Source organism: Urtica dioica, chromosome 1 (genome assembly GCF_054948205.1).
Source record: "Urtica dioica subsp. dioica isolate 48M chromosome 1, U.dioica_male_clone48M_v1_H2, whole genome shotgun sequence".
In the NCBI taxonomy this organism is placed as follows: domain Eukaryota; kingdom Viridiplantae; phylum Streptophyta; class Magnoliopsida; order Rosales; family Urticaceae; genus Urtica; species Urtica dioica.
The window spans coordinates 35,112,904-35,184,992 of NC_142756.1; positions in this window are offsets into that span (position 1 = coordinate 35,112,904).

The following is a 72,089-nucleotide window of genomic DNA, read 5'->3' on the forward strand; positions in this document are numbered from 1 at the left end:
AGGAGTATCAGTCGACTCGTGGACTCGAACTCGACTCGAGGACTCACGTATAGCCTGCACGAGGAATTTCGTGAAGAGTCGGCGCGAGGAGTATCGGTCGACTCGCGGACTCGGAGCTCGACTCGAGGAATGAATTCATCTCGAGGAGACATGTGAAGAGTTGGCACGAGGAGTATCAGTCGACTCGTGGACTCGAACATGATTCGAGGACTCACGTAGAGGCTGCACGAGGAATTTCGTGAAGAGTCGGCGCGAGGAATTTCGTGAAGAGTCAGCGCGAGGAGTATCGGTCGACTCGCGGACTCGGAGCTCGACTCGAGGAATGAATTCATCTCGAGGAGACATGTGAAGAGTCGGCACGAGGAGTATCAGTCGACTCGTGGACTCGAACTCGACTCGAGGACTCACGTAGAGCCTGCACGAGGAATTTCGTGAAGAGTCGGCGCGAGGAGTATCGGTCGACTCGCGGACTCGGAGCTCGACTCGAGGAATGAATTCATCTCGAGGAGACATGTGAAGAGTCGGAACGTATCAGTCGACTCCTGGACTCGAACTCGACTCGAGGACTAACGTAGAGCCTGCACGAGGAATTTCGTGAAGAGTCGGCGCGAGGAATTTCGTGAAGAGTCGGCGCGAGGAGTATCGGTCGACTCGCGGACTCGGAGCTCGACTCGAGGAATGAATTCATCTCGAGGAGACATGTGAAGAGTCGGCACGAGGAGTATCAGTCGACTCGTGGACTCGAACTCAACTCGAGGACTCACGTAGAGCCTGCACGAGGAATTTCGTGAAGAGTCGGCGCGATGAGTATCGGTCGACTCGCGGACTCGGAGCTCGACTCGAGGAATGAATTCATCTCGAGGAGACATGTGAAGAGTTGGCACGAGGAGTATCAGTCGACTCGTGGACTCGAACATGATTCGAGGACTCACGTAGAGCCTGCACGAGGAATTTCGTGAAGAGTTGGCGCGAGGAATTTCGTGAAGAGTCAGCGCGAGGAGTATCGGTCGACTCGCGGACTCGGAGCTCGACTCGAGGAATGAATTCATCTCGAGGAGACATGTGAAGAGTTGGCACGAGGAGTATCAGTCGACTAGTGAACTCGAACTCGACTCGAGGACTCACGTAGAGCCTGCACGAGGAATTTCGTGAAGAGTCGGCGCGAGGAGTATCGGTCGACTCGCGGACTTAGAGCTCGACTCGAGGAATGAATTGATCTCGAGGAGACATGTGAAGAGTCAGAACGAAGAGTATCAGTCGACTCGTGGACTCGAACTCGACTCGAGGACTCACGTAGAGCCTGCACGAGGAATTTCGTGAAGAGTAGGCGCGAGGAGTATCGGTCGACTCGCGGACTCGGAGCTCGACTCGAGGAATGAATTCATCTCGAGGAGACATGTGAAGAGTCGGCACGAGGAGTATCAGTCGACTCGTGGACTCGAACTCGACTCGAGGACTCACGTATAGCCTGCACGAGGTATTTCGTGAAGAGTCGGCGCGAGGAGTATCGGTCGACTCGCGGACTCGGAGCTCGACTCGAGGAATGAATTCATCTCGAGGAGACATGTGAAGAGTTGGCACGAGGAGTATCTGTCGACTCGTGGACTCGAACTCGACTCGAGGACTCACGTAGAGCCTGCACGAGGAATTTCGTGAAGAGTCGGCGCGAGGAGTATCGGTCGACTCGCGGACTTGGAGCTCGACTCGAGGAATGAATTCATCTCGAGGAGACATGTGAAGAGTTGGCACGAGGAGTATCAGTCGACTCGTGGACTCGAACTCGACTCGAGGACTCACGTAGAGCCTGCACGAGGAATTTCGTGAAGAGTCGGCGCGATGAGTATCGGTCGGCTCGCGGACTCGGAGCTCGACTCGAGGAATGAATTCATCTCGAGGAGATATGTGAAGAGTCGGCACGAGGAGTATCAGTCGACTCGTGGACTCGAACTCGACTCGAGGACTCACGTATAGCCTGCACGAGGAATTTCGTGAAGAGTCGGCGCGAGGAGTATCGGTCGACTCGCGGACTCGGAGCTCGACTCGAGGAATGAATTCATCTCGAGGAGACATGTGAAGAGTTGGCACGAGGAGTATCAGTCGACTCGTGGACTCGAACATGATTCGAGGACTCACGTAGAGCCTGCAAGAGGAATTTCGTGAAGAGTCGGGGCGAGGAATTTCGTGAAGAGTCAGCGCGAGGAGTATCGGTCGACTCGCGGACTCGGAGCTCGACTCGAGGAATGAATTCATCATGAGGAGACATGTGAAGAGTCGGCACGTGGAGTATCAGTCGACTCGTGGACTCGAACTCGACTCGAGGACTCACGTAGAGCCTGCACGAGGAATTTCGTGAAGAGTCGACGCGAGGAGTATCGGTCGACTCGCGGACTCGGAGCTCGACTCGAGGAATGAATTCATCTCGAGGAGACATGTGAAGAGTCGGAACGTATCAGTCGACTCCTGGACTCGAACTCGACTCGAGGACTCACGTAGAGCCTGCACGAGGAATTTCGTGAAGAGTCGGCGCGAGGAATTTCGTGAAGAGTCAGCGCGAGGAGTATCGGTCGACTCGCGGACTCGGAGCTCGACTCGAGGAATGAATTCATCTCGAGGAGACATGTGAAGAGTTGGCACGAGGAGTATCAGTCGACTAGTGAACTCGAACTCGACTCGAGGACTCACGTAGAGCCTGCACGAGGAATTTCGTGAAGAGTCGGCGCGAGGAGTATCGGTCGACTCGCGGACTTAGAGCTCGACTCGAGGAATGAATTGATCTCGAGGAGACATGTGAAGAGTCAGAACGAAGAGTATCAGTCGACTCGTGGACTCGAACTCGACTCGAGGACTCACGTAGAGCCTGCACGAGGAATTTCGTGAAGAGTCGGCGCGAGGAGTATCGGTCGACTCGCGGACTCGGAGCTCGACTCGAGGAATGAATTCATCTCGAGGAGACATGTGAAGAGTCGGCACGAGGAGTATCAGTCGACTCGTGGACTCGAACTCGACTCGAGGACTCACGTATAGCCTGCACGAGGTATTTCGTGAAGAGTCGGCGCGAGGAGTATCGGTCGACTCGCGGACTCGGAGCTCGACTCGAGGAATGAATTCATCTCGAGGAGACATGTGAAGAGTTGGCACGAGGAGTATCTGTCGACTCGTGGACTCGAACTCGACTCGAGGACTCACGTAGAGCCTGCACGAGGAATTTCGTGAAGAGTCGGCGCGAGGAGTATCGGTCGACTCGCGGACTTGGAGCTCGACTCGAGGAATGAATTCATCTCGAGGAGACATGTGAAGAGTTGGCACGAGGAGTATCAGTCGACTCGTGGACTCGAACTCGACTCGAGGACTCACGTAGAGCCTGCACGAGGAATTTCGTGAAGAGTCGGCGCGATGAGTATCGGTCGGCTCGCGGACTCGGAGCTCGACTCGAGGAATGAATTCATCTCGAGGAGATATGTGAAGAGTCGGCACGAGGAGTATCAGTCGACTCGTGGACTCGAACTCGACTCGAGGACTCACGTATAGCCTGCACGAGGAATTTCGTGAAGAGTCGGCGCGAGGAGTATCGGTCGACTCGCGGACTCGGAGCTCGACTCGAGGAATGAATTCATCTCGAGGAGACATGTGTAGAGTTGGCACGAGGAGTATCAGTCGACTCGTGGACTCGAACATGATTCGAGGACTCACGTAGAGCCTGCAAGAGGAATTTCGTGAAGAGTCGGGGCGAGGAATTTCGTGAAGAGTCAGCGCGAGGAGTATCGGTCGACTCGCGGACTCGGAGCTCGACTCGAGGAATGAATTCATCATGAGGAGACATGTGAAGAGTCGGCACGTGGAGTATCAGTCGACTCGTGGACTCGAACTCGACTCGAGGACTCACGTAGAGCCTGCACGAGGAATTTCGTGAAGAGTCGACGCGAGGAGTATCGGTCGACTCGCGGACTCGGAGCTCGACTCGAGGAATGAATTCATCTCGAGGAGACATGTGAAGAGTCGGAACGTATCAGTCGACTCCTGGACTCGAACTCGACTCGAGGACTCACGTAGAGCCTGCACGAGGAATTTCGTGAAGAGTCGGCGCGAGGAATTTCGTGAAGAGTCAGCGCGAGGAGTATCGGTCGACTCGCGGACTCGGAGCTCGACTCGAGGAATGAATTCATCTCGAGGAGACATGTGAAGAGTTGGTACGAGGAGTATCAGTCGACTCGTGGACTCGAACTCAACTCGAGGAGTCACGTAGAGCCTGCACGAGGAATTTCGTGAAGAGTCGGCGCGATGAGTATCGGTCGACTCGCGGACTCGGAGCTCGACTCGAGGAATGAATTCATCTCGAGGAGACATGTGAAGAGTCGGCACGAGGAGTATCAGTCGACTCGTGGACTCGAACTCAACTCGAGTACTCACGTAGAGCCTGCACGAGGAATTTCGTGAAGAGTCGGCGCGATGAGTATCGGTCGACTCGCGGACTCGGAGCTCGACTCGAGGAATGAATTCATCTCGAGGAGACATGTGAAGAGTCGGCACGAGGAGTATCAGTCGACTCGTGGACTCGAACTCGACTCGAGAACTCACGTAGAGCCTGCACGAGGAAGTTCGTGAAGAGTCGGCGCGAGGAATTTCGTGAAGAGTCGGCGCGAGGAGTATCGGTCGACTCGCGGACTCGGAGCTCGACTCGAGGAATGAATTCATCTCGAGGAGACATGTGAAGAGTTGGCACGAGGAGTATCAGTCGACTAGTGAACTCGAACTCGACTCGAGGACTCACGTAGAGCCTGCACGAGGAATTTCGTGAAGAGTCGGCGCGAGGAGTATCGGTCGACTCGCGGACTTAGAGCTCGACTCGAGGAATGAATTGATCTCGAGGAGACATGTGAAGAGTCAGAACGAAGAGTATCAGTCGACTCGTGGACTCGAACTCGACTCGAGGACTCACGTAGAGCCTGCACGAGGAATTTCGTGAAGAGTCGGCGCGATGAGTATCGGTCGACTCGCGGACTCGGAGCTCGACTCGAGGAATGAATTCATCTCGAGGAGACATGTGAAGAGTCGGCACGAGGAGTATCAGTCGACTCGTGGACTCGAACTCGACTCGAGAACTCACGTAGAGCCTGCACGAGGAATTTCGTGAAGAGTCGGCGCGAGGAGTATCGGTCGACTCGCGGACTCGGAGCTCGACTCGAGGAATGAATTCATCTCGAGGAGACATGTGAAGAGTTGGCACGAGGAGTATCTGTCGACTCGTGGACTCGAACTCGACTCGAGGACTCACGTAGAGCCTGCACGAGGAATTTCGTGAAGAGTCGGCGCGAGGAGTATCGGTCGACTCGCGGACTTGGAGCTCGAGTCGAGGAATGAATTCATCTCGAGGAGACATGTGAAGAGTTGGCACGGGGAGTATCAGTCGACTCGTGGACTCGAACTCGACTCGAGGACTCACGTAGAACCTGCACGAGGAATTTCGTGAAGAGTCGGCGCGATGAGTATCGGTCGACTCGCGGACTCGGAGCTCGACTCGAGGAATGAATTCATCTCGAGGAGACATGTGAAGAGTCGGCACGAGGAGTATCAGTCGACTCGTGGACTCGAACTCGACTCGAGGACTCACGTATAGCCTGCACGAGGAATTTCGTGAAGAGTCGGCGCGAGGAGTATCGGTCGACTCGCGGACTCGGAGCTCGACTCGAGGAATGAATTCATCTCGAGGAGACATGTGAAGAGTTGGCACGAGGAGTATCAGTCGACTCGTGGACTCGAACATGATTCGAGGACTCACGTAGAGGCTGCACGAGGAATTTCGTGAAGAGTCGGCGCGAGGAATTTCGTGAAGAGTCAGCGCGAGGAGTATCGGTCGACTCGCGGACTCGGAGCTCGACTCGAGGAATGAATTCATCTCGAGGAGACATGTGAAGAGTCGGCACGAGGAGTATCAGTCGACTCGTGGACTCGAACTCGACTCGAGGACTCACGTAGAGCCTGCACGAGGAATTTCGTGAAGAGTCGGCGCGAGGAGTATCGGTCGACTCGCGGACTCGGAGCTCGACTCGAGGAATGAATTCATCTCGAGGAGACATGTGAAGAGTCGGAACGTATCAGTCGACTCCTGGACTCGAACTCGACTCGAGGACTCACGTAGAGCCTGCACGAGGAATTTCGTGAAGAGTCGGCGCGAGGAATTTCGTGAAGAGTCGGCGCGAGGAGTATCGGTCGACTCGCGGACTCGGAGCTCGACTCGAGGAATGAATTCATCTCGAGGAGACATGTGAAGAGTCGGCACGAGGAGTATCAGTCGACTCGTGGACTCGAACTCAACTCGAGGACTCACGTAGAGCCTGCACGAGGAATTTCGTGAAGAGTCGGCGCGATGAGTATCGGTCGACTCGCGGACTCGGAGCTCGACTCGAGGAATGAATTCATCTCGAGGAGACATGTGAAGAGTCGGCACGAGGAGTATCAGTCGACTCGTGGACTCGAACTCGACTCGAGAACTCACGTAGAGCCTGCACGAGGAATTTCGTGAAGAGTCGGCGCGAGGAATTTCGTGAAGAGTCGGCGCGAGGAGTATCGGTCGACTCGCGGACTCGGAGCTCGACTCGAGGAATGAATTCATCTCGAGGAGACATGTGAAGAGTTGGCACGAGGAGTATCAGTCGACTAGTGAACTCGAACTCGACTCGAGGACTCACGTAGAGCCTGCACGAGGAATTTCGTGAAGAGTCGGCGCGAGGAGTATCGGTCGACTCGCGGACTTAGAGCTCGACTCGAGGAATGAATTGATCTCGAGGAGACATGTGAAGAGTCAGAACGAAGAGTATCAGTCGACTCGTGGACTCGAACTCGACTCGAGGACTCACGTAGAACCTGCACGAGGAATTTCGTGAAGAGTCGGCGCGATGAGTATCGGTCGACTCGCGGACTCGGAGCTCGACTCGAGGAATGAATTCATCTCGAGGAGACATGTGAAGAGTCGGCACGAGGAGTATCAGTCGACTCGTGGACTCGAACTCGACTCGAGAACTCACGTAGAGCCTGCACGAGGAATTTCGTGAAGAGTCGGCGCGAGGAGTATCGGTCGACTCGCGGACTCGGAGCTCGACTCGAGGAATGAATTCATCTCGAGGAGACATGTGAAGAGTTGGCACGAGGAGTATCTGTCGACTCGTGGACTCGAACTCGACTCGAGGACTCACGTAGAGCCTGCACGAGGAATTTCGTGAAGAGTCGGCGCGAGTAGTATCGGTCGACTCGCGGACTTGGAGCTCGAGTCGAGGAATGAATTCATCTCGAGGAGACATGTGAAGAGTTGGCACGGGGAGTATCAGTCGACTCGTGGACTCGAACTCGACTCGAGGACTCACGTAGAACCTGCACGAGGAATTTCGTGAAGAGTCGGCGCGATGAGTATCGGTCGACTCGCGGACTCGGAGCTCGACTCGAGGAATGAATTCATCTCGAGGAGACATGTGAAGAGTCGGCACGAGGAGTATCAGTCGACTCGTGGACTCGAACTCGACTCGAGGACTCACGTATAGCCTGCACGAGGAATTTCGTGAAGAGTCGGCGCGAGGAGTATCGGTCGACTCGCGGACTCGGAGCTCGACTCGAGGAATGAATTCATCTCGAGGAGACATGTGAAGAGTTGGCACGAGGAGTATCAGTCGACTCGTGGACTCGAACATGATTCGAGGACTCACGTAGAGGCTGCACGAGGAATTTCGTGAAGAGTCGGCGCGAGGAATTTCGTGAAGAGTCAGCGCGAGGAGTATCGGTCGACTCGCGGACTCGGAGCTCGACTCGAGGAATGAATTCATCTCGAGGAGACATGTGAAGAGTCGGCACGAGGAGTATCAGTCGACTCGTGGACTCGAACTCGACTCGAGGACTCACGTAGAGCCTGCACGAGGAATTTCGTGAAGAGTCGGCGCGAGGAGTATCGGTCGACTCGCGGACTCGGAGCTCGACTCGAGGAATGAATTCATCTCGAGGAGACATGTGAAGAGTCGGAACGTATCAGTCGACTCCTGGACTCGAACTCGACTCGAGGACTCACGTAGAGCCTGCACGAGGAATTTCGTGAAGAGTCGGCGCGAGGAATTTCGTGAAGAGTCGGCGCGAGGAGTATCGGTCGACTCGCGGACTCGGAGCTCGACTCGAGGAATGAATTCATCTCGAGGAGACATGTGAAGAGTCGGCACGAGGAGTATCAGTCGACTCGTGGACTCGAACTCAACTCGAGGACTCACGTAGAGCTTGCACGAGGAATTTCGTGAAGAGTCGGCGCGATGAGTATCGGTCGACTCGCGGACTCGGAGCTCGACTCGAGGAATGAATTCATCTCGAGGAGACATGTGAAGAGTCGGCACGAGGAGTATCAGTCGACTCGTGGACTCGAACTCGACTCGAGAACTCACGTAGAGCCTGCACGAGGAATTTCGTGAAGAGTCGGCGCGAGGAATTTCGTGAAGAGTCGGCGCGAGGAGTATCGGTCGACTCGCGGACTCGGAGCTCGACTCGAGGAATGAATTCATCTCGAGGAGACATGTGAAGAGTTGGCACGAGGAGTATCAGTCGACTAGTGAACTCGAACTCGACTCGAGGACTCACGTAGAGCCTGCACGAGGAATTTCGTGAAGAGTCGGCGCGAGGAGTATCGGTCGACTCGCGGACTTAGAGCTCGACTCGAGGAATGAATTGATCTCGAGGAGACATGTGAAGAGTCAGAACGAAGAGTATCAGTCGACTCGTGGACTCGAACTCGACTCGAGGACTCACGTAGAGCCTGCACGAGGAATTTCGTGAAGAGTCGGCGCGATGAGTATCGGTCGACTCGCGGACTCGGAGCTCGACTCGAGGAATGAATTCATCTCGAGGAGATATGTGAAGAGTCGGCACGAGGAGTATCAGTCGACTCGTCGACTCGAACTCGACTCGAGAACTCACGTAGAGCCTGCACGAGGAATTTCGTGAAGAATCGGCGCGAGGAGTATCGGTCGACTCGCGGACTCGGAACTCGACTCGAGGAATGAATTCATCTCGAGGAGACATGTGAAGAGTTGGCACGAGGAGTATCTGTCGACTCGTGGACTCGAACTCGACTCGAGGACTCACGTAGAGCCTGCACGAGGAATTTCGTGAAGAGTCGGCGCGAGGAGTATCGGTCGACTCGCGGACTTGGAGCTCGACTCGAGGAATGAATTCATCTCGAGGAGACATGTGAAGAGTTGGCACGGGGAGTATCAGTCGACTAGTGGACTCGAACTCGACTCGAGGACTCACGTAGAGCCTGCACGAGGAATTTTGTGAAGAGTCGGCGCGAGGAGTATCGGTCGACTCGCGGACTCGGAGCTCGACTCGAGGAATGAATTCATCTCGAGGAGACATGTGAAGAGTCGGAACGTATCAGTCGACTCCTGGACTCGAACTCGACTCGAGGACTCACGTAGAGCCTGCACGAGGAATTTCGTGAAGAGTCGGCGCGAGGAATTTCGTGAAGAGTCGGCGCGAGGAGTATCGGTCGACTCGCGGACTCGGAGCTCGACTCGAGGAATGAATTCATCTCAAGGAGACATGTGAAGAGTCGGCACGAGGAGTATCAGTCGACTCGTGGACTCGAACTCAACTCGACGACTCACGTAGAGCCTGCACGAGGAATTTCGTGAAGAGTCGGCGCGATGAGTATCGGTCGACTCGCGGACTCGGAGCTCGACTCGAGGAATGAATTCATCTCGAGGAGACATGTGAAGAGTCGGCACGAGGAGTATCAGTCGACTCGTGGACTCGAACTCAACTCGAGGACTCACGTAGAGCCTGCACGAGGAATTTCGTGAAGAGTCGGCGCGATGAGTATCGGTCGACTCGCGGACTCGGAGCTCGACTCGAGGAATGAATTCATCTCGAGGAGACATGTGAAGAGTCGGCACGAGGAGTATCAGTCGACTCGTGTACTCGAACTCGACTCGAGAACTCACGTAGAGCCTGCACGAGGAATTTCGTGAAGAGTCGGCACGAGGAATTTCGTGAAGAGTCGGCGCGAGGAGTATCGGTCGACTCGCGGACTCGGAGCTCGACTCGAGGAATGAATTCATCTCGAGGAGACATGTGAAGAGTTGGCACGAGGAGTATCAGTCGACTAGTGAACTCGAACTCGACTCGAGGACTCACGTAGAGCCTGCACGAGGAATTTCGTGAAGAGTCGGCGCGAGGAGTATCGGTCGACTCGCGGACTTAGAGCTCGACTCGAGGAATGAATTGATCTCGAGGAGACATGTGAAGAGTCAGAACGAAGAGTATCAGTCGACTCGTGGACTCGAACTCGACTCGAGGACTCACGTAGAGCCTGCACGAGGAATTTCGTGAAGAGTCGGCGCGAGGAGTATCGGTCGACCCGCGGACTTGGAGCTCGACTCGAGGAATGAATTCATCTCGAGGAGACATGTGAAGAGTTGGCACGAGGAGTATCAGTCGACTCATGGACTCGAACTCGACTCGAGGACTCACGTATAGCCTGCACGAGGAATTTCGTGAAGAGTCGGCGCGAGGAGTATCGGTCGACTCGCGGACTCGGAGCTCGACTCGAGGAATGAATTCATCTCGAGGAGACATGTGAAGAGTTGGCACGAGGAGTATCTGTCGACTCGTGGACTCGAACTCGACTCGAGGACTCACGTAGAGCCTGCACGAGGAATTTCGTGAAGAGTCGGCGCGAGGAGTATCGGTCGACTCGCGGACTCGGAGCTCGACTCGAGGAATGAATTCATCTCAAGGAGACATGTGAAGAGTCGGCACGAGGAGTATCAGTCGACTCGTGGACTCGAACTCAACTCAACGACTCACGTAGAGCCTGCACGAGGAATTTCGTGAAGAGTCGGCGCGATGAGTATCGGTCGACTCGCGGACTCGGAGCTCGACTCGAGGAATGAATTCATCTCGAGGAGACATGTGAAGAGTCGGCACGAGGAGTATCAGTCGACTCGTGGACTCGAACTCAACTCGAGGACTCACGTAGAGCCTGCACGAGGAATTTCGTGAAGAGTCGGCGCGATGAGTATCGGTCGACTCGCGGACTCGGAGCTCGACTCGAGGAATGAATTCATCTCGAGGAGACATGTGAAGAGTCGGCACGAGGAGTATCAGTCGACTCGTGTACTCGAACTCGACTCGAGAACTCACGTAGAGCCTGCACGAGGAATTTCGTGAAGAGTCGGCACGAGGAATTTCGTGAAGAGTCGGCGCGAGGAGTATCGGTCGACTCGCGGACTCGGAGCTCGACTCGAGGAATGAATTCATCTCGAGGAGACATGTGAAGAGTTGGCACGAGGAGTATCAGTCGACTAGTGAACTCGAACTCGACTCGAGGACTCACGTAGAGCCTGCACGAGGAATTTCGTGAAGAGTCGGCGCGAGGAGTATCGGTCGACTCGCGGACTTAGAGCTCGACTCGAGGAATGAATTGATCTCGAGGAGACATGTGAAGAGTCAGAACGAAGAGTATCAGTCGACTCGTGGACTCGAACTCGACTCGAGGACTCACGTAGAGCCTGCACGAGGAATTTCGTGAAGAGTCGGCGCGAGGAGTATCGGTCGACCCGCGGACTTGGAGCTCGACTCGAGGAATGAATTCATCTCGAGGAGACATGTGAAGAGTTGGCACGAGGAGTATCAGTCGACTCATGGACTCGAACTCGACTCGAGGACTCACGTATAGCCTGCACGAGGAATTTCGTGAAGAGTCGGCGCGAGGAGTATCGGTCGACTCGCGGACTCGGAGCTCGACTCGAGGAATGAATTCATCTCGAGGAGACATGTGAAGAGTTGGCACGAGGAGTATCAGTCGACTCGTGGACTCGAACATGATTCGAGGACTCACGTAGAGCCTGCACGAGGAATTTCGTGAAGAGTCGGCGCGAGGAATTTCGTGAAGAGTCGGCATGAGGAATTTCGTGAAGAGTCGGCGCGATGAGTATCGGTCGACTCGCGGACTCGGAGCTCGACTCGAGGAATGAATTCATCTCGAGGAGACATGTGAAGAGTCGGCACGAGGAGTATCAGTCGACTCGTGGACTCGAACTCAACTCGAGGACTCACGTAGAGCCTGCACGAGGAATTTCGTGAAGAGTCGGCGCGATGAGTATCGGTCGACTCGCCGACTCGGAGCTCGACTCGAGGAATGAATTCATCTCGAGGAGACATGTGAAGAGTCGGCACGAGGAGTATCAGTCGACTCGTGGACTCGAACTCGACTCGAGGACTCACGTAGAGCCTGCACGAGGAATTTCGTGAAGAGTCGGCGCGAGGAGTATCGGTCGACTCGCGGACTCGGAGCTCGAGTCGAGGAATGAATTCATCTCGAGGAGACATGTGAAGAGTCGGAACGTATCAGTCGACTCCTGGACTCGAACTCGACTCGAGGACTCACGTAGAGCCTGCACGAGGAATTTCGTGAAGAGTCGGCGCGAGGAATTTCGTGAAGAGTCGGCGCGAGGAGTATCGGTCGACTCGCGGACTCGGAGCTCGACTCGAGGAATGAATTCATCTCGAGGAGACATGTGAAGAGTCGGCACGAGGAGTATCAGTCGACTCGTGGACTCGAACTCGACTCGAGGACTCACGTAGAGCCTGCACGAGGAATTTCGTGAAGAGTCGGCGCGAGGAGTATCGGTCGACTCGCGGACTCGGAGCTCGACTCGAGGAATGAATTCATCTCGAGGAGACATGTGAAGAGTTGGCACGAGGAGTATCAGTCGACTCGTGGACTCGAACATGATTCGAGGACTCACGTAGAGCCTGCAAGAGGAATTTCGTGAAGAGTCGGCGCGAGGAATTTCGTGAAGAGTCAGCGCGAGGAGTATCGGTCGACTCGCGGACTCGGAGCTCGACTCGAGGAATGAATTCATCATGAGGAGACATGTGAAGAGTCGGCACGTGGAGTATCAGTCGACTCGTGGACTCGAACTCGACTCGAGGACTCACGTAGAGCCTGCACGAGGAATTTCGTGAAGAGTCGACGCGAGGAGTATCGGTCGACTCGCGGACTCGGAGCTCGACTCGAGGAATGAATTCATCTCGAGGAGACATGTGAAGAGTCGGAACGTATCAGTCGACTCCTGGACTCGAACTCGACTCGAGGACTCACGTAGAGCCTGCACGAGGAATTTCGTGAAGAGTCGGCGCGAGGAATTTCGTGAAGAGTCAGCGCGAGGAGTATCGGTCGACTCGCGGACTCGGAGCTCGACTCGAGGAATGAATTCATCTCGAGGAGACATGTGAAGAGTTGGTACGAGGAGTATCAGTCGACTCGTGGACTCGAACTCAACTCGAGGAGTCACGTAGAGCCTGCACGAGGAATTTCGTGAAGAGTCGGCGCGATGAGTATCGGTCGACTCGCGGACTCGGAGCTCGACTCGAGGAATGAATTCATCTCGAGGAGACATGTGAAGAGTCGGCACGAGGAGTATCAGTCGACTCGTGGACTCGAACTCAACTCGAGGACTCACGTAGAGCCTGCACGAGGAATTTCGTGAAGAGTCGGCGCGATGAGTATCGGTCGACTCGCGGACTCGGAGCTCGACTCGAGGAATGAATTCATCTCGAGGAGACATGTGAAGAGTCGGCACGAGGAGTATCAGTCGACTCGTGGACTCGAACTCGACTCGAGAACTCACGTAGAGCCTGCACGAGGAATTTCGTGAAGAGTCGGCGCGAGGAATTTCGTGAAGAGTCGGCGCGAGGAGTATCGGTCGACTCGCGGACTCGGAGCTCGACTCGAGGAATGAATTCATCTCGAGGAGACATGTGAAGAGTTGGCACGAGGAGTATCAGTCGACTAGTGAACTCGAACTCGACTCGAGGACTCACGTAGAGCCTGCACGAGGAATTTCGTGAAGAGTCGGCGCGAGGAGTATCGGTCGACTCGCGGACTTAGAGCTCGACTCGAGGAATGAATTGATCTCGAGGAGACATGTGAAGAGTCAGAACGAAGAGTATCAGTCGACTCGTGGACTCGAACTCGACTCGAGGACTCACGTAGAGCCTGCACGAGGAATTTCGTGAAGAGTCGGCGCGATGAGTATCGGTCGACTCGCGGACTCGGAGCTCGACTCGAGGAATGAATTCATCTCGAGGAGACATGTGAAGAGTCGGCACGAGGAGTATCAGTCGACTCGTGGACTCGAACTCGACTCGAGAACTCACGTAGAGCCTGCACGAGGAATTTCGTGAAGAGTCGGCGCGAGGAGTATCGGTCGACTCGCGGACTCGGAGCTCGACTCGAGGAATGAATTCATCTCGAGGAGACATGTGAAGAGTTGGCACGAGGAGTATCTGTCGACTCGTGGACTCGAACTCGACTCGAGGACTCACGTAGAGCCTGCACGAGGAATTTCGTGAAGAGTCGGCGCGAGGAGTATCGGTCGACTCGCGGACTTGGAGCTCGACTCGAGGAATGAATTCATCTCGAGGAGACATGTGAAGAGTTGGCACGGGGAGTATCAGTCGACTCGTGGACTCGAACTCGACTCGAGGACTCACGTAGAACCTGCACGAGGAATTTCGTGAAGAGTCGGCGCGATGAGTATCGGTCGACTCGCGGACTCGGAGCTCGACTCGAGGAATGAATTCATCTCGAGGAGACATGTGAAGAGTCGGCACGAGGAGTATCAGTCGACTCGTGGACTCGAACTCGACTCGAGGACTCACGTATAGCCTGCACGAGGAATTTCGTGAAGAGTCGGCGCGAGGAGTATCGGTCGACTCGCGGACTCGGAGCTCGACTCGAGGAATGAATTCATCTCGAGGAGACATGTGAAGAGTTGGCACGAGGAGTATCAGTCGACTCGTGGACTCGAACATGATTCGAGGACTCACGTAGAGGCTGCACGAGGAATTTCGTGAAGAGTCGGCGCGAGGAATTTCGTGAAGAGTCAGCGCGAGGAGTATCGGTCGACTCGCGGACTCGGAGCTCGACTCGAGGAATGAATTCATCTCGAGGAGACATGTGAAGAGTCGGCACGAGGAGTATCAGTCGACTCGTGGACTCGAACTCGACTCGAGGACTCACGTATAGCCTGCACGAGGAATTTCGTGAAGAGTCGGCGCGAGGAGTATCGGTCGACTCGCGGACTCGGAGCTCGACTCGAGGAATGAATTCATCTCGAGGAGACATGTGAAGAGTTGGCACGAGGAGTATCAGTCGACTCGTGGACTCGAACATGATTCGAGGACTCACGTAGAGCCTGCAAGAGGAATTTCGTGAAGAGTCGGCGCGAGGAATTTCGTGAAGAGTCAGCGCGAGGAGTATCGGTCGACTCGCGGACTCGGAGCTCGACTCGAGGAATGAATTCATCATGAGGAGACATGTGAAGAGTCGGCACGTGGAGTATCAGTCGACTCGTGGACTCGAACTCGACTCGAGGACTCACGTAGAGCCTGCACGAGGAATTTCGTGAAGAGTCGACGCGAGGAGTATCGGTCGACTCGCGGACTCGGAGCTCGACTCGAGGAATGAATTCATCTCGAGGAGACATGTGAAGAGTCGGAACGTATCAGTCGACTCCTGGACTCGAACTCGACTCGAGGACTCACGTAGAGCCTGCACGAGGAATTTCGTGAAGAGTCGGCGCGAGGAATTTCGTGAAGAGTCAGCGCGAGGAGTATCGGTCGACTCGCGGACTCGGAGCTCGACTCGAGGAATGAATTCATCTCGAGGAGACATGTGAAGAGTTGGTACGAGGAGTATCAGTCGACTCGTGGACTCGAACTCAACTCGAGGAGTCACGTAGAGCCTGCACGAGGAATTTCGTGAAGAGTCGGCGCGATGAGTATCGGTCGACTCGCGGACTCGGAGCTCGACTCGAGGAATGAATTCATCTCGAGGAGACATGTGAAGAGTCGGCACGAGGAGTATCAGTCGACTCGTGGACTCGAACTCAACTCGAGGACTCACGTAGAGCCTGCACGAGGAATTTCGTGAAGAGTCGGCGCGATGAGTATCGGTCGACTCGCGGACTCGGAGCTCGACTCGAGGAATGAATTCATCTCGAGGAGACATGTGAAGAGTCGGCACGAGGAGTATCAGTCGACTCGTGGACTCGAACTCGACTCGAGAACTCACGTAGAGCCTGCACGAGGAATTTCGTGAAGAGTCGGCGCGAGGAATTTCGTGAAGAGTCGGCGCGAGGAGTATCGGTCGACTCGCGGACTCGGAGCTCGACTCGAGGAATGAATTCATCTCGAGGAGACATGTGAAGAGTTGGCACGAGGAGTATCAGTCGACTAGTGAACTCGAACTCGACTCGAGGACTCACGTAGAGCCTGCACGAGGAATTTCGTGAAGAGTCGGCGCGAGGAGTATCGGTCGACTCGCGGACTTAGAGCTCGACTCGAGGAATGAATTGATCTCGAGGAGACATGTGAAGAGTCAGAACGAAGAGTATCAGTCGACTCGTGGACTCGAACTCGACTCGAGGACTCACGTAGAGCCTGCACGAGGAATTTCGTGAAGAGTCGGCGCGATGAGTATCGGTCGACTCGCGGACTCGGAGCTCGACTCGAGGAATGAATTCATCTCGAGGAGACATGTGAAGAGTCGGCACGAGGAGTATCAGTCGACTCGTGGACTCGAACTCGACTCGAGAACTCACGTAGAGCCTGCACGAGGAATTTCGTGAAGAGTCGGCGCGAGGAGTATCGGTCGACTCGCGGACTCGGAGCTCGACTCGAGGAATGAATTCATCTCGAGGAGACATGTGAAGAGTTGGCACGAGGAGTATCTGTCGACTCGTGGACTCGAACTCGACTCGAGGACTCACGTAGAGCCTGCACGAGGAATTTCGTGAAGAGTCGGCGCGAGGAGTATCGGTCGACTCGCGGACTTGGAGCTCGACTCGAGGAATGAATTCATCTCGAGGAGACATGTGAAGAGTTGGCACGGGGAGTATCAGTCGACTCGTGGACTCGAACTCGACTCGAGGACTCACGTAGAACCTGCACGAGGAATTTCGTGAAGAGTCGGCGCGATGAGTATCGGTCGACTCGCGGACTCGGAGCTCGACTCGAGGAATGAATTCATCTCGAGGAGACATGTGAAGAGTCGGCACGAGGAGTATCAGTCGACTCGTGGACTCGAACTCGACTCGAGGACTCACGTATAGCCTGCACGAGGAATTTCGTGAAGAGTCGGCGCGAGGAGTATCGGTCGACTCGCGGACTCGGAGCTCGACTCGAGGAATGAATTCATCTCGAGGAGACATGTGAAGAGTTGGCACGAGGAGTATCAGTCGACTCGTGGACTCGAACATGATTCGAGGACTCACGTAGAGGCTGCACGAGGAATTTCGTGAAGAGTCGGCGCGAGGAATTTCGTGAAGAGTCAGCGCGAGGAGTATCGGTCGACTCGCGGACTCGGAGCTCGACTCGAGGAATGAATTCATCTCGAGGAGACATGTGAAGAGTCGGCACGAGGAGTATCAGTCGACTCGTGGACTCGAACTCGAATCGAGGACTCACGTAGAGCCTGCACGAGGAATTTCGTGAAGAGTCGGCGCGAGGAGTATCGGTCGACTCGCGGACTCGGAGCTCGACTCGAGGAATGAATTCATCTCGAGGAGACATGTGAAGAGTCGGAACGTATCAGTCGACTCCTGGACTCGAACTCGACTCGAGGACTCACGTAGAGCCTGCACGAGGAATTTCGTGAAGAGTCGGCGCGAGGAATTTCGTGAAGAGTCGGCGCGAGGAGTATCGGTCGACTCGCGGACTCGGAGCTCGACTCGAGGAATGAATTCATCTCGAGGAGACATGTGAAGAGTCGGCACGAGGAGTATCAGTCGACTCGTGGACTCGAACTCAACTCGAGGACTCACGTAGAGCCTGCACGAGGAATTTCGTGAAGAGTCGGCGCGATGAGTATCGGTCGACTCGCGGACTCGGAGCTCGACTCGAGGAATGAATTCATCTCGAGGAGACATGTGAAGAGTCGGCACGAGGAGTATCAGTCGACTCGTGGACTCGAACTCGACTCGAGAACTCACGTAGAGCCTGCACGAGGAATTTCGTGAAGAGTCGGCGCGAGGAATTTCGTGAAGAGTCGGCGCGAGGAGTATCGGTCGACTCGCGGACTCGGAGCTCGACTCGAGGAATGAATTCATCTCGAGGAGACATGTGAAGAGTTGGCACGAGGAGTATCAGTCGACTAGTGAACTCGAACTCGACTCGAGGACTCACGTAGAGCCTGCACGAGGAATTTCGTGAAGAGTCGGCGCGAGGAGTATCGGTCGACTCGCGGACTTAGAGCTCGACTCGAGGAATGAATTGATCTCGAGGAGACATGTGAAGAGTCAGAACGAAGAGTATCAGTCGACTCGTGGACTCGAACTCGACTCGAGGACTCACGTAGAGCCTGCACGAGGAATTTCGTGAAGAGTCGGCGCGATGAGTATCGGTCGACTCGCGGACTCGGAGCTCGACTCGAGGAATGAATTCATCTCGAGGAGACATGTGAAGAGTCGGCACGAGGAGTATCAGTCGACTCGTGGACTCGAACTCGACTCGAGAACTCACGTAGAGCCTGCACGAGGAATTTCGTGAAGAGTCGGCGCGAGGAGTATCGGTCGACTCGCGGACTCGGAGCTCGACTCGAGGAATGAATTCATCTCGAGGAGACATGTGAAGAGTTGGCACGAGGAGTATCTGTCGACTCGTGGACTCGAACTCGACTCGAGGACTCACGTAGAGCCTGCACGAGGAATTTCGTGAAGAGTCGGCGCGAGGAGTATCGGTCGACTCGCGGACTTGGAGCTCGACTCGAGGAATGAATTCATCTCGAGGAGACATGTGAAGAGTTGGCACGGGGAGTATCAGTCGACTCGTGGACTCGAACTCGACTCGAGGACTCACGTAGAACCTGCACGAGGAATTTCGTGAAGAGTCGGCGCGATGAGTATCGGTCGACTCGCGGACTCGGAGCTCGACTCGAGGAATGAATTCATCTCGAGGAGACATGTGAAGAGTCGGCACGAGGAGTATCAGTCGACTCGTGGACTCGAACTCGACTCGAGGACTCACGTATAGCCTGCACGAGGAATTTCGTGAAGAGTCGGCGCGAGGAGTATCGGTCGACTCGCGGACTCGGAGCTCGACTCGAGGAATGAATTCATCTCGAGGAGACATGTGAAGAGTTGGCACGAGGAGTATCAGTCGACTCGTGGACTCGAACATGATTCGAGGACTCACGTAGAGGCTGCACGAGGAATTTCGTGAAGAGTCGGCGCGAGGAATTTCGTGAAGAGTCAGCGCGAGGAGTATCGGTCGACTCGCGGACTCGGAGCTCGACTCGAGGAATGAATTCATCTCGAGGAGACATGTGAAGAGTCGGCACGAGGAGTATCAGTCGACTCGTGGACTCGAACTCGAATCGAGGACTCACGTAGAGCCTGCACGAGGAATTTCGTGAAGAGTCGGCGCGAGGAGTATCGGTCGACTCGCGGACTCGGAGCTCGACTCGAGGAATGAATTCATCTCGAGGAGACATGTGAAGAGTCGGAACGTATCAGTCGACTCCTGGACTCGAACTCGACTCGAGGACTCACGTAGAGCCTGCACGAGGAATTTCGTGAAGAGTCGGCGCGAGGAATTTCGTGAAGAGTCAGCGCGAGGAGTATCGGTCGACTCGCGGACTCGGAGCTCGACTCGAGGAATGAATTCATCTCGAGGAGACATGTGAAGAGTCGGCACGAGGAGTATCAGTCGACTCGTGGACTCGAACTCAACTCGAGGACTCACGTAGAGCCTGCACGAGGAATTTCGTGAAGAGTCGGCGCGATGAGTATCGGTCGACTCGCGGACTCGGAGCTCGACTCGAGGAATGAATTCATCTCGAGGAGACATGTGAAGAGTCGGCACGAGGAGTATCAGTCGACTCGTGGACTCGAACTCGACTCGAGAACTCACGTAGAGCCTGCACGAGGAATTTCGTGAAGAGTCGGCGCGAGGAATTTCGTGAAGAGTCGGCGCGAGGAGTATCGGTCGACTCGCGGACTCGGAGCTCGACTCGAGGAATGAATTCATCTCGAGGAGACATGTGAAGAGTTGGCACGAGGAGTATCAGTCGACTAGTGAACTCGAACTCGACTCGAGGACTCACGTAGAGCCTGCACGAGGAATTTCGTGAAGAGTCGGCGCGAGGAGTATCGGTCGACTCGCGGACTTAGAGCTCGACTCGAGGAATGAATTGATCTCGAGGAGACATGTGAAGAGTCAGAACGAAGAGTATCAGTCGACTCGTGGACTCGAACTCGACTCGAGGACTCACGTAGAGCCTGCACGAGGAATTTCGTGAAGAGTCGGCGCGATGAGTATCGGTCGACTCGCGGACTCGGAGCTCGACTCGAGGAATGAATTCATCTCGAGGAGACATGTGAAGAGTCGGCACGAGGAGTATCAGTCGACTCGTGGACTCGAACTCGACTCGAGAACTCACGTAGAGCCTGCACGAGGAATTTCGTGAAGAGTCGGCGCGAGGAGTATCGGTCGACTCGCGGACTCGGAGCTCGACTCGAGGAATGAATTCATCTCGAGGAGACATGTGAAGAGTTGGCACGAGGAGTATCTGTCGACTCGTGGACTCGAACTCGACTCGAGGACTCACGTAGAGCCTGCACGAGGAATTTCGTGAAGAGTCGGCGCGAGGAGTATCGGTCGACTGGCGGACTTGGAGCTCGACTCGAGGAATGAATTCATCTCGAGGAGACATGTGAAGAGTTGGCACGGGGAGTATCAGTCGACTCGTGGACTCGAACTCGACTCGAGGACTCACGTAGAGCCTGCACGAGGAATTTCGTGAAGAGTCGGCGCGAGGAGTATCGGTCGACTCGCGGACTCGGAGCTCGACTCGAGGAATGAATTCATCTCGAGGAGACATGTGAAGAGTCGGAACGTATCAGTCGACTCCTGGACTCGAACTCGACTCGAGGACTCACGTAGAGCCTGCACGAGGAATTTCGTGAAGAGTCGGCGCGAGGAATTTCGTGAAGAGTCGGCGCGAGGAGTATCGGTCGACTCGCGGACTCGGAGCTCGACTCGAGGAATGAATTCATCTCAAGGAGACATGTGAAGAGTCGGCACGAGGAGTATCAGTCGACTCGTGGACTCGAACTCAACTCGACGACTCACGTAGACCCTGCACGAGGAATTTCGTGAAGAGTCGGCGCGATGAGTATCGGTCAACTCGCGGACTCGGAGCTCGACTCGAGGAATGAATTCATCTCGAGGAGACATGTGAAGAGTCGGCACGAGGAGTATCAGTCGACTCGTGGACTCGAACTCGACTCGAGAACTCACGTAGAGCCTGCACGAGGAATTTCGTGAAGAGTCGGCGCGAGGAATTTCGTGAAGAGTCGGCGGGAGGAGTATCGGTCGACTCGCGGACTCGGAGCTCGACTCGAGGAATGAATTCATCTCGAGGAGACATGTGAAGAGTTGGCACGAGGAGTATCAGTCGACTAGTGAACTCGAACTCGACTCGAGGACTCACGTAGAGCCTGCACGAGGAATTTCGTGAAGAGTCGGCGCGAGGAGTATCGGTCGACTCGCGGACTTAGAGCTCGACTCGAGGAATGAATTGATCTCGAGGAGACATGTGAAGAGTCAGAACGAAGAGTATCAGTCGACTCGTGGACTCGAACTCGACTCGAGGACTCACGTAGAGCCTGCACGAGGAATTTCGTGAAGAGTCGGCGCGAGGAGTATCGGTCGACTCGCGGACTCGGAGCTCGACTCGAGGAATGAATTCATCTCGAGGAGACATGTGAAGAGTCGGAACGTATCAGTCGACTCCTGGACTCGAACTCGACTCGAGGACTCACGTAGAGCCTGCACGAGGAATTTCGTGAAGAGTCGGCGCGAGGAATTTCGTGAAGAGTCGGCGCGAGGAGTATCGGTCGACTCGCGGACTCGGAGCTCGACTCGAGGAATGAATTCATCTCAAGGAGACATGTGAAGAGTCGGCACGAGGAGTATCAGTCGACTTGTGGACTCGAACTCAACTCGACGACTCACGTAGACCCTGCACGAGGAATTTCGTGAAGAGTCGGCGCGATGAGTATCGGTCAACTCGCGGACTCGGAGCTCGACTCGAGGAATGAATTCATCTCGAGGAGACATGTGAAGAGTCGGCACGAGGAGTATCAGTCGACTCGTGGACTCGAACTCGACTCGAGAACTCACGTAGAGCCTGCACGAGGAATTTCGTGAAGAGTCGGCGCGAGGAATTTCGTGAAGAGTCGGCGCGAGGAGTATCGGTCGACTCGCGGACTCGGAGCTCGACTCGAGGAATGAATTCATCTCGAGGAGACATGTGAAGAGTTGGCACGAGGAGTATCAGTCGACTAGTGAACTCGAACTCGACTCGAGGACTCACGTAGAGCCTGCACGAGGAATTTCGTGAAGAGTCGGCGCGAGGAGTATCGGTCGACTCGCGGACTTAGAGCTCGACTCGAGGAATGAATTGATCTCGAGGAGACATGTGAAGAGTCAGAACGAAGAGTATCAGTCGACTCGTGGACTCGAACTCGACTCGAGGACTCACGTAGAGCCTGCACGAGGAATTTCGTGAAGAGTCGGCGCGATGAGTATCGGTCGACTCGCGGACTCGGAGCTCGACTCGAGGAATGAATTCATCTCGAGGAGACATGTGAAGAGTCGGCACGAGGAGTATCAGTCGACTCGTGGACTCGAACTCGACTCGAGAACTCACGTAGAGCATGCACGAGGAATTTCGTGAAGAGTCGGCGCGAGGAGTATCGGTCGACTCGCGGACTCGGGGCTCGACTCGAGGTATGAATTCATCTCGAGGAGACATGTGAAGAGTTGGCACGAGGAGTATCTGTCGACTCGTGGACTCGAACTCGACTCGAGGACTCACGTAGAGCCTGCACGAGGAATTTCGTGAAGAGTCGGCGCGAGGAGTATCGGTCGACTCGCGGACTTGGAGCTCGACTCGAGGAATGAATTCATCTCGAGGAGACATGTGAAGAGTTGGCACGGGGAGTATCAGTCGACTCGTGGACTCGAACTCGACTCGAGGACTCACGTAGAGCCTGCACGAGGAATTTCGTGAAGAGTCGGCGCGAGGAGTATCGGTCGACTCGCGGACTCGGAGCTCGACTCGAGGAATGAATTCATCTCGAGGAGACATGTGAAGAGTCGGAACGTATCAGTCGACTCCTGGACTCGAACTCGACTCGAGGACTCACGTAGAGCCTGCACGAGGAATTTCGTGAAGAGTCGGCGCGAGGAATTTCGTGAAGAGTCGGCGCGAGGAGTATCGGTCGACTCGCGGACTCGGAGCTCGACTCGAGGAATGAATTCATCTCAAGGAGACATGTGAAGAGTCGGCACGAGGAGTATCAGTCGACTCGTGGACTCGAACTCAACTCGACGACTCACGTAGACCCTGCACGAGGAATTTCGTGAAGAGTCGGCGCGATGAGTATCGGTCGACTCGCGGACTCGGAGCTCGACTCGAGGAATGAATTCATCTCGAGGAGACATGTGAAGAGTCGGCACGAGGAGTATCAGTCGACTCGTGGACTCGAACTCAACTCGAGGACTCACGTAGAGCCTGCACGAGGAATTTCGTGAAGAGTCGGCGCGATGAGTATCGGTCGACTCGCGGACTCGGAGCTCGACTCGAGGAATGAATTCATCTCGAGGAGACATGTGAAGAGTCGGCACGAGGAGTATCAGTCGACTCGTGTACTCGAACTCGACTCGAGAACTCACGTAGAGCCTGCACGAGGAATTTCGTGAAGAGTCGGCACGAGGAATTTCGTGAAGAGTCGGCGCGAGGAGTATCGGTCGACTCGCGGACTCGGAGCTCGACTCGAGGAATGAATTCATCTCGAGGAGACATGTGAAGAGTTGGCACGAGGAGTATCAGTCGACTAGTGAACTCGAACTCGACTCGAGGACTCACGTAGAGCCTGCACGAGGAATTTCGTGAAGAGTCGGCGCGAGGAGTATCGGTCGACTCGCGGACTTAGAGCTCGACTCGAGGAATGAATTGATCTCGAGGAGACATGTGAAGAGTCAGAACGAAGAGTATCAGTCGACTCGTGGACTCGAACTCGACTCGAGGACTCACGTAGAGCCTGCACGAGGAATTTCGTGAAGAGTCGGCGCGAGGAGTATCGGTCGACCCGCGGACTTGGAGCTCGACTCGAGGAATGAATTCATCTCGAGGAGACATGTGAAGAGTTGGCACGAGGAGTATCAGTCGACTCATGGACTCGAACTCGACTCGAGGACTCACGTATAGCCTGCACGAGGAATTTCGTGAAGAGTCGGCGCGAGGAGTATCGGTCGACTCGCGGACTCGGAGCTCGACTCGAGGAATGAATTCATCTCGAGGAGACATGTGAAGAGTTGGCACGAGGAGTATCAGTCGACTCGTGGACTCGAACATGATTCGAGGACTCACGTAGAGCCTGCACGAGGAATTTCGTGAAGAGTCGGCGCGAGGAATTTCGTGAAGAGTCGGCACGAGGAATTTCGTGAAGAGTCGGCGCGATGAGTATCGGTCGACTCGCGGACTCGGAGCTCGACTCGAGGAATGAATTCATCTCGAGGAGACATGTGAAGAGTCAGCACGAGGAGTATCAGTCGACTCGTGGACTCGAACTCAACTCGAGGACTCACGTAGAGCCTGCACGAGGAATTTCGTGAAGAGTCGGCGCGATGAGTATCGGTCGACTCGCGGACTCGGAGCTCGACTCGAGGAATGAATTCATCTCGAGGAGACATGTGAAGAGTCGGCACGAGGAGTATCAGTCGACTCGTGGACTCGAACTCGACTCGAGGACTCACGTAGAGCCTGCACGAGGAATTTCGTGAAGAGTCGGCGCGAGGAGTATCGGTCGACTCGCGGACTCGGAGCTCGAGTCGAGGAATGAATTCATCTCGAGGAGACATGTGAAGAGTCGGAACGTATCAGTCGACTCCTGGACTCGAACTCGACTCGAGGACTCACGTAGAGCCTGCACGAGGAATTTCGTGAAGAGTCGGCGCGAGGAATTTCGTGAAGAGTCGGCGCGAGGAGTATCGGTCGACTCGCGGACTCGGAGCTCGACTCGAGGAATGAATTCATCTCGAGGAGACATGTGAAGAGTCGGCACGAGGAGTATCAGTCGACTCGTGGACTCGAACTCGACTCGAGGACTCACGTAGAGCCTGCACGAGGAATTTCGTGAAGAGTCGGCACGATGAGTATCGGTCGACTCGCGGACTCGGAGCTCGACTCGAGGAATGAATTCATCTCGAGGAGACATGTGAAGAGTCGGCACGAGGAGTATCAGTCGACTCGTGGACTCGAACTCAACTCGAGGACTCACGTAGAGCCTGCACGAGGAATTTCGTGAAGAGTCGGCGCGATGAGTATCGGTCGACTCGCGGACTCGGAGCTCGACTCGAGGAATGAATTCATCTCGAGGAGACATGTGAAGAGTCGGCACGAGGAGTATCAGTCGACTCGTGGACTCGAACTCAACTCGAGGACTCACGTAGAGCCTGCACGAGGAATTTCGTGAAGAGTCGGCGCGATGAGTATCGGTCGACTCGCGGACTCGGAGCTCGACTCGAGGAATGAATTCATCTCGAGGAGACATGTGAAGAGTCGGCACGAGGAGTATCAGTCGACTCGTGGACTTGAACTCGACTCGAGGACTCACGTAGAGCCTGCACGAGGAATTTCGTGAAGAGTCGGCGCGAGGAGTATCGGTCGACTCGCGGACTCGGAGCTCGACTCGAGGAATGAATTCATCTCAAGGAGACATGTGAAGAGTCGGAACGTATCAGTCGACTCCTGGACTCGAACTCGACTCGAGGACTCACGTAGAGCCTGCACGAGGAATTTCGTGAAGAGTCGGCGCGAGGAATTTCGTGAAGAGTCGGCGCGAGAAGTATCGGTCGACTCGCGGACTCGGAGCTCGACTCGAGGAATGAATTCATCTCGAGGAGACATGTGAAGAGTCGGCACGAGGAGTATCAGTCGACTCGTGGACTCGAACTCAACTCGAGGACTCACGTAGAGCCTGCACGAGGAATTTCGTGAAGAGTCGGCGCGATGAGTATCGGTCGACTCGCGGACTCGGAGCTCGACTCGAGGAATGAATTCATCTCGAGGAGACATGTGAAGAGTCGGCACGAGGAGTATCAGTCGACTCGTGGACTCGAACTCAACTCGAGGACTCACGTAGAGCCTGCACGAGGAATTTCGTGAAGAGTCGGCGCGATGAGTATCGGTCGACTCGCGGACTCGGAGCTCGACTCGAGGAATGAATTCATCTCGAGGAGACATGTGAAGAGTCGGCACGAGGAGTATCAGTCGACTCGTGGACTCGAACTCGACTCGAGAACTCACGTAGAGCCTGCACGAGGAATTTCGTGAAGAGTCGGCGCGAGGAATTTCGTGAAGAGTCGGCGCGAGGAGTATCGGTCGACTCGCGGACTCGGAGCTCGACTCGAGGAATGAATTCATCTCGAGGAGACATGTGAAGAGTTGGCACGAGGAGTATCAGTCGACTAGTGAACTCGAACTCGACTCGAGGACTCACGTAGAGCCTGCACGAGGAATTTCATGAAGAGTCGGCGCGAGGAGTATCGGTCGACTCGCGGACTTAGAGCTCGACTCGAGGAATGAATTGATCTCGAGGAGACATGTGAAGAGTTGGCACGAGGAGTATCAGTCGACTCGTGGACTCGAACTCGACTCGAGGACTCACGTATAGCCTGCACGAGGAATTTCGTGAAGAGTCGGCGCGAGGAGTATCGGTCGACTCGCGGACTCGGAGCTCGACTCGAGGAATGAATTCATCTCGAGGAGACATGTGAAGAGTTGGCACGAGGAGTATCAGTCGACTAGTGAACTCGAACTCGACTCGAGGACTCACGTAGAGCCTGCACGAGGAATTTCGTGAAGAGTCGGCCCGAGGAGTATCGGTCGACTCGCGGACTTAGAGCTCGACTCGAGGAATGAATTGATCTCGAGGAGACATGTGAAGAGTCAGAACGAAGAGTATCAGTTGACTCGTGGACTCGAACACGACTCGAGGACTCACGTAGAGCCTGCACGAGGAATTTCGTGAAGAGTCGGCGCGAGGAGTATCGGTCGACTCGCGGACTTGGAGCTCGACTCGAGGAATGAATTCATCTCGAGGAGACATGTGAAGAGTTGGCACGAGGAGTATCAGTCGACTCGTGGACTCGAACTCGACTCGAGGACTCACGTATAGCCTGCACGAGGAATTTCGTGAAGAGTCGGCGCGAGGAGTATCGGTCGACTCGCGGACTCGGAGCTCGACTCGAGGAATGAATTCATCTCGAGGAGACATGTGAAGAGTTGGCACGAGGAGTATCAGTCGACTCGTGGACTTGAACATGATTCGAGGACTCACGTAGAGCCTGCACGAGGAATTTCGTGAAGAGTCGGCGCGAGGAATTTCGTGAAGAGTCGGCGCGATGAGTATCGGTCGACTCGCGGACTCGGAGCTCGACTCGAGGAATGAATTCATCTCGAGGAGACATGTGAAGAGTCGGCACGAGGAGTATCAGTCGACTCGTGGACTCGAACTCAACTCGAGGACTCACGTAGAGCCTGCACGAGGAATTTCGTGAAGAGTCGGCGCGATGAGTATCGGTCGACTCGCGGACTCGGAGCTCGACTCGAGGAATGAATTCATCTCGAGGAGACATGTGAAGAGTCGGCACGAGGAGTATCAGTCGACTCGTGGACTCGAACTCGACTCGAGGACTCACGTAGAGCCTGCACGAGGAATTTCGTGAAGAGTCGGGGCGAGGAATTTCGTGAAGAGTCGGCGCGAGGAGTATCGGTCGACTCGCGGACTCGGAGCTCGACTCGAGGAATGAATTCATCTCGAGGAGACATGTGAAGAGTCGGCACGAGGAGTATCAGTCGACTCGTGGACTCGAACTCGACTCGAGGACTCACGTAGAGCCTGCACGAGGAATTTCGTGAAGAGTCGGCGCGATGAGTATCGGTCGACTCGCGGACTCGGAGCTCGACTCGAGGAATGAATTCATCTCGAGGAGACATGTGAAGAGTCGGCACGAGGAGTATCAGTCGACTCGTGGACTCGAACTCAACTCGAGGACTCACGTAGAGCCTGCACGAGGAATTTCGTGAAGAGTCGGCGCGATGAGTATCGGTCGACTCGCGGACTCGGAGCTCGACTCGAGGAATGAATTCATCTCGAGGAGACATGTGAAGAGTCGGCACGAGGAGTATCAGTCGACTCGTGGACTCGAACTCGACTCGAGGACTCACGTAGAGCCTGCACGAGGAATTTCGTGAAGAGTCGGGGCGAGGAATTTCGTGAAGAGTCGGCGCGAGGAGTATCGGTCGACTCGCGGACTCGGAGCTCGACTCGAGGAATGAATTCATCTCGAGGAGACATGTGAAGAGTCGGCACGAGGAGTATCAGTCGACTCGTGGACTCGAACTCGACTCGAGGACTCACGTAGAGCCTGCACGAGGAATTTCGTGAAGAGTCGGCGCGATGAGTATCGGTCGACTCGCGGACTCGGAGCTCGACTCGAGGAATGAATTCATCTCGAGGAGACATGTGAAGAGTCGGCACGAGGAGTATCAGTCGACTCGTGGACTCGAACTCAACTCGAGGACTCACGTAGAGCCTGCACGAGGAATTTCGTGAAGAGTCGGCGCGATGAGTATCGGTCGACTCGCGGACTCGGAGCTCGACTCGAGGAATGAATTCATCTCGAGGAGACATGTGAAGAGTCGGCACGAGGAGTATCAGTCGACTCGTGGACTCGAACTCGACTCGAGAACTCACGTAGAGCCTGCACGAGGAATTTCGTGAAGAGTCGGCGCGAGGAATTTCGTGAAGAGTCGGCGCGAGGAGTATCGGTCGACTCGCGGACTCGGAGCTCGACTCGAGGAATGAATTCATCTCGAGGAGACATGTGAAGAGTTGGAACGAGGAGTATCAGTCGACTAGTGAACTCGAACTCGACTCGAGGACTCACGTAGAGCCTGCACGAGGAATTTCATGAAGAGTCGGCGCGAGGAGTATCGGTCGACTCGCGGACTTAGAGCTCGACTCGAGGAATGAATTGATCTCGAGGAGACATGTGAAGAGTTGGCACGAGGAGTATCAGTCGACTCGTGGACTCGAACTCGACTCGAGGACTCACGTATAGCCTGCACGAGGAATTTCGTGAAGAGTCGGCGCGAGGAGTATCGGTCGACTCGCGGACTCGGAGCTCGACTCGAGGAATGAATTCATCTAGAGGAGACATGTGAAGAGTTGGCACGAGGAGTATCAGTCGACTAGTGAACTCGAACTCGACTCGAGGACTCACGTAGAGCCTGCACGAGGAATTTCGTGAAGAGTCGGCCCGAGGAGTATCGGTCGACTCGCGGACTTAGAGCTCGACTCGAGGAATGAATTGATCTCGAGGAGACATGTGAAGAGTCAGAACGAAGAGTATCAGTCGACTCGTGGACTCGAACACGACTCGAGGACTCACGTAGAGCCTGCACGAGGAATTTCGTGAAGAGTCGGCGCGAGGAGTATCGGTCGACTCGCGGACTTGGAGCTCGACTCGAGGAATGAATTCATCTCGAGGAGACATGTGAAGAGTTGGCACGAGGAGTATCAGTCGACTCGTGGACTCGAACTCGACTCGAGGACTCACGTATAGCCTGCACGAGGAATTTCGTGAAGAGTCGGCGCGAGGAGTATCGGTCGACTCGCGGACTCGGAGCTCGACTCGAGGAATGAATTCATCTCGAGGAGACATGTGAAGAGTTGGCACGAGGAGTATCAGTCGACTCGTGGACTCGAACATGATTCGAGGACTCACGTAGAGCCTGCACGAGGAATTTCGTGAAGAGTCGGCGCGAGGAATTTCGTGAAGAGTCGGCGCGATGAGTATCGGTCGACTCGCGGACTCGGAGCTCGACTCGAGGAATGAATTCATCTCGAGGAGACATGTGAAGAGTCGGCACGAGGAGTATCAGTCGACTCGTGGACTCGAACTCAACTCGAGGACTCACGTAGAGCCTGCACGAGGAATTTCGTGAAGAGTCGGCGCGAGGAGTATCGGTCGACTCGCGGACTTGGAGCTCGACTCGAGGAATGAATTCATCTCGAGGAGACATGTGAAGAGTCGGCACGAGGAGTATCAGTCGACTCGTGGACTCGAACTCGACTCGAGGACTCACGTAGAGCCTGCACGAGGAATTTCGTGAAGAGTCGGCGCGATGAGTATCGGTCGACTCGCGGACTCGGAGCTCGACTCGAGGAATGAATTCATCTCGAGGAGACATGTGAAGAGTCGGCACGAGGAGTATCAGTCGACTCGTGGACTCGAACTCAACTCGAGGACTCACGTAGAGCCTGCACGAGGAATTTCGTGAAGAGTCGGCGCGATGAGTATCGGTCGACTCGCGGACTCGGAGCTCGACTCGAGGAATGAATTCATCTCGAGGAGACATGTGAAGAGTCGGCACGAGGAGTATCAGTCGACTCGTGGACTCGAACTCGACTCGAGAACTCACGTAGAGCCTGCACGAGGAATTTCGTGAAGAGTCGGCGCGAGGAATTTCGTGAAGAGTCGGCGCGAGGAGTATCGGTCGACTCGCGGACTCGGAGCTCGACTCGAGGAATGAATTCATCTCGAGGAGACATGTGAAGAGTTGGAACGAGGAGTATCAGTCGACTAGTGAACTCGAACTCGACTCGAGGACTCACGTAGAGCCTGCACGAGGAATTTCATGAAGAGTCGGCGCGAGGAGTATCGGTCGACTCGCGGACTTAGAGCTCGACTCGAGGAATGAATTGATCTCGAGGAGACATGTGAAGAGTTGGCACGAGGAGTATCAGTCGACTCGTGGACTCGAACTCGACTCGAGGACTCACGTATAGCCTGCACGAGGAATTTCGTGAAGAGTCGGCGCGAGGAGTATCGGTCGACTCGCGGACTCGGAGCTCGACTCGAGGAATGAATTCATCTAGAGGAGACATGTGAAGAGTTGGCACGAGGAGTATCAGTCGACTAGTGAACTCGAACTCGACTCGAGGACTCACGTAGAGCCTGCACGAGGAATTTCGTGAAGAGTCGGCCCGAGGAGTATCGGTCGACTCGCGGACTTAGAGCTCGACTCGAGGAATGAATTGATCTCGAGGAGACATGTGAAGAGTCAGAACGAAGAGTATCAGTCGACTCGTGGACTCGAACACGACTCGAGGACTCACGTAGAGCCTGCACGAGGAATTTCGTGAAGAGTCGGCGCGAGGAGTATCGGTCGACTCGCGGACTTGGAGCTCGACTCGAGGAATGAATTCATCTCGAGGAGACATGTGAAGAGTTGGCACGAGGAGTATCAGTCGACTCGTGGACTCGAACTCGACTCGAGGACTCACGTATAGCCTGCACGAGGAATTTCGTGAAGAGTCGGCGCGAGGAGTATCGGTCGACTCGCGGACTCGGAGCTCGACTCGAGGAATGAATTCATCTCGAGGAGACATGTGAAGAGTTGGCACGAGGAGTATCAGTCGACTCGTGGACTCGAACATGATTCGAGGACTCACGTAGAGCCTGCACGAGGAATTTCGTGAAGAGTCGGCGCGAGGAATTTCGTGAAGAGTCGGCGCGATGAGTATCGGTCGACTCGCGGACTCGGAGCTCGACTCGAGGAATGAATTCATCTCGAGGAGACATGTGAAGAGTCGGCACGAGGAGTATCAGTCGACTCGTGGACTCGAACTCAACTCGAGGACTCACGTAGAGCCTGCACGAGGAATTTCGTGAAGAGTCGGCGCGATGAGTATCGGTCGACTCGCGGACTCGGAGCTCGACTCGAGGAATGAATTCATCTCGAGGAGACATGTGAAGAGTCGGCACGAGGAGTATCAGTCGACTCGTGGACTCGAACTCGACTCGAGGACTCACGTAGAGCCTGCACGAGGAATTTCGTGAAGAGTCGGGGCGAGGAATTTCGTGAAGAGTCGGCGCGAGGAGTATCGGTCGACTCGCGGACTCGGAGCTCGACTCGAGGAATGAATTCATCTCGAGGAGACATGTGAAGAGTCGGCACGAGGAGTATCAGTCGACTCGTGGACTCGAACTCGACTCGAGGACTCACGTAGAGCCTGCACGAGGAATTTCGTGAAGAGTCGGCGCGATGAGTATCGGTCGACTCGCGGACTCGGAGCTCGACTCGAGGAATGAATTCATCTCGAGGAGACATGTGAAGAGTCGGCACGAGGAGTATCAGTCGACTCGTGGACTCGAACTCAACTCGAGGACTCACGTAGAGCCTGCACGAGGAATTTCGTGAAGAGTCGGCGCGATGAGTATCGGTCGACTCGCGGACTCGGAGCTCGACTCGAGGAATGAATTCATCTCGAGGAGACATGTGAAGAGTCGGCACGAGGAGTATCAGTCGACTCGTGGACTCGAACTCAACTCGAGGACTCACGTAGAGCCTGCACGAGGAATTTCGTGAAGAGTCGGCGCGATGAGTATCGGTCGACTCGCGGACTCGGAGCTCGACTCGAGGAATGAATTCATCTCGAGGAGACATGTGAAGAGTCGGCACGAGGAGTATCAGTCGACTCGTGGACTTGAACTCGACTCGAGGACTCACGTAGAGCCTGCACGAGGAATTTCGTGAAGAGTCGGCGCGAGGAGTATCGGTCGACTCGCGGACTCGGAGCTCGACTCGAGGAATGAATTCATCTCAAGGAGACATGTGAAGAGTCGGAACGTATCAGTCGACTCCTGGACTCGAACTCGACTCGAGGACTCACGTAGAGCCTGCACGAGGAATTTCGTGAAGAGTCGGCGCGAGGAATTTCGTGAAGAGTCGGCGCGAGAAGTATCGGTCGACTCGCGGACTCGGAGCTCGACTCGAGGAATGAATTCATCTCGAGGAGACATGTGAAGAGTCGGCACGAGGAGTATCAGTCGACTCGTGGACTCGAACTCAACTCGAGGACTCACGTAGAGCCTGCACGAGGAATTTCGTGAAGAGTCGGCGCGATGAGTATCGGTCGACTCGCGGACTCGGAGCTCGACTCGAGGAATGAATTCATCTCGAGGAGACATGTGAAGAGTCGGCACGAGGAGTATCAGTCGACTCGTGGACTCGAACTCAACTCGAGGACTCACGTAGAGCCTGCACGAGGAATTTCGTGAAGAGTCGGCGCGATGAGTATCGGTCGACTCGCGGACTCGGAGCTCGACTCGAGGAATGAATTCATCTCGAGGAGACATGTGAAGAGTCGGCACGAGGAGTATCAGTCGACTCGTGGACTCGAACTCGACTCGAGAACTCACGTAGAGCCTGCACGAGGAATTTCGTGAAGAGTCGGCGCGAGGAATTTCGTGAAGAGTCGGCGCGAGGAGTATCGGTCGACTCGCGGACTCGGAGCTCGACTCGAGGAATGAATTCATCTCGAGGAGACATGTGAAGAGTTGGCACGAGGAGTATCAGTCGACTAGTGAACTCGAACTCGACTCGAGGACTCACGTAGAGCCTGCACGAGGAATTTCATGAAGAGTCGGCGCGAGGAGTATCGGTCGACTCGCGGACTTAGAGCTCGACTCGAGGAATGAATTGATCTCGAGGAGACATGTGAAGAGTTGGCACGAGGAGTATCAGTCGACTCGTGGACTCGAACTCGACTCGAGGACTCACGTAGAGCCTGCACGAGGAATTTCGTGAAGAGTCGGCGCGAGGAGTATCGGTCGACTCGCGGACTTAGAGCTCGACTCGAGGAATGAATTGATCTCGAGGAGACATGTGAAGAGTCAGAACGAAGAGTATCAGTCGACTCGTGGACTCGAACACGACTCGAGGACTCACGTAGAGCCTGCACGAGGAATTTCGTGAAGAGTCGGCGCGAGGAGTATCGGTCGACTCGCGGACTTGGAGCTCGACTCGAGGAATGAATTCATCTCGAGGAGACATGTGAAGAGTTGGCACGAGGAGTATCAGTCGACTCGTGGACTCGAACTCGACTCGAGGACTCACGTATAGCCTGCACGAGGAATTTCGTGAAGAGTCGGCGCGAGGAGTATCGGTCGACTCGCGGACTCGGAGCTCGACTCGAGGAATGAATTCATCTCGAGGAGACATGTGAAGAGTCGGCACGAGGAGTATCAGTCGACTCGTGGACTTGAACTCGACTCGAGGACTCACGTAGAGCCTGCACGAGGAATTTCGTGAAGAGTCGGCGCGAGGAGTATCGGTCGACTCGCGGACTCGGAGCTCGACTCGAGGAATGAATTCATCTCAAGGAGACATGTGAAGAGTCGGAACGTATCAGTCGACTCCTGGACTCGAACTCGACTCGAGGACTCACGTAGAGCCTGCACGAGGAATTTCGTGAAGAGTCGGCGCGAGGAATTTCGTGAAGAGTCGGCGCGAGAAGTATCGGTCGACTCGCGGACTCGGAGCTCGACTCGAGGAATGAATTCATCTCGAGGAGACATGTGAAGAGTCGGCACGAGGAGTATCAGTCGACTCGTGGACTCGAACTCAACTCGAGGACTCACGTAGAGCCTGCACGAGGAATTTCGTGAAGAGTCGGCGCGATGAGTATCGGTCGACTCGCGGACTCGGAGCTCGACTCGAGGAATGAATTCATCTCGAGGAGACATGTGAAGAGTCGGCACGAGGAGTATCAGTCGACTCGTGGACTCGAACTCGACTCGAGGACTCACGTAGAGCCTGCACGAGGAATTTCGTGAAGAGTCGGGGCGAGGAATTTCGTGAAGAGTCGGCGCGAGGAGTATCGGTCGACTCGCGGACTCGGATTTCGACTCGAGGAATGAATTCATCTCGAGGAGACATGTGAAGAGTCGGCACGAGGAGTATCAGTCGACTCGTGGACTCGACCTCGACTCGAGGACTCACGTAGAGCCTGCACGAGGAATTTCGTGAAGAGTCGGCGCGATGAGTATCGGTCGACTCGCGGACTCGGAGCTCGACTCGAGGAATGAATTCATCTCGAGGAGACATGTGAAGAGTCGGCACGAGGAGTATCAGTCGACTCGTGGACTCGAACTCAACTCGAGGACTCACGTAGAGCCTGCACGAGGAATTTCGTGAAGAGTCGGCGCGATGAGTATCGGTCGACTCGCGGACTCGGAGCTCGACTCGAGGAATGAATTCATCTCGAGGAGACATGTGAAGAGTCGGCACGAGGAGTATCAGTCGACTCGTGGACTCGAACTCAACTCGAGGACTCACGTAGAGCCTGCACGAGGAATTTCGTGAAGAGTCGGCGCGATGAGTATCGGTCGACTCGCGGACTCGGAGCTCGACTCGAGGAATGAATTCATCTCGAGGAGACATGTGAAGAGTCGGCACGAGGAGTATCAGTCGACTCGTGGACTTGAACTCGACTCGAGGACTCACGTAGAGCCTGCACGAGGAATTTCGTGAAGAGTCGGCGCGAGGAGTATCGGTCGACTCGCGGACTCGGAGCTCGACTCGAGGAATGAATTCATCTCAAGGAGACATGTGAAGAGTCGGAACGTATCAGTCGACTCCTGGACTCGAACTCGACTCGAGGACTCACGTAGAGCCTGCACGAGGAATTTCGTGAAGAGTCGGCGCGAGGAATTTCGTGAAGAGTCGGCGCGAGAAGTATCGGTCGACTCGCGGACTCGGAGCTCGACTCGAGGAATGAATTCATCTCGAGGAGACATGTGAAGAGTCGGCACGAGGAGTATCAGTCGACTCGTGGACTCGAACTCAACTCGAGGACTCACGTAGAGCCTGCACGAGGAATTTCGTGAAGAGTCGGCGCGATGAGTATCGGTCGACTCGCGGACTCGGAGCTCGACTCGAGGAATGAATTCATCTCGAGGAGACATGTGAAGAGTCGGCACGAGGAGTATCAGTCGACTCGTGGACTCGAACTCAACTCGAGGACTCACGTAGAGCCTGCACGAGGAATTTCGTGAAGAGTCGGCGCGATGAGTATCGGTCGACTCGCGGACTCGGAGCTCGACTCGAGGAATGAATTCATCTCGAGGAGACATGTGAAGAGTCGGCACGAGGAGTATCAGTCGACTCGTGGACTCGAACTCGACTCGAGAACTCACGTAGAGCCTGCACGAGGAATTTCGTGAAGAGTCGGCGCGAGGAATTTCGTGAAGAGTCGGCGCGAGGAGTATCGGTCGACTCGCGGACTCGGAGCTCGACTCGAGGAATGAATTCATCTCGAGGAGACATGTGAAGAGTTGGCACGAGGAGTATCAGTCGACTAGTGAACTCGAACTCGACTCGAGGACTCACGTAGAGCCTGCACGAGGAATTTCATGAAGAGTCGGCGCGAGGAGTATCGGTCGACTCGCGGACTTAGAGCTCGACTCGAGGAATGAATTGATCTCGAGGAGACATGTGAAGAGTTGGCACGAGGAGTATCAGTCGACTCGTGGACTCGAACTCGACTCGAGGACTCACGTAGAGCCTGCACGAGGAATTTCGTGAAGAGTCGGCGCGAGGAGTATCGGTCGACTCGCGGACTTAGAGCTCGACTCGAGGAATGAATTGATCTCGAGGAGACATGTGAAGAGTCAGAACGAAGAGTATCAGTCGACTCGTGGACTCGAACACGACTCGAGGACTCACGTAGAGCCTGCACGAGGAATTTCGTGAAGAGTCGGCGCGAGGAGTATCGGTCGACTCGCGGACTTGGAGCTCGACTCGAGGAATGAATTCATCTCGAGGAGACATGTGAAGAGTTGGCACGAGGAGTATCAGTCGACTCGTGGACTCGAACTCGACTCGAGGACTCACGTATAGCCTGCACGAGGAATTTCGTGAAGAGTCGGCGCGAGGAGTATCGGTCGACTCGCGGACTCGGAGCTCGACTCGAGGAATGAATTCATCTCGAGGAGACATGTGAAGAGTTGGCACGAGGAGTATCAGTCGACTCGTGGACTCGAACATGATTCGAGGACTCACGTAGAGCCTGCACGAGGAATTTCGTGAAGAGTCGGCGCGAGGAATTTCGTGAAGAGTCGGCGCGATGAGTATCGGTCGACTCGCGGACTCGGAGCTCGACTCGAGGAATGAATTCATCTCGAGGAGACATGTGAAGAGTCGGCACGAGGAGTATCAGTCGACTCGTGGACTCGAACTCAACTCGAGGACTCACGTAGAGCCTGCACGAGGAATTTCGTGAAGAGTCGGCGCGATGAGTATCGGTCGACTCGCGGACTCGGAGCTCGACTCGAGGAATGAATTCATCTCGAGGAGACATGTGAAGAGTCGGCACGAGGAGTATCAGTCGACTCGTGGACTCGAACTCGACTCGAGGACTCACGTAGAGCCTGCACGAGGAATTTCGTGAAGAGTCGGGGCGAGGAATTTCGTGAAGAGTCGGCGCGAGGAGTATCGGTCGACTCGCGGACTCGGAGCTCGACTCGAGGAATGAATTCATCTCGAGGAGACATGTGAAGAGTCGGCACGAGGAGTATCAGTCGACTCGTGGACTCGAACTCGACTCGAGGACTCACGTAGAGCCTGCACGAGGAATTTCGTGAAGAGTCGGCGCGATGAGTATCGGTCGACTCGCGGACTCGGAGCTCGACTCGAGGAATGAATTCATCTCGAGGAGACATGTGAAGAGTCGGCACGAGGAGTATCAGTCGACTCGTGGACTCGAACTCAACTCGAGGACTCACGTAGAGCCTGCACGAGGAATTTCGTGAAGAGTCGGCGCGATGAGTATCGGTCGACTCGCGGACTCGGAGCTCGACTCGAGGAATGAATTCATCTCGAGGAGACATGTGAAGAGTCGGCACGAGGAGTATCAGTCGACTCGTGGACTCGAACTCGACTCGAGAACTCACGTAGAGCCTGCACGAGGAATTTCGTGAAGAGTCGGCCCGAGGAATTTCGTGAAGAGTCGGCGTGAGGAGTATCGGTCGACTCGCGGACTCGGAGCTCGACTCGAGGAATGAATTCATCTCGAGGAGACATGTGAAGAGTTGGCACGAGGAGTATCAGTCGACTAGTGAACTCGAACTCGACTCGAGGACTCACGTAGAGCCTGCACGAGGAATTTCGTGAAGAGTCGGCGCGAGGAGTATCGGTCGACTCGCGGACTTAGAGCTCGACTCGAGGAATGAATTGATCTCGAGGAGACATATGAAGAGTCAGAACGAAGAGTATCAGTCGACTCGTGGACTCGAACTCGACTCGAGGACTCACGTAGAGCCTGCACGAGGAATTTCGTGAAGAGTCGGCGCGAGGAATTTCGTGAAGAGTCGGCGCGAGGAGTATCGGTCGACTCGCGGACTCGGAGCTCGACTCGAGGAATGAATTCATCTCGAGGAGACATGTGAAGAGTCGGCACGAGGAGTATCAGTCGACTCGTGGACTCGAACTCGACTCGAGGACTCACGTAGAGCCTGCACGAGGAATTTCGTGAAGAGTCGGCGCGATGAGTATCGGTCGACTCGCGGACTCGGAGCTCGACTCGAGGAATGAATTCATCTCGAGGAGACATGTGAAGAGTCGGCACGAGGAGTATCAGTCGACTCGTGGACTCGAACTCAACTCGAGGACTCACGTAGAGCCTGCACGAGGAATTTCGTGAAGAGTCGGCGCGATGAGTATCGGTCGACTCGCGGACTCGGAGCTCGACTCGAGGAATGAATTCATCTCGAGGAGACATGTGAAGAGTTGGCACGAGGAGTATCAGTCGACTCGTGGACTCGAACTCGACTCGAGGACTCACGTAGAGCCTGCACGAGGAATTTCGTGAAGAGTCGGCGCGAGGAGTATCGGTCGACTCGCGGACTCGGAGCTCGACTCGAGGAATGAATTCATCTCAAGGAGACATGTGAAGAGTAGGAACGTATCAGTCGACTCCTGGACTCGAACTCGACTCGAGGACTCACGTAGAGCCTGAACGAGGAATTTCGTGAAGAGTCGGCGCGAGGAATTTCGTGAAGAGTCGGCGCGAGAAGTATCGGTCGACTCGCGGACTCGGAGCTCGACTCGAGGAATGAATTCATCTCGAGGACACATGTGAAGAGTCGGCACGAGGAGTATCAGTCGACTCGTGGACTCGAACTCGACTCGAGGACTCACGTAGAGCCTGCACGAGGAATTTCGTGAAGAGTCGGCACGAGGAGTATCAGTCGACTCGTGGACTCGAACTCAACTCGAGGACTCACGTAGAGCCTGCACGAGGAATTTCGTGAAGAGTCGGCGCGATGAGTATCGGTCGACTCGCGGACTCGGAGCTCGACTCGAGGAATGAATTCATCTCGAGGAGACATGTGAAGAGTCGGCACGAGGAGTATCAGTCGACTCGTGGACTCGAACTCGACTCGAGAACTCACGTAGAGCCTGCACGAGGAATTTCGTGAAGAGTCGGCCCGAGGAATTTCGTGAAGAGTCGGCGTGAGGAGTATCAGTCGACTCGCGGCCTCGGAGCTCGACTCAAGGAATGAATTCATCTCGAGGAGACATGTGAAGAGTTGGCACGAGGAGTATCAGTCGACTAGTGAACTCGAACTCGACTCGAGGACTCACGTAGAGCCTGCACGAGGAATTTCGTGAAGAGTCGGCGCGAGGAGTATCGGTCGACTCGCGGACTTAGAGCTCGACTCGAGGAATGAATTGATCTCGAGGAGACATATGAAGAGTCAGAACGAAGAGTATCAGTCGACTCGTGGACTCGAACTCGACTCGAGGACTCACGTAGAGCCTGCACGAGGAATTTCGTGAAGAGTCGGCGCGAGGAATTTCGTGTAGAGTCGGCGCGAGGAGTATCGGTCGACTCGCGGACTCGGAGCTCGACTCGAGGAATGAATTCATCTCGAGGAGACATGTGAAGAGTCGGCACGAGGAGTATCAGTCGACTCGTGGACTCGAACTCGACTCGAGGACTCACGTAGAGCCTGCACGAGGAATTTCGTGAAGAGTCGGCGCGATGAGTATCGGTCGACTCGCGGACTCGGAGCTCGACTCGAGGAATGAATTCATCTCGAGGAGACATGTGAAGAGTCGGCACGAGGAGTATCAGTCGACTCGTGGACTCGAACTCAACTCGAGGACTCACGTAGAGCCTGCACGAGGAATTTCGTGAAGAGTCGGCGCGATGAGTATCGGTCGACTCGCGGACTCGGAGCTCGACTCGAGGAATGAATTCATCTCGAGGAGACATGTGAAGAGTTGGCACGAGGAGTATCAGTCGACTCGTGGACTCGAACTCGACTCGAGGACTCACGTAGAGCCTGCACGAGGAATTTCGTGAAGAGTCGGCGCGAGGAGTATCGGTCGACTCGCGGACTCGGAGCTCGACTCGAGGAATGAATTCATCTCAAGGAGACATGTGAAGAGTCGGAACGTATCAGTCGACTCCTGGACTCGAACTCGACTCGAGGACTCACGTAGAGCCTGAACGAGGAATTTCGTGAAGAGTCGGCGCGAGGAATTTCGTGAAGAGTCGGCGCGAGAAGTATCGGTCGACTCGCGGACTCGGAGCTCGACTCGAGGAATGAATTCATCTCGAGGAGACATGTGAAGAGTCGGCACGAGGAGTATCAGTCGACTCGTGGACTCGAACTCAACTCGAGGACTCACGTAGAGCCTGCACGAGGAATTTCGTGAAGAGTCGGCCCGAGGAATTTCGTGAAGAGTCGGCGTGAGGAGTATCGGTCGACTCGCGGACTCGGAGCTCGACTCGAGGAATGAATTCATCTCGAGGAGACATGTGAAGAGTTGGCACGAGGAGTATCAGTCGACTAGTGAACTCGAACTCGACTCGAGGACTCACGTAGAGCCTGCACGAGGAATTTCGTGAAGAGTCGGCGCGAGGAGTATCGGTCGACTCGCGGACTTAGAGCTCGACTCGAGGAATGAATTGATCTCGAGGAGACATATGAAGAGTCAGAACGAAGAGTATCAGTCGACTCGTGGACTCGAACTCGACTCGAGGACTCACGTAGAGCCTGCACGAGGAATTTCGTGAAGAGTCGGCGCGAGGAATTTCGTGAAGAGTCGGCGCGAGGAGTATCGGTCGACTCGCGGACTCGGAGCTCGACTCGAGGAATGAATTCATCTCGAGGGGACATGTGAAGAGTCGGCACGAGGAGTATCAGTCGACTCGTGGACTCGAACTCGACTCGAGGACTCACGTAGAGCCTGCACGAGGAATTTCGTGAAGAGTCGGCGCGATGAGTATCGGTCGACTCGCGGACTCGGAGCTCGACTCGAGGAATGAATTCATCTCGAGGAGACATGTGAAGAGTCGGCACGAGGAGTATCAGTCGACTCGTGGACTCGAACTCAACTCGAGGACTCACGTAGAGCCTGCACGAGGAATTTCGTGAAGAGTCAGCGCGATGAGTATCGGTCGACTCGCGGACTCGGAGCTCGACTCGAGGAATGAATTCATCTCGAGGAGACATGTGAAGAGTCGGCACGAGGAGTATCAGTCGACTCGTGGACTCGAACTCGACTCGAGGACTCACGTAGAGCCTGCACGAGGAATTTCGTGAAGAGTCTGCGCGAGGAGTATCGGTCGACTCGCGGACTCGGAGCTCGACTCGAGGAATGAATTCATCTCAAGGAGACATGTGAAGAGTCGGAACGTATCAGTCGACTCCTGGACTCGAACTCGACTCGAGGACTCACGTAGAGCCTGAACGAGGAATTTCGTGAAGAGTCGGCGCGAGGAATTTCGTGAAGAGTCGGCGCGAGGAGTATCGGTCGACTCGCGGACTCGGAGCTCGACTGGAGGAATGAATTCATCTCGAGGAGACATGTGAAGAGTCGGAACAAAGAGTATCAGTCGACTCGTGGACTCGAACTCAACTCGAGGACTCACGTAGAGCCTGCACGAGGAATTTCGTGAAGAGTCGGCCCGAGGAATTTCGTGAAGAGTCGGCGTGAGGAGTATCGGTCGACTCGCGGACTCGGAGCTCGACTCGAGGAATGAATTCATCTCGAGGAGACATGTGAAGAGTTGGCACGAGGAGTATCAGTCGACTAGTGAACTCGAACTCGACTCGAGGACTCACGTAGAGCCTGCACGAGGAATTTCGTGAAGAGTCGGCGCGAGGAGTATCGGTCGACTCGCGGACTTAGAGCTCGACTCGAGGAATGAATTGATCTCGAGGAGACATATGAAGAGTCAGAACGAAGAGTATCAGTCGACTCGTGGACTCGAACTCGACTCGAGGACTCACGTAGAGCCTGCACGAGGAATTTCGTGAAGAGTCGGCGCGAGGAATTTCGTGAAGAGTCGGCGCGAGGAGTATCGGTCGACTCGCGGACTCGGAGCTCGACTCGAGGAATGAATTCATCTCGAGGAGACATGTGAAGAGTCGGCACGAGGAGTATCAGTCGACTCGTGGACTCGAACTCGACTCGAGGACTCACGTAGAGCCTGCACTAGGAATTTCGTGAAGAGTCGGCGCGATGAGTATCGGTCGACTCGCGGACTCGGAGCTCGACTCGAGGAATGAATTCATCTCGAGGAGACATGTGAAGAGTCGGCACGAGGAGTATCAGTCGACTCGTGGACTCGAACTCAACTCGAGGACTCACGTAGAGCCTGCACGAGGAATTTCGTGAAGAGTCAGCGCGATGAGTATCGGTCGACTCGCGGACTCGGAGCTCGACTCGAGGAATGAATTCATCTCGAGGAGACATGTGAAGAGTCGGCACGAGGAGTATCAGTCGACTCGTGGACTCGAACTCGACTCGAGGACTCACGTAGAGCCTGCACGAGGAATTTCGTGAAGAGTCTGCGCGAGGAGTATCGGTCGACTCGCGGACTCGGAGCTCGACTCGAGGAATGAATTCATCTCAAGGAGACATGTGAAGAGTCGGAACGTATCAGTCGACTCCTGGACTCGAACTCGACTCGAGGACTCACGTAGAGCCTGAACGAGGAATTTCGTGAAGAGTCGGCGCGAGGAATTTCGTGAAGAGTCGGCGCGAGAAGTATCGGTCGACTCGCGGACTCGGAGCTCGACTCGAGGAATGAATTCATCTCGAGGAGACATGTGAAGAGTTGGCACGAGGAGTATCAGTCGACTCGTGGACTCGAACATGATTCGAGGACTCACGTAGAGCCTGCACGAGGAATTTCGTGAAGAGTCGGCGCGAGGAATTTCGTGAAGAGTCGGCGCGATGAGTATCGGTCGACTCGCGGACTCGGAGCTCGACTCGAGGAATGAATTCATCTCGAGGAGACATGTGAAGAGTCGGCACGAGGAGTATCAGTCGACTCGTGGACTCGAACTCAACTCGAGGACTCACGTAGAGCCTGCACGAGGAATTTCGTGAAGAGTCGGCGCGATGAGTATCGGTCGACTCGCGGACTCGGAGCTCGACTCGAGGAATGAATTCATCTCGAGGAGACATGTGAAGAGTCGGCACGAGGAGTATCAGTCGACTCGTGGACTCGAACTCAACTCGAGGACTCACGTAGAGCCTGCACGAGGAATTTCGTGAAGAGTCGGCGCGATGAGTATCGGTCGACTCGCGGACTCGGAGCTCGACTCGAGGAATGAATTCATCTCGAGGAGACATGTGAAGAGTCGGCACGAGGAGTATCAGTCGACTCGTGGACTTGAACTCGACTCGAGGACTCACGTAGAGCCTGCACGAGGAATTTCGTGAAGAGTCGGCGCGAGGAGTATCGGTCGACTCGCGGACTCGGAGCTCGACTCGAGGAATGAATTCATCTCAAGGAGACATGTGAAGAGTCGGAACGTATCAGTCGACTCCTGGACTCGAACTCGACTCGAGGACTCACGTAGAGCCTGCACGAGGAATTTCGTGAAGAGTCGGCGCGAGGAATTTCGTGAAGAGTCGGCGCGAGAAGTATCGGTCGACTCGCGGACTCGGAGCTCGACTCGAGGAATGAATTCATCTCGAGGAGACATGTGAAGAGTCGGCACGAGGAGTATCAGTCGACTCGTGGACTCGAACTCAACTCGAGGACTCACGTAGAGCCTGCACGAGGAATTTCGTGAAGAGTCGGCGCGATGAGTATCGGTCGACTCGCGGACTCGGAGCTCGACTCGAGGAATGAATTCATCTCGAGGAGACATGTGAAGAGTCGGCACGAGGAGTATCAGTCGACTCGTGGACTCGAACTCAACTCGAGGACTCACGTAGAGCCTGCACGAGGAATTTCGTGAAGAGTCGGCGCGATGAGTATCGGTCGACTCGCGGACTCGGAGCTCGACTCGAGGAATGAATTCATCTCGAGGAGACATGTGAAGAGTCGGCACGAGGAGTATCAGTCGACTCGTGGACTCGAACTCGACTCGAGAACTCACGTAGAGCCTGCACGAGGAATTTCGTGAAGAGTCGGCGCGAGGAATTTCGTGAAGAGTCGGCGCGAGGAGTATCGGTCGACTCGCGGACTCGGAGCTCGACTCGAGGAATGAATTCATCTCGAGGAGACATGTGAAGAGTTGGCACGAGGAGTATCAGTCGACTAGTGAACTCGAACTCGACTCGAGGACTCACGTAGAGCCTGCACGAGGAATTTCATGAAGAGTCGGCGCGAGGAGTATCGGTCGACTCGCGGACTTAGAGCTCGACTCGAGGAATGAATTGATCTCGAGGAGACATGTGAAGAGTTGGCACGAGGAGTATCAGTCGACTCGTGGACTCGAACTCGACTCGAGGACTCACGTATAGCCTGCACGAGGAATTTCGTGAAGAGTCGGCGCGAGGAGTATCGGTCGACTCGCGGACTCGGAGCTCGACTCGAGGAATGAATTCATCTCGAGGAGACATGTGAAGAGTTGGCACGAGGAGCATCAGTCGACTAGTGAACTCGAACTCGACTCGAGGACTCACGTAGAGCCTGCACGAGGAATTTCGTGAAGAGTCGGCGCGAGGAGTATCGGTCGACTCGCGGACTTAGAGCTCGACTCGAGGAATGAATTGATCTCGAGGAGACAGGTGAAGAGTCAGAACGAAGAGTATCAGTCGACTCGTGGACTCGAACACGACTCGAGGACTCACGTAGAGCCTGCACGAGGAATTTCGTGAAGAGTCGGCGCGAGGAGTATCGGTCGACTCGCGGACTTGGAGCTCGACTCGAGGAATGAATTCATCTCGAGGAGACATGTGAAGAGTTGGCACAAGGAGTATCAGTCGACTCGTGGACTCGAACTCGACTCGAGGACTCACGTATAGCCTGCACGAGGAATTTCGTGAAGAGTCGGCGCGAGGAGTATCGGTCGACTCGCGGACTCGGAGCTCGACTCGAGGAATGAATTCATCTCGAGGAGACATGTGAAGAGTTGGCATGAGGAGTATCAGTCGACTCGTGGACTCGAACATGATTCGAGGACTCACGTAGAGCCTGCACGAGGAATTTCGTGAAGAGTCGGCGCGAGGAATTTCGTGAAGAGTCGGCGCGATGAGTATCGGTCGACTCGCGGACTCGGAGCTCGACTCGAGGAATGAATTCATCTCGAGGAGACATGTGAAAAGTCGGCACGAGGAGTATCAGTCGACTCGTGGACTCGAACTCAACTCGAGGACTCACGTAGAGCCTGCACGAGGAATTTCGTGAAGAGTCGGCGCGATGAGTATCGGTCGACTCGCGGACTCGGAGCTCGACTCGAGGAATGAATTCATCTCGAGGAGACATGTGAAGAGTCGGCACGAGGAGTATCAGTCGACTCGTGGACTCGAACTCGACTCGAGGACTCACGTAGAGCCTGCACGAGGAATTTCGTGAAGAGTCGGGGCGAGGAATTTCGTGAAGAGTCGGCGCGAGGAGTATCGGTCGACTCGCGGACTCGGAGCTCGACTCGAGGAATGAATTCATCTCGAGGAGACATGTGAAGAGTCGGCACGAGGAGTATCAGTCGACTCGTGGACTCGAACTCGACTCGAGGACTCACGTAGAGCCTGCACGAGGAATTTCGTGAAGAGTCGGCGCGATGAGTATCGGTCGACTCGCGGACTCGGAGCTCGACTCGAGGAATGAATTCATCTCGAGGAGACATGTGAAGAGTCGGCACGAGGAGTATCAGTCGACTCGTGGACTCGAACTCAACTCGAGGACTCACGTAGAGCCTGCACGAGGAATTTCGTGAAGAGTCGGCGCGATGAGTATCGGTCGACTCGCGGACTCGGAGCTCGACTCGAGGAATGAATTCATCTCGAGGAGACATGTGAAGAGTCGGCACGAGGAGTATCAGTCGACTCGTGGACTCGAACTCGACTCGAGAACTCACGTAGAGCCTGCACGAGGAATTTCGTGAAGAGTCGGCCCGAGGAATTTCGTGAAGAGTCGGCGTGAGGAGTATCGGTCGACTCGCGGACTCGGAGCTCGACTCGAGGAATGAATTCATCTCGAGGAGACATGTGAAGAGTTGGCACGAGGAGTATCAGTCGACTAGTGAACTCGAACATGATTCGAGGACTCACGTAGAGCCTGAACGAGGAATTTCGTGAAGAGTCGGCGCGAGGAATTTCGTGAAGAGTCGGCGCGATGAGTATCGGTCGACTCGCGGACTCGGAGCTCGACTCGAGGAATGAATTCATCTCGAGGAGACATGTGAAGAGTCGGCACGAGGAGTATCAGTCGACTCGTGGACTCGAACTCAACTCGAGGACTCACGTAGAGCCTGCACGAGGAATTTCGTGAAGAGTCGGCGCGATGAGTATCGGTCGACTCGCGGACTCGGAGCTCGACTCGAGGAATGAATTCATCTCGAGGAGACATGTGAAGAGTCGGCACGAGGAGTATCAGTCGACTCGTGGACTCGAACTCAACTCGAGGACTCACGTAAAGCCTGCACGAGGAATTTCGTGAAGAGTCGGCGCGATGAGTATCGGTCGACTCGCGGACTCGGAGCTCGACTCGAGGAATGAATTCATCTCGAGGAGACATGTGAAGAGTCGGCACGAGGAGTATCAGTCGACTCGTGGACTTGAACTCGACTCGAGGACTCACGTAGAGCCTGCACGAGGAATTTCGTGAAGAGTCGGCGCGAGGAGTATCGGTCGACTCGCGGACTCGGAGCTCGACTCGAGGAATGAATTCATCTCAAGGAGACATGTGAAGAGTCGGAACGTATCAGTCGACTCCTGGACTCGAACTCGACTCGAGGACTCACGTAGAGCCTGCACGAGGAATTTCGTGAAGAGTCGGCGCGAGGAATTTCGTGAAGAGTCGGCGCGAGAAGTATCGGTCGACTCGCGGACTCGGAGCTCGACTCGAGGAATGAATTCATCTCGAGGAGACATGTGAAGAGTCGGCACGAGGAGTATCAGTCGACTCGTGGACTCGAACTCAACTCGAGGACTCACGTAGAGCCTGCACGAGGAATTTCGTGAAGAGTCGGCGCGATGAGTATCGGTCGACTCGCGGACTCGGAGCTCGACTCGAGGAATGAATTCATCTCGAGGAGACATGTGAAGAGTCGGCACGAGGAGTATCAGTCGACTCGTGGACTCGAACTCAACTCGAGGACTCACGTAGAGCCTGCACGAGGAATTTCGTGAAGAGTCGGCGCGATGAGTATCGGTCGACTCGCGGACTCGGAGCTCGACTCGAGGAATGAATTCATCTCGAGGAGACATGTGAAGAGTCGGCACGAGGAGTATCAGTCGACTCGTGGACTCGAACTCGACTCGAGAACTCACGTAGAGCCTGCACGAGGAATTTCGTGAAGAGTCGGCGCGAGGAATTTCGTGAAGAGTCGGCGCGAGGAGTATCGGTCGACTCGCGGACTCGGAGCTCGACTCGAGGAATGAATTCATCTCGAGGAGACATGTGAAGAGTTGGCACGAGGAGTATCAGTCGACTAGTGAACTCGAACTCGACTCGAGGACTCACGTAGAGCCTGCACGAGGAATTTCATGAAGAGTCGGCGCGAGGAGTATCGGTCGACTCGCGGACTTAGAGCTCGACTCGAGGAATGAATTGATCTCGAGGAGACATGTGAAGAGTTGGCACGAGGAGTATCAGTCGACTCGTGGACTCGAACTCGACTCGAGGACTCACGTATAGCCTGCACGAGGAATTTCGTGAAGAGTCGGCGCGAGGAGTATCGGTCGACTCGCGGACTCGGAGCTCGACTCGAGGAATGAATTCATCTCGAGGAGACATGTGAAGAGTTGGCACGAGGAGTATCAGTCGACTAGTGAACTCGAACTCGACTCGAGGACTCACGTAGAGCCTGCACGAGGAATTTCGTGAAGAGTCGGCGCGAGGAGTATCGGTCGACTCGCGGACTTAGAGCTCGACTCGAGGAATGAATTGATCTCGAGGAGACAGGTGAAGAGTCAGAACGAAGAGTATCAGTCGACTCGTGGACTCGAACACGACTCGAGGACTCACGTAGAGCCTGCACGAGGAATTTCGTGAAGAGTCGGCGCGAGGAGTATCGGTCGACTCGCGGACTTGGAGCTCGACTCGAGGAATGAATTCATCTCGAGGAGACATGTGAAGAGTTGGCACAAGGAGTATCAGTCGACTCGTGGACTCGAACTCGACTCGAGGACTCACGTATAGCCTGCACGAGGAATTTCGTGAAGAGTCGGCGCGAGGAGTATCGGTCGACTCGCGGACTCGGAGCTCGACTCGAGGAATGAATTCATCTCGAGGAGACATGTGAAGAGTTGGCATGAGGAGTATCAGTCGACTCGTGGACTCGAACATGATTCGAGGACTCACGTAGAGCCTGCACGAGGAATTTCGTGAAGAGTCGGCGCGAGGAATTTCGTGAAGAGTCGGCGCGATGAGTATCGGTCGACTCGCGGACTCGGAGCTCGACTCGAGGAATGAATTCATCTCGAGGAGACATGTGAAAAGTCGGCACGAGGAGTATCAGTCGACTCGTGGACTCGAACTCAACTCGAGGACTCACGTAGAGCCTGCACGAGGAATTTCGTGAAGAGTCGGCGCGATGAGTATCGGTCGACTCGCGGACTCGGAGCTCGACTCGAGGAATGAATTCATCTCGAGGAGACATGTGAAGAGTCGGCACGAGGAGTATCAGTCGACTCGTGGACTCGAACTCGACTCGAGGACTCACGTAGAGCCTGCACGAGGAATTTCGTGAAGAGTCGGGGCGAGGAATTTCGTGAAGAGTCGGCGCGAGGAGTATCGGTCGACTCGCGGACTCGGAGCTCGACTCGAGGAATGAATTCATCTCGAGGAGACATGTGAAGAGTCGGCACGAGGAGTATCAGTCGACTCGTGGACTCGAACTCGACTCGAGGACTCACGTAGAGCCTGCACGAGGAATTTCGTGAAGAGTCGGCGCGATGAGTATCGGTCGACTCGCGGACTCGGAGCTCGACTCGAGGAATGAATTCATCTCGAGGAGACATGTGAAGAGTCGGCACGAGGAGTATCAGTCGACTCGTGGACTCGAACTCAACTCGAGGACTCACGTAGAGCCTGCACGAGGAATTTCGTGAAGAGTCGGCGCGATGAGTATCGGTCGACTCGCGGACTCGGAGCTCGACTCGAGGAATGAATTCATCTCGAGGAGACATGTGAAGAGTCGGCACGAGGAGTATCAGTCGACTCGTGGACTCGAACTCGACTCGAGAACTCACGTAGAGCCTGCACGAGGAATTTCGTGAAGAGTCGGCCCGAGGAATTTCGTGAAGAGTCGGCGTGAGGAGTATCGGTCGACTCGCGGACTCGGAGCTCGACTCGAGGAATGAATTCATCTCGAGGAGACATGTGAAGAGTTGGCACGAGGAGTATCAGTCGACTAGTGAACTCGAACTCGACTCGAGGACTCACGTAGAGCCTGCACGAGGAATTTCGTGAAGAGTCGGCGCGAGGAGTATCGGTCGACTCGCGGACTTAGAGCTCGACTCGAGGAATGAATTGATCTCGAGGAGACATATGAAGAGTCAGAACGAAGAGTATCAGTCGACTCGTGGACTCGAACTCGACTCGAGGACTCACGTAGAGCCTGCACGAGGAATTTCATGAAGAGTCGGCGCGAGGAATTTCGTGAAGAGTCGGCGCGAGGAGTATCGGTCGACTCGCGGACTCGGAGCTCGACTCGAGGAATGAATTCATCTCGAGGAGACATGTGAAGAGTCGGCACGAGGAGTATCAGTCGACTCGTGGACTCGAACTCGACTCGAGGACTCACGTAGAGCCTGCACGAGGAATTTCGTGAAGAGTCGGCGCGATGAGTATCGGTCGACTCGCGGACTCGGAGCTCGACTCGAGGAATGAATTCATCTCGAGGAGACATGTGAAGAGTCGGCACGAGGAGTATCAGTCGACTCGTGGACTCGAACTCAACTCGAGGACTCACGTAGAGCCTGCACGAGGAATTTCGTGAAGAGTCGGCGCGATGAGTATCGGTCGACTCGCGGACTCGGAGCTCGACTCGAGGAATGAATTCATCTCGAGGAGACATGTGAAGAGTTGGCACGAGGAGTATCAGTCGACTCGTGGACTCGAACTTGACTCGAGGACTCACGTAGAGCCTGCACGAGGAATTTCGTGAAGAGTCGGCGCGAGGAGTATCGGTCGACTTGCGGACTCGGAGCTCGACTCGAGGAATGAATTCATCTCAAGGAGACATGTGAAGAGTCGGAACGTATCAGTCGACTCCTGGACTCGAACTCGACTCGAGGACTCACGTAGAGCCTGAACGAGGAATTTCGTGAAGAGTCGGCGCGAGGAATTTCGTGAAGAGTCGGCGCGAGAAGTATCGGTCGACTCGCGGACTCGGAACTCGACTCGAGGAATGAATTCATCTCGAGGAGACATGTGAAGAGTCGGCACGAGGAGTATCAGTCGACTCGTGGACTCGAACTCGACTCGAGGACTCACGTAGAGCCTGCACGAGGAATTTCGTGAAGAGTCGGCACGAGGAGTATCAGTCGACTCGTGGACTCGAACTCAACTCGAGGACTCACGTAGAGCCTGCACGAGGAATTTCGTGAAGAGTCGGCGCGATGAGTATCGGTCGACTCGCGGACTCGGAGCTCGACTCGAGGAATGAATTCATCTCGAGGAGACATGTGAAGAGTCGGCACGAGGAGTATCAGTCGACTCGTGGACTCGAACTCGACTCGAGAACTCACGTAGAGCCTGCACGAGGAATTTCGTGAAGAGTCGGCCCGAGGAATTTCGTGAAGAGTCGGCGTGAGGAGTATCAGTCGACTCGCGGCCTCGGAGCTCGACTCGAGGAATGAATTCATCTCGAGGAGACATGTGAAGAGTTGGCACGAGGAGTATCAGTCGACTAGTGAACTCGAACTCGACTCGAGGACTCACGTAGAGCCTGCACGAGGAATTTCGTGAAGAGTCGGCGCGAGGAGTATCGGTCGACTCGCGGACTTAGAGCTCGACTCGAGGAATGAATTGATCTCGAGGAGACATATGAAGAGTCAGAACGAAGAGTATCAGTCGACTCGTGGACTCGAACTCGACTCGAGGACTCACGTAGAGCCTGCACGAGGAATTTCGTGAAGAGTCGGCGCGAGGAATTTCGTGAAGAGTCGGCGCGAGGAGTATCGGTCGACTCGCGGACTCGGAGCTCGACTCGAGGAATGAATTCATCTCGAGGAGACATGTGAAGAGTCGGCACGAGGAGTATCAGTCGACTCGTGGACTCGAACTCGACTCGAGGACTCACGTAGAGCCTGCACGAGAAATTTCGTGAAGAGTCGGCGCGATGAGTATCGGTCGACTCGCGGACTCGGAGCTCGACTCGAGGAATGAATTCATCTCGAGGAGACATGTGAAGAGTCGGCACGAGGAGTATCAGTCGACTCGTGGACTCGAACTCAACTCGAGGACTCACGTAGAGCCTGCACGAGGAATTTCGTGAAGAGTCGGCGCGATGAGTATCGGTCGACTCGCGGACTCGGAGCTCGACTCGAGGAATGAATTCATCTCGAGGAGACATGTGAAGAGTTGGCACGAGGAGTATCAGTCGACTCGTGGACTCGAACTCGACTCGAGGACTCACGTAGAGCCTGCACGAGGAATTTCGTGAAGAGTCGGCGCGAGGAGTATCGGTCGACTCGCGGACTCGGAGCTCGACTCGAGGAATGAATTCATCTCAAGGAGACATGTGAAGAGTCGGAACGTATCAGTCGACTCCTGGACTCGAACTCGACTCGAGGACTCACGTAGAGCCTGAACGAGGAATTTCGTGAAGAGTCGGCGCGAGGAATTTCGTGAAGAGTCGGCGCGAGAAGTATCGGTCGACTCGCGGACTCGGAGCTCGACTCGAGGAATGAATTCATCTCGAGGAGACATGTGAAGAGTCGGCACGAGGAGTATCAGTCGACTCGTGGACTCGAACTCAACTCGAGGACTCACGTAGAGCCTGCACGAGGAATTTCGTGAAGAGTCGGCCCGAGGAATTTCGTGAAGAGTCGGCGTGAGGAGTATCGGTCGACTCGCGGACTCGGAGCTCGACTCGAGGAATGAATTCATCTCGAGGAGACATGTGAAGAGTTGGCACGAGGAGTATCAGTCGACTAGTGAACTCGAACTCGACTCGAGGACTCACGTAGAGCCTGCACGAGGAATTTCGTGAAGAGTCGGCGCGAGGAGTATCGGTCGACTCACGGACTTAGAGCTCGACTCGAGGAATGAATTGATCTCGAGGAGACATATGAAGAGTCAGAACGAAGAGTATCAGTCGACTCGTGGACTCGAACTCGACTCGAGGACTCACGTAGAGCCTGCACGAGGAATTTCGTGAAGAGTCGGCGCGAGGAATTTCGTGAAGAGTCGGCGCGAGGAGTATCGGTCGACTCGCGGACTCGGAGCTCGACTCGAGGAATGAATTCATCTCGAGGAGACATGTGAAGAGTCGGCACGAGGAGTATCAGTCGACTCGTGGACTCGAACTCGACTCGAGGACTCACTTAGAGCCTGCACGAGAAATTTCGTGAAGAGTCGGCGCGATGAGTATCGGTCGACTCGCGGACTCGGAGCTCGACTCGAGGAATGAATTCATCTCGAGGAGACATGTGAAGAGTCGGCACGAGGAGTATCAGTCGACTCGTGGACTCGAACTCAACTCGAGGACTCACGTAGAGCCTGCACGAGGAATTTCGTGAAGAGTCGGCGCGATGAGTATCGGTCGACTCGCGGACTCGGAGCTCGACTCGAGGAATGAATTCATCTCGAGGAGACATGTGAAGAGTTGGCACGAGGAGTATCAGTCGACTCGTGGACTCGAACTCGACTCGAGGACTCACGTAGAGCCTGCACGAGGAATTTCGTGAAGAGTCGGCGCGAGGAGTATCGGTCGACTCGCGGACTCGGAGCTCGACTCGAGGAATGAATTCATCTCAAGGAGACATGTGAAGAGTCGGAACGTATCAGTCGACTCCTGGACTCGAACTCGACTCGAGGACTCACGTAGAGCCTGAACGAGGAATTTCGTGAAGAGTCGGCGCGAGGAATTTCGTGAAGAGTCGGCGCGAGAAGTATCGGTCGACTCGCGGACTCGGAGCTCGACTCGAGGAATGAATTCATCTCGAGGAGACATGTGAAGAGTCGGCACGAGGAGTATCAGTCGACTCGTGGACTCGAACTCAACTCGAGGACTCACGTAGAGCCTGCACGAGGAATTTCGTGAAGAGTCGGCCCGAGGAATTTCGTGAAGAGTCGGCGTGAGGAGTATCGGTCGACTCGCGGACTCGGAGCTCGACTCGAGGAATGAATTCATCTCGAGGAGACATGTGAAGAGTTGGCACGAGGAGTATCAGTCGACTAGTGAACTCGAACTCGACTCGAGGACTCACGTAGAGCCTGCACGAGGAATTTCGTGAAGAGTCGGCGCGAGGAGTATCGGTCGACTCGCGGACTTAGAGCTCGACTCGAGGAATGAATTGATCTCGAGGAGACATATGAAGAGTCAGAACGAAGAGTATCAGTCGACTCGTGGACTCGAACTCGACTCGAGGACTCACGTAGAGCCTGCACGAGGAATTTCGTGAAGAGTCGGCGCGAGGAATTTCGTGAAGAGTCGGCGCGAGGAGTATCGGTCGACTCGCGAACTCGGAGCTCGACTCGAGGAATGAATTCATCTCGAGGAGACATGTGAAGAGTCGGCACGAGGAGTATCAGTCGACTCGTGGACTCGAACTCGACTCGAGGACTCACGTAGAGCCTGCACGAGGAATTTCGTGAAGAGTCGGCGCGATGAGTATCGGTCGACTCGCGGACTCGGAGCTCGACTCGAGGAATGAATTCATCTCGAGGAGACATGTGAAGAGTCGGCACGAGGAGTATCAGTCGACTCGTGGACTCGAACTCAACTCGAGGACTCACGTAGAGCCTGCACGAGGAATTTCGTGAAGAGTCGGCGCGATGAGTATCGGTCGACTCGCGGACTCAGAGCTCGACTCGAGGAATGAATTCATCTCGAGGAGACATGTGAAGAGTCGGCACGAGGAGTATCAGTCGACTCGTGGACTCGAACTCGACTCGAGGACTCACGTAGAGCCTGCACGAGGAATTTCGTGAAGAGTCGGCGCGAGGAGTATCGGTCGACTCGCGGACTCGGAGCTCGACTCGAGGAATGAATTCATCTCAAGGAGACATGTGAAGAGTCGGAACGTATCAGTCGACTCCTGGACTCGAACTCGACTCGAGGACTCACGTAGAGCCTGAACGAGGAATTTCGTGAAGAGTCGGCGCGAGGAATTTCGTGAAGAGTCGGCGCGAGAAGTATCGGTCGACTCGCGGACTCGGAGCTCGACTCGAGGAATGAATTCATCTCGAGGAGACATGTGAAGAGTCGGCATGAGGAGTATCAGTCGACTCGTGGACTCGAACTCAACTCGAGGACTCACGTAGAGCCTGCACGAGGAATTTCGTGAAGAGTCGGCGCGATGAGTATCGGTCGACTCGCGGACTCGGAGCTCGACTCGAGGAATGAATTCATCTCGAGGAGACATGTGAAGAGTCGGCACGAGGAGTATCAGTCGACTCGTGGACTCGAACTCAACTCGAGGACTCACGTAGAGCCTGCACGAGGAATTTCGTGAAGAGTCGGCGCGATGAGTATCGGTCGACTCGCGGAGTCGGAGCTCGACTCGAGGAATGAATTCATCTCGAGGAGACATGTGAAGAGTCGGCACGAGGAGTATCAGTCGACTCGTGGACTCGAACTCGACTCGAGGACTCACGTAGAGCCTGCACGAGGAATTTCGTGAAGAGTCGGCGCGAGGAGTATCGGTCGACTCGCGGACTCGGAGCTCGACTCGAGGAATGAATTCATCTCAAGGAGACATGTGAAGAGTCGGAACGTATCAGTCGACTCCTGGACTCGAACTCGACTCGAGGACTCACGTAGAGCCTGAACGAGGAATTTCGTGAAGAGTCGGCGCGAGGAATTTCGTGAAGAGTCGGCGCGAGAAGTATCGGTCGACTCGCGGACTCGGAGCTCGACTCGAGGAATGAATTCATCTCGAGGAGACATGTGAAGAGTCGGCACGAGGAGTATCAGTCGACTTGTGGACTCGAACTCAACTCGAGGACTCACGTAGAGCCTGCACGAGGAATTTCGTGAAGAGTCGGCGCGATGAGTATCGGTCGACTCGCGGACTCGGAGCTCGACTCGAGGAATGAATTCATCTCGAGGAGACATGTGAAGAGTCGGCACGAGGAGTATCAGTCGACTCGTGGACTCGAACTCGACTCGAGGACTCACGTAGAGCCTGCACGAGGAATTTCGTGAAGAGTCGGCGCGAGGAGTATCGGTCGACTCGCGGACTCGGAGCTCGACTCGAGGAATGAATTCATCTCAAGGAGACATGTGAAGAGTCGGAACGTATCAGTCGACTCCTGGACTCAAACTCGACTCGAGGACTCACGTAGAGCCTGAACGAGGAATTTCGTGAAGAGTCGGCGCGAGGAATTTCGTGAAGAGTCGGCGCGAGAAGTATCGGTCGACTCGCGGACTCGGAGCTGGACTCGAGGAATGAATTCATCTCGAGGAGACATGTGAAGAGTCGGCACGAGGAGTATCAGTCGACTCGTGGACTCGAACTCAACTCGAGGACTCACGTAGAGCCTGCACGAGGAATTTCGTGAAGAGTCGGCGCGATGAGTATCGGTCGACTCGCGGACTCGGAGCTCGACTCGAGGAATGAATTCATCTCGAGGAGACATGTGAAGAGTCGGCACGAGGAGTATCAGTCGACTCGTGGACTCGAACTCGACTCGAGGACTCACGTAGAGCCTGCACGAGGAATTTCGTGAAGAGTCGGCGCGATGAGTATCGGTCGACTCGCGGACTCGGAGCTCGACTCGAGGAATGAATTCATCTCGAGGAGACATGTGAAGAGTCGGCACGAGGAGTATCAGTCGACTCGTGGACTCGAACTCAACTCGAGGACTCACGTAGAGCCTGCACGAGGAATTTCGTGAAGAGTCGGCGCGATGAGTATCGGTCGACTCGCGGACTCAGAGCTCGACTCGAGGAATGAATTCATCTCGAGGAGACATGTGAAGAGTCGGCACGAGGAGTATCAGTCGACTCGTGGACTCGAACTCGACTCGAGGACTCACGTAGAGCCTGCACGAGGAATTTCGTGAAGAGTCGGCGCGAGGAGTATCGGTCGACTCGCGGACTCGGAGCTCGACTCGAGGAATGAATTCATCTCAAGGAGACATGTGAAGAGTCGGAACGTATCAGTCGACTCCTGGACTCAAACTCGACTCGAGGACTCACGTAGAGCCTGAACGAGGAATTTCGTGAAGAGTCGGCGCGAGGAATTTCGTGAAGAGTCGGCGCGAGAAGTATCGGTCGACTCGCGGACTCGGAGCTCGACTCGAGGAATGAATTCATCTCGAGGAGACATGTGAAGAGTCGGCACGAGGAGTATCAGTCGACTCGTGGACTCGAACTCAACTCGAGGACTCACGTAGAGCCTGCACGAGGAATTTCGTGAAGAGTCGGCGCGATGAGTATCGGTCGACTCGCGGACTTAGAGCTCGACTCGAGGAATGAATTGATCTCGAGGAGACATATGAAGAGTCAGAACGAAGAGTATCAGTCGACTCGTGGACTCGAACTCGACTCGAGGACTCACGTAGAGCCTGCACGAGGAATTTCGTGAAGAGTCGGCGCGAGGAATTTCGTGAAGAGTCGGCGCGAGGAGTATCGGTCGACTCGCGGACTCGGAGCTCGACTCGAGGAATGAATTCATCTCGAGGAGACATGTGAAGAGTCGGCACGAGGAGTATCAGTCGACTCGTGGACTCGAACTCGACTCGAGGACTCACGTAGAGCCTGCACGAGAAATTTCGTGAAGAGTCGGCGCGATGAGTATCGGTCGACTCGCGGACTCGGAGCTCGACTCGAGGAATGAATTCATCTCGAGGAGACATGTGAAGAGTCGGCACGAGGAGTATCAGTCGACTCGTGGACTCGAACTCAACTCGAGGACTCACGTAGAGCCTGCACGAGGAATTTCGTGAAGAGTCGGCGCGATGAGTATCGGTCGACTCGCGGACTCGGAGCTCGACTCGAGGAATGAATTCATCTCGAGGAGACATGTGAAGAGTTGGCACGAGGAGTATCAGTCGACTCGTGGACTCGAACTCGACTCGAGGACTCACGTAGAGCCTGCACGAGGAATTTCGTGAAGAGTCGGCGCGAGGAGTATCGGTCGACTCGCGGACTCGGAGCTCGACTCGAGGAATGAATTCATCTCAAGGAGACATGTGAAGAGTCGGAACGTATCAGTCGACTCCTGGACTCGAACTCGACTCGAGGACTCACGTAGAGCCTGAACGAGGAATTTCGTGAAGAGTCGGCGCGAGGAATTTCGTGAAGAGTCGGCGCGAGAAGTATCGGTCGACTCGCGGACTCGGAGCTCGACTCGAGGAATGAATTCATCTCGAGGAGACATGTGAAGAGTCGGCACGAGGAGTATCAGTCGACTCGTGGACTCGAACTCAACTCGAGGACTCACGTAGAGCCTGCACGAGGAATTTCGTGAAGAGTCGGCCCGAGGAATTTCGTGAAGAGTCGGCGTGAGGAGTATCGGTCGACTCGCGGACTCGGAGCTCGACTCGAGGAATGAATTCATCTCGAGGAGACATGTGAAGAGTTGGCACGAGGAGTATCAGTCGACTAGTGAACTCGAACTCGACTCGAGGACTCACGTAGAGCCTGCACGAGGAATTTCGTGAAGAGTCGGCGCGAGGAGTATCGGTCGACTCGCGGACTTAGAGCTCGACTCGAGGAATGAATTGATCTCGAGGAGACATATGAAGAGTCAGAACGAAGAGTATCAGTCGACTCGTGGACTCGAACTCGACTCGAGGACTCACGTAGAGCCTGCACGAGGAATTTCGTGAAGAGTCGGCGCGAGGAATTTCGTGAAGAGTCGGCGCGAGGAGTATCGGTCGACTCGCGGACTCGGAGCTCGACTCGAGGAATGAATTCATCTCGAGGAGACATGTGAAGAGTCGGCACGAGGAGTATCAGTCGACTCGTGGACTCGAACTCGACTCGAGGACTCACGTAGAGCCTGCACGAGGAATTTCGTGAAGAGTCGGCGCGATGAGTATCGGTCGACTCGCGGACTCGGAGCTCGACTCGAGGAATGAATTCATCTCGAGGAGACATGTGAAGAGTCGGCACGAGGAGTATCAGTCGACTCGTGGACTCGAACTCAACTCGAGGACTCACGTAGAGCCTGCACGAGGAATTTCGTGAAGAGTCGGCGCGATGAGTATCGGTCGACTCGCGGACTCAGAGCTCGACTCGAGGAATGAATTCATCTCGAGGAGACATGTGAAGAGTCGGCACGAGGAGTATCAGTCGACTCGTGGACTCGAACTCGACTCGAGGACTCACGTAGAGCCTGCACGAGGAATTTCGTGAAGAGTCGGCGCGAGGAGTATCGGTCGACTCGCGGACTCGGAGCTCGACTCGAGGAATGAATTCATCTCAAGGAGACATTTGAAGAGTCGGAACGTATCAGTCGACTCCTGGACTCGAACTCGACTCGAGGACTCACGTAGAGCCTGAACGAGGAATTTCGTGAAGAGTCGGCGCGAGGAATTTCGTGAAGAGTCGGCGCGAGAAGTATCGGTCGACTCGCGGACTCGGAGCTCGACTCGAGGAATGAATTCATCTCGAGGAGACATGTGAAGAGTCGGCATGAGGAGTATCAGTCGACTCGTGGACTCGAACTCAACTCGAGGACTCACGTAGAGCCTGCACGAGGAATTTCGTGAAGAGTCGGCGCGATGAGTATCGGTCGACTCGCGGACTTGGAGCTCGACTCGAGGAATGAATTCATCTCGAGGAGACATGTGAAGAGTCGGCACGAGGAGTATCAGTCGACTCGTGGACTCGAACTCAACTCGAGGACTCACGTAGAGCCTGCACGAGGAATTTCGTGAAGAGTCGGCGCGATGAGTATCGGTCGACTCGCGGACTCGGAGCTCGACTCGAGGAATGAATTCATCTCGAGGAGACATGTGAAGAGTCGGCACGAGGAGTATCAGTCGACTCGTGGACTCGAACTCGACTCGAGGACTCACGTAGAGCCTGCACGAGGAATTTCATGAAGAGTCGGCGCGAGGAGTATCGGTCGACTCGCGGACTCGGAGCTCGACTCGAGGAATGAATTCATCTCAAGGAGACATGTGAAGAGTCGGAACGTATCAGTCGACTCCTGGACTCGAACTCGACTCGAGGACTCACGTAGAGCCTGAACGAGGAATTTCGTGAAGAGTCGGCGCGAGGAATTTCGTGAAGAGTCGGCGCGAGAAGTATCGGTCGACTCGCGGACTCGGAGCTCGACTCGAGGAATGAATTCATCTCGAGGAGACATGTGAAGAGTCGGCACGAGGAGTATCAGTCGACTTGTGGACTCGAACTCAACTCGAGGACTCACGTAGAGCCTGCACGAGGAATTTCGTGAAGAGTCGGCGCGATGAGTATCGGTCGACTCGCGGACTCGGAGCTCGACTCGAGGAATGAATTCATCTCGAGGAGACATGTGAAGAGTCGGCACGAGGAGTATCAGTCGACTCGTGGACTCGAACTCGACTCGAGGACTCACGTAGAGCCTGCACGAGGAATTTCGTGAAGAGTCGGCGCGAGGAGTATCGGTCGACTCGCGGACTCGGAGCTCGACTCGAGGAATGAATTCATCTCAAGGAGACATGTGAAGAGTCGGAACGTATCAGTCGACTCCTGGACTCAAACTCGACTCGAGGACTCACGTAGAGCCTGAACGAGGAATTTCGTGAAGAGTCGGCGCGAGGAATTTCGTGAAGAGTCGGCGCGAGAAGTATCGGTCGACTCGCGGACTCGGAGCTCGACTCGAGGAATGAATTCATCTCGAGGAGACATGTGAAGAGTCGGCACGAGGAGTATCAGTCGACTCGTGGACTCGAACTCAACTCGAGGACTCACGTAGAGCCTGCACGAGGAATTTCGTGAAGAGTCGGCGCGATGAGTATCGGTCGACTCGCGGACTCGGAGCTCGACTCGAGGAATGAATTCATCTCGAGGAGACATGTGAAGAGTTGGCACGAGGAGTATCAGTCGACTCGTGGACTCGAACTCGACTCGAGGACTCACGTATAGCCTGCACGAGGAATTTCATGAAGAGTCGGCGCGAGGAGTATCGGTCGACTCGCGGACTCGGAGCTCGACTCGAGGAATTAATTCATCTCGAGGAGACATGTGAAGAGTTGGCACGAGGAGTATCAGTCGACTCGTGGACTCGAACATGATTCGAGGACTCACGTAGAGCCTGCACGAGGAATTTCGTGAAGAGTCGGCGCGAGGAATTTCGTGAAGAGTCGGCACGAGGAATTTCGTGAAGAGTCGGCGTGATGAGTATCGGTCGACTCGCGGACTCGGAGCTCGACTCGAGGAATGAATTCATCTCGAGGAGACATGTGAAGAGTTGGCACGAGGAGTATCAGTCGACTCGTGGACTCGAACTCGACTCGAGGACTCACGTAGAGCCTGCACGAGGAATTTCGTGAAGAGTCGGCGCGATGAGTATCAGTCGACTCGCGGACTCGGAGCTCGACTCGAGGAATTAATTCATCTCGAGGAGACATGTGAAGAGACGGCACGAGGAGTATCAGTCGACTCGTGGACTCGAACTCAACTCGAGGACTCACGTAGAGCCTGCACGAGGAATTTCGTGAAGAGTCGGCGCGAGGAATTTCGTGAAGAGTCGGCACGAGGAATTTCGTGAAGAGTCGGCGCGATGAGTATCGGTCGACTCACGGACTCGGAGCTCGACTCGAGGAATGAATTCATCTCGACGAGACATGTGAAGAGTCGGCACGAGGAGTATCAGTCGACTCGTGGACTCGAACTCGACTCGAGAACTCACGTAGAGCCTGCACGAGGAATTTCGTGAAGAGTCGGCGCGATGAGTATCGGTCGACTCGCGGACTCGGAGCTCGACTCGAGGAATGAATTCATCTCGAGGAGACATGTGAAGAGTCGGCACGAGGAGTATCAGTCGACTCGTGGACTCGAACTCAACTCGAGGACTCACGTAGAGCCTGCACGAGGAATTTCGTGAAGAGTCGGCGCGATGAGTATCGGTCGACTCGCGGACTCGGAGCTCGACTCGAGGAATGAATTCATCTCGAGGAGACATGTGAAGAGTCGGCACGAGGAGTATCAGTCGACTCGTGGACTCGAACTCGACTCGAGAACTCACGTAGAGCCTGCACGAGGAATTTCGTGAAGAGTCGGCGCGAGGAATTTCGTGAAGAGTCGGCGCGAGGAGTATCGGTCGACTCGCGGACTCGGAGCTCGACTCGAGGAATGAATTCATCTCGAGGAGACATGTGAAGAGTTGGCACGAGGAGTATCAGTCGACTAGTGAACTCGAACTCGACTCGAGGACTCACGTAGAGCCTGCACGAGGAATTTCGTGAAGAGTCGGCGCGAGGAGTATCGGTCGACTCGCGGACTTAGAGCTCGACTCGAGGAATGAATTGATCTCGAGGAGACATGTGAAGAGTCAGAACGAAGAGTATCAGTCAACTCGTGGACTGGAACACGACTCGAGGACTCACGTAGAGCCTGCACGAGGAATTTCGTGAAGAGTCGGCGCGAGGAGTATCGGTCGACTCGCGGACTTGGAGCTCGACTCGAGGAATGAATTCATCTCGAGGAGACATGTGAAGAGTTGGCACGAGGAGTATCAGTCGACTCGTGGACTCGAACTCGACTCGAGGACTCACGTATAGCCTGCACGAGGAATTTCGTGAAGAGTCGGCGCGAGGAGTATCGGTCGACTCGCGGACTCGGAGCTCGACTCTAGGAATTAATTCATCTCGAGGAGACATGTGAAGAGTTGGCACGAGGAGTATCAGTCGACTCGTGGACTCGAACATGATTCGAGGACTCACGTAGAGCCTGCACGAGGAATTTCGTGAAGAGTCGGCGCGAGGAATTTCGTGAAGAGTCGGCACGAGGAATTTCGTGAAGAGTCGGCGCGATGAGTATCGGTCGACTCGCGGACTCGGAGCTCGACTCGAGGAATGAATTCATCTCGAGGAGACATGTGAAGAGTCGGCACGAGGAGTATCAGTCGACTCGTGGACTCGAACTCAACTCGAGGAGTCACGTAGAGCCTGCACGAGGAATTTCGTGAAGAGTCGGCGCGATGAGTATCGGTCGACTCGCGGACTTGGAGCTCGACTCGAGGAATGAATTCATCTCGAGGAGACATGTGAAGAGTCGGCACGAGGAGTATCAGTCGACTCGTGGACTCGAACTCGACTCGAGGACTCACGTAGAGCCTGCACGAGGAATTTCGTGAAGAGTCGGCGCGAGGAATTTCGTGAAGAGTCGGCGCGAGGAGTATCGGTCGACTCGCGGACTCGGAGCTCGACTCGAGGAATGAATTCATCTCGAGGAGACATGTGAAGAGTCGGCACGAGGAGTATCAGTCGACTCGTGGACTCGAACTCGACTCGAGGACTCACGTAGAGCCTGCACGAGGAATTTCGTGAAGAGTCGGCGCGATGAGTATCGGTCGACTCGCGGACTCGGAGCTCGACTCGAGGAATGAATTCATCTCGAGGAGACATGTGAAGAGTCGGCACGAGGAGTATCAGTCGACTCGTGGACTCGAACTCAACTCGAGGACTCACGTAGAGCCTGCACGAGGAATTTCGTGAAGAGTCGGCGCGATGAGTATCGGTCGACTCGCGGACTCGGAGCTCGACTCGAGGAATGAATTCATCTCGAGGAGACATGTGAAGAGTCGGCACGAGGAGTATCAGTCGACTCGTGGACTCGAACTCGACTCGAGAACTCACGTAGAGCCTGCACGAGGAATTTCGTGAAGAGTCGGCGCGAGGAATTTCGTGAAGAGTCGGCGCGAGGAGTATCGGTCGACTCGCGGACTCGGAGCTCGACTCGAGGAATGAATTCATCTCGAGGAGACATGTGAAGAGTTGGCACGAGGAGTATCAGTCGACTAGTGAACTCGAACTCGACTCGAGGACTCACGTAGAGCCTGCACGAGGAATTTCGTGAAGAGTTGGCGCGATGAGTATCGGTCGACTCGCGGACTCGGAGCTCGAATCGAGGAATGAATTCATCTCGAGGAGACATGTGAAGAGTCGGCACGAGGAGTATCAGTCGACTCGTGGACTCGAACTCGACTCGAGGACTCACGTATAGCCTGCACGAGGAATTTCGTGAAGAGTCGGCGCGAGGAGTATCGGTCGACTCGCGGACTTAGAGCTCGACTCGAGGAATGAATTGATCTCGAGGAGACATGTGAAGAGTCAGAACGAAGAGTATCAGTCGACTCGTGGACTCGAACTCGACTCGAGGACTCACGTAGAGCCTGCACGAGGAATTTCGTGAAGAGTCGGCGCGAGGAGTATCGGTCGACTCGCGGACTTGGAGCTCAACTCGAGGAATGAATTCATCTCGAGGAGACATGTGAAGAGTTGGCCTGAGGAGTATCAGTCGACTCGTGGACTCGAACTCGACTCGAGGACTCACGTAGAGCCTGCACGAGGAATTTCGTGAAGAGTCGGCGCGATGAGTATCAGTCGACTCGCGGACTCGGAGCTCGACTCGAGGAATTAATTCATCTCGAGGAGACATGTGAAGAGTTGGCACGAGGAGTATCAGTCGACTCGTGGACTCGAACATGATTCGAGGACTCACGTAGAGCCTGCACGAGGAATTTCGTGAAGAGTCGGCGCGAGGAATTTCGTGAAGAGTCGGCACGAGGAATTTCGTGAAGAGTCGGCGCGATGAGTATCGGTCGACTCGCGGACTCGGAGCTCGACTCGAGGAATGAATTCATCTCGAGGAGACATGTGAAGAGTCGGCACGAGGAGTATCAGTCGACTCGTGGACTCGAACTCAACTCGAGGAGTCACGTAGAGCCTGCACGAGGAATTTCGTGAAGAGTCGGCGCGATGAGTATCGGTCGACTCGCGGACTTGGAGCTCGACTCGAGGAATGAATTCATCTCGAGGAGACATGTGAAGAGTCGGCACGAGGAGTATCAGTCGACTCGTGGACTCGAACTCGACTCGAGGACTCACGTAGAGCCTGCACGAGGAATTTCGTGAAGAGTCGGCGCGAGGAATTTCGTGAAGAGTCGGCGCGAGGAGTATCGGTCGACTCGCGGACTCGGAGCTCGACTCGAGGAATGAATTCATCTCGAGGAGACATGTGAAGAGTCGGCACGAGGAGTATCAGTCGACTCGTGGACTCGAACTCGACTCGAGGACTCACGTAGAGCCTGCACGAGGAATTTCGTGAAGAGTCGGCGCGATGAGTATCGGTCGACTCGCGGACTCGGAGCTCGACTCGAGGAATGAATTCATCTCGAGGAGACATGTGAAGAGTCGGCACGAGGAGTATCAGTCGACTCGTGGACTCGAACTCAACTCGAGGACTCACGTAGAGCCTGCACGAGGAATTTCGTGAAGAGTCGGCGCGATGAGTATCGGTCGACTCGCGGACTCGGAGCTCGACTCGAGGAATGAATTCATCTCGAGGAGACATGTGAAGAGTCGGCACGAGGAGTATCAGTCGACTCGTGGACTCGAACTCGACTCGAGAACTCACGTAGAGCCTGCACGAGGAATTTCGTGAAGAGTCGGCGCGAGGAATTTCGTGAAGAGTCGGCGCGAGGAGTATCGGTCGACTCGCGGACTCGGAGCTCGACTCGAGGAATGAATTCATCTCGAGGAGACATGTGAAGAGTTGGCACGAGGAGTATCAGTCGACTAGTGAACTCGAACTCGACTCGAGGACTCACGTAGAGCCTGCACGAGGAATTTCGTGAAGAGTTGGCGCGATGAGTATCGGTCGACTCGCGGACTCGGAGCTCGAATCGAGGAATGAATTCATCTCGAGGAGACATGTGAAGAGTCGGCACGAGGAGTATCAGTCGACTCGTGGACTCGAACTCGACTCGAGGACTCACGTATAGCCTGCACGAGGAATTTCGTGAAGAGTCGGCGCGAGGAGTATCGGTCGACTCGCGGACTTAGAGCTCGACTCGAGGAATGAATTGATCTCGAGGAGACATGTGAAGAGTCAGAACGAAGAGTATCAGTCGACTCGTGGACTCGAACTCGACTCGAGGACTCACGTAGAGCCTGCACGAGGAATTTCGTGAAGAGTCGGCGCGAGGAGTATCGGTCGACTCGCGGACTTGGAGCTCAACTCGAGGAATGAATTCATCTCGAGGAGACATGTGAAGAGTTGGCCTGAGGAGTATCAGTCGACTCGTGGACTCGAACTCGACTCGAGGACTCACGTAGAGCCTGCACGAGGAATTTCGTGAAGAGTCGGCGCGATGAGTATCAGTCGACTCGCGGACTCGGAGCTCGACTCGAGGAATTAATTCATCTCGAGGAGACATGTGAAGAGTTGGCACGAGGAGTATCAGTCGACTCGTGGACTCGAACATGATTCGAGGACTCACGTAGAGCCTGCACGAGGAATTTCGTGAAGAGTCGGCGCGAGGAATTTCGTGAAGAGTCGGCACGAGGAATTTCGTGAAGAGTCGGCGCGATGAGTATCGGTCGACTCGCGGACTCGGAGCTCGACTCGAGGAATGAATTCATCTCGAGGAGACATGTGAAGAGTCGGCACGAGGAGTATCAGTCGACTCGTGGACTCGAACTCAACTCGAGGACTCACGTAGAGCCTGCACGAGGAATTTCGTGAAGAGTCGGCGCGATGAGTATCGGTCGACTCGCGGACTCAGAGCTCGACTCGAGGAATGAATTCATCTCGAGGAGACATGTGAAGAGTCGGCACGAGGAGTATCAGTCGACTCGTGGACTCGAACTCGACTCGAGAACTCACGTAGAGCCTGCACGAGGAATTTCGTGAAGAGTCGGCCCGAGGAATTTCGTGAAGAGTCGGCGTGAGGAGTATCGGTCGACTCACGGACTCGGAGCTCGACTCGAGGAATGAATTCATCTCGAGGAGACATGTGAAGAGTTGGCACGAGGAGTATCAGTCGACTAGTGAACTCGAACTCGACTCGAGGACTCACGTAGAGCCTGCACGAGGAATTTCGTGAAGAGTCGGCGCGAGGAGTATCGGTCGACTCGCGGACTTAGAGCTCGACTCGAGGAATGAATTGATCTCGAGGAGACATGTGAAGAGTCAGAACGAAGAGTATCAGTCGACTCGTGGACTCGAACTCGACTCGAGGACTCACGTAGAGCCTGCACGAGGAATTTCGTGAAGAGTCGGCGCGAGGAGTATCGGTCGACTCGCGGACTTGGAGCTCAACTCGAGGAATGAATTCATCTCGAGGAGACATGTGAAGAGTTGGCACGAGGAGTATCAGTCGACTCGTGGACTCGAACTCGACTCGAGGACTCACGTAGAGCCTGCACGAGGAATTTCGTGAAGAGTCGGCGCGATGAGTATCGGTCGACTCGCGGACTCGGAGCTCGAATCGAGGAATGAATTCATCTCGAGGAGACATGTGAAGAGTCGGCACGAGGAGTATCAGTCGACTCGTGGACTCGAACTCGACTCGAGGACTCACGTATAGCCTGCACGAGGAATTTCGTGAAGAGTCGGCGCGATGAGTATCGGTCGACTCGCGGACTCGGAGCTCGACTCGAGGAATGAATTCATCTCGAGGAGACATGTGAAGAGTCGGCACGAGGAGTATCAGTCGACTCGTGGACTCGAACTCGACTCGAGGACTCACGTAGAGCCTGCACGAGGAATTTCGTGAAGAGTCGGCGCGAGGAGTATCGGTCGACTCGCGGACTCGGAGCTCGACTCGAGGAATGAATTCATCTCAAGGAGACATGTGAAGAGTCGGAACGTATCAGTCGACTCCTGGACTCGAACTCGACTCGAGGACTCACGTAGAGCCTGCACGAGGAATTTCGTGAAGAGTCGGCGCGAGGAATTTCGTGAAGAGTCGGCGCGAGAAGTATCGGTCGACTCGCGGACTCGGAGCTCGACTCGAGGAATGAATTCATCTCGAGGAGACATGTGAAGAGTCGGCACGAGGAGTATCAGTCGACTCGTGGACTCGAACTCAACTCGAGGACTCACGTAGAGCCTGCACGAGGAATTTCGTGAAGAGTCGGCGCGATGAGTATCGGTCGACTCGCGGACTCGGAGCTCAACTCGAGGAATGAATTCATCTCGAGGAGACATGTGAAGAGTCGGCACGAGGAGTATCAGTCGACTCGTGGACTCGAACTCAACTCGAGGACTCACGTAGAGCCTGCACGAGGAATTTCGTGAAGAGTCGGCGCGATGAGTATCGGTCGACTCGCGGACTCGGAGCTCGACTCGAGGAATGAATTCATCTCGAGGAGACATGTGAAGAGTCGGCACGAGGAGTATCAGTCGACTCGTGGACTCGAACTCGACTCGAGGACTCACGTAGAGCCTGCACGAGGAATTTCGTGAAGAGTCGGCGCGAGGAATTTTGTGAAGAGTCGGCGCGAGGAGTATCGGTCGACTCGCGGACTCGGAGCTCGACTCGAGGAATGAATTCATCTCGAGGAGACATGTGAAGAGTTGGCACGAGGAGTATCAGTCGACTAGTGAACTCGAACTCGACTCGAGGACTCACGTAGAGCCTGCACGAGGAATTTCGTGAAGAGTCGGCGCGAGGAGTATCGGTCGACTCGCGGACTTAGAGCTCGACTCGAGGAATGAATTGATCTCGAGGAGACATGTGAAGAGTCAGAACAAAGAGTATCAGTCGACTCGTGGACTCGAACACGACTCGAGGACTCACATAGAGCCTGCACGAGGAATTTCGTGAAGAGTCGGCGCGAGGAGTATCGGTCGACTCGCGGACTTGGAGCTCGACTCGAGGAATGAATTCATCTCGAGGAGACATGTGAAGAGTTGGCACGAGGAGTATCAGTCGACTCGTGGACTCGAACTCGACTCGAGGACTCACGTATAGCCTGCAAGAGGAATTTCGTGAAGAGTCGGCGCGAGGAGTATCGGTCGACTCGCGGACTCGGAGCTCGACTCGAGGAATGAATTCATCTCGAGGAGACATGTGAAGAGTTGGCACGAGGAGTATCAGTCGACTCGTGGACTCGAACTCAACTCGAGGACTCACGTAGAGCCTGCACGAGGAATTTCGTGAAGAGTCGGCGCGATGAGTATCGGTCGACTCGCGGACTCGGAGCTCGACTCGAGGAATGAATTCATCTCGAGGAGACATGTGAAGAGTCGGCACGAGGAGTATCAGTCGACTCGTGGACTCGAACTCGACTCGAGGACTCACGTAGAGCCTGCACGAGGAATTTCGTGAAGAGTCGGCGCGAGGAATTTCGTGAAGAGTCGGCGCGAGGAGTATCGGTCGACTCGCGGACTCGGAGCTCGACTCGAGGAATGAATTCATCTCGAGGAGACATGTGAAGAGTCGGCACGAGGAGTATCAGTCGACTCGTGGACTCGAACTCGACTCGAGGACTCACGTAGAGCCTGCACGAGGAATTTCGTGAAGAGTCGGCGCGATGAGTATCGGTCGACTCGCGGACTCGGAGCTCGACTCGAGGAATGAATTCATCTCGAGGAGACATGTGAAGAGTCGGCACGAGGAGTATCAGTCGACTCGTGGACTCGAACTCAACTCGAGGACTCACGTAGAGCCTGCACGAGGAATTTCGTGAAGAGTCGGCGCGATGAGTATCGGTCGACTCGCGGACTCGGAGCTCGACTCGAGGAATGAATTCATCTCGAGGAGACATGTGAAGAGTCGGCACGAGGAGTATCAGTCGACTCGTGGACTCGAACTCGACTCGAGAACTCACGTAGAGCCTGCACGAGGAATTTCGTGAAGAGTCGGCCCGAGGAATTTCGTGAAGAGTCGGCGTGAGGAGTATCGGTCGACTCGCGGACTCGGAGCTCGACTCGAGGAATGAATTCATCTCGAGGAGACATGTGAAGAGTTGGCACGAGGAGTATCAGTCGACTAGTGAACTCGAACTCGACTCGAGGACTCACGTAGAGCCTGCACGAGGAATTTCGTGAAGAGTCGGCCCGAGGAATTTCGTGAAGAGTCGGCGCGAGGAGTATCGGTCGACTCGCGGACTTAGAGCTCGACTCGAGGAATGAATTGATCTCGAGGAGACATGTGAAGAGTCAGAACGAAGAGTATCAGTCGACTCGTGGACTCGAACTCGACTCGAGGACTCACGTAGAGCCTGCACGAGGAATTTCGTGAAGAGTCGGCGCGAGGAGTATCGGTCGACTCGCGGACTTGGAGCTCAACTCGAGGAATGAATTCATCTCGAGGAGACATGTGAAGAGTTGGCACGAGGAGTATCAGTCGACTCGTGGACTCGAACTCGACTCGAGGACTCACGTAGAGCCTACACGAGGAATTTCGTGAAGAGTCGGCGCGATGAGTATCGGTCGACTCGCGGACTCGGAGCTCGAATCGAGGAATGAATTCATCTCGAGGAGACATGTGAAGAGTCGGCACGAGGAGTATCAGTCGACTCGTGGACTCGAACTCGACTCGAGGACTCACGTATAGCCTGCACGAGGAATTTCGTGAAGAGTCGGCGCGATGAGTATCGGTCGACTCGCGGACTCGGAGCTCGACTCGAGGAATGAATTCATCTCGAGGAGACATGTGAAGAGTCGGCACGAGGAGTATCAGTCGACTCGTGGACTCGAACTCGACTCGAGGACTCACGTAGAGCCTGCACGAGGAATTTCGTGAAGAGTCGGCGCGAGGAGTATCGGTCGACTCGCGGACTCGGAGCTCGACTCGATGAATGAATTCATCTCGAGGAGACATGTGAAGAGTCGGCACGAGGAGTATCAGTCGACTCGTGGACTCGAACTCGACTCGAGGACTCACGTAGAGCCTGCACGAGGAATTTCGTGAAGAGTCGGCGCGATGAGTATCGGTCGACTCGCGGACTCGGAGCTCGACTCGAGGAATGAATTCATCTCGAGGAGACATGTGAAGAGTCGGCACGAGGAGTATCAGTCGACTCGTGGACTCGAACTCAACTCGAGGACTCACGTAGAGCCTGCACGAGGAATTTCGTGAAGAGTCGGCGCGATGAGTATCGGTCGACTCGCGGACTCGGAGCTCGACTCGAGGAATGAATTCATCTCGAGGAGACATGTGAAGAGTCGGCACGAGGAGTATCAGTCGACTCGTGGACTCGAACTCGACTCGAGAACTCACGTAGAGCCTGCACGAGGAATTTCGTGAAGAGTCGGCCCGAGGAATTTCGTGAAGAGTCGGCGTGAGGAGTATCGGTCGACTCGCGGACTCGGAGCTCGACTCGAGGAATGAATTCATCTCGAGGAGACATGTGAAGAGTTGGCACGAGGAGTATCAGTCGACTAGTGAACTCGAACTCGACTCGAGGACTCACGTAGAGCCTGCACGAGGAATTTCGTGAAGAGTCGGCGCGAGGAGTATCGGTCGACTCGCGGACTTAGAGCTCGACTCGAGGAATGAATTGATCTCGAGGAGACATGTGAAGAGTCAGAACGAAGAGTATCAGTCGACTCGTGGACTCGAACTCGACTCGAGGACTCACGTAGAGCCTGCACGAGGAATTTCGTGAAGAGTCGGCGCGAGGAGTATCGGTCGACTCGCGGACTTGGAGCTCAACTCGAGGAATGAATTCATCTCGAGGAGACATGTGAAGAGTTGGCACGAGGAGTATCAGTCGACTCGTGGACTCGAACTCGACTCGAGGACTCACGTAGAGCCTGCACGAGGAATTTCGTGAAGAGTCGGCGCGATGAGTATCGGTCGACTCGCGGACTCGGAGCTCGAATCGAGGAATGAATTCATCTCGAGGAGACATGTGAAGAGTCGGCACGAGGAGTATCAGTCGACTCGTGGACTCGAACTCGACTCGAGGACTCACGTATAGCCTGCACGAGGAATTTCGTGAAGAGTCGGCGCGATGAGTATCGGTCGACTCGCGGACTCGGAGCTCGACTCGAGGAATGAATTCATCTCGAGGAGACATGTGAAGAGTCGGCACGAGGAGTATCAGTCGACTCGTGGACTCGAACTCGACTCGAGGACTCACGTAGAGCCTGCACGAGGAATTTCGTGAAGAGTCGGCGCGAGGAGTATCGGTCGACTCGCGGACTCGGAGCTCGACTCGAGGAATGAATTCATCTCAAGGAGACATGTGAAGAGTCGGAACGTATCAGTCGACTCCTGGACTCGAACTCGACTCGAGGACTCACGTAGAGCCTGCACGAGGAATTTCGTGAAGAGTCGGCGCGAGGAATTTCGTGAAGAGTCGGCGCGAGAAGTATCGGTCGACTCGCGGACTCGGAGCTCGACTCGAGGAATGAATTCATCTCGAGGAGACATGTGAAGAGTTGGCACGAGGAGTATCAGTCGACTCGTGGACTCGAACTCAACTCGAGGACTCACGTAGAGCCTGCACGAGGAATTTCGTGAAGAGTCGGCGCGATGAGTATCGGTCGACTCGCGGACTCGGAGCTCGACTCGAGGAATGAATTCATCTCGAGGAGACATGTGAAGAGTCGGCACGAGGAGTATCAGTCGACTCGTGGACTCG